Below are 60,948 nucleotides of genomic sequence, written 5' to 3'. Positions count from 1 at the left end.
ATGACAGCCTCCATATACCTCTCACTACAGTTCTCATTTAATGAAAATCAAATTACACCTATGTTTATCACAAAACAAATGCATGAACTTCTAAAATCAAATGAAAGTGCAAGCAGTCTTAGCAGGGCCCTATTGCCATGGCAGGCTACTGCTTGGTATAAGGCCCATAAACACGCTAGATTAAAGTTGGCTGAGACAGACGATAACAACCGCCTCTGCTGATAATCTGGTGTGTGTACAGCAGTCCCGACCCCAAAACGCCCAGCAATCTGCCATGTGGATCAACTCCACCCATCTTTTTTGGGCAACATCCATCTACTACGTTACGGGCCTTTAGCTGTATGAAAGAGCAAGCTACAGAGGGAAGATAAAACACCACAGTTGTGAGAAATTCACCATAAATATCATGAGGGATAACTCTGCATTTACACTGTATATTAATCATCACTAAACTGGAAAATCATGTAAGGCAATTACCAGAACTGTAAAATTAGACATTCTACTGAGTTGTTGCTGTTGGGAAGGAGTGGAAATGCAGCTCCATATTTTGTACTGAGGTGATGTCATTAAGCTGAAGTCTGATTGGCTGCTTATTTATTGGCTTCAGGCATGATTCAGTGGACAAGAAACACATATCATAAACATAATCAGAGGGTAAAACTTTAATAAGTTAATATGCACGTGGAAAGAGATTAATTGCATACTTTCCAGCTCTCGAGATGGGAAAGAGTGACACAGTTTAGCTCAAATATTTCTAGTAAGAGACATGTCACTTTCACACCTCTAAACACAGAGGCTAGAAAGAATGCATAATAAGGACACATTTTCATGAATTATACAAAAACATACTGTCAAGTTAAATGGTTCATCCCCAAAATGGCCATCATACTTGTGATACACCCCTAGCTATACTCCACCACATCCCTAGTCATGCCTCAGCCACACCCCTAGCCTTCACATGCAAAGGGGTGGGGTGTTAACTCACCCATGTCTCCATCTCTGCTTTTCATTTCACGTTTCATCTTTTCGATACTTCATTCTTCACAGGAAGTATCGGATAGATGGAAAGCATCATGGAGCACAGTGGGCAGAGGCGGAGACAAAGTGGGGTTAAGGCCCGGTTCACATTAGCGTTTTTTCCCAGATTGGAACCGGAACGTATACTGGACAAACAGAATGGATGTGAAAGGATCCAATGTTAACCTATGGATCCATTCACATGCGTCCGTTGGTACGGATACGTTCTGTACATTCCATTCCCCAGATCTAAAAATTGCTGCAGGCCTTAATTTTCTGGACCATTCTGCCTAGCGGAACGGATCCGGACAAAAAATGCTGCAGCATTGGAGCAGTGGAATACGGAACGTTTCTTCACTCTAATGAAGAAATGGACCGTTCCACAGGGGATGGGGGCATGTGCCGACGTGAACCTGAGAGCAAGAGGGTGAGGGGAGGGTCTAGCAGCCGGGCGGGTGGGTGAGGGAGGGTTTATACATACCTAATCTTCTGTAGCAGCCGGCGGTAGAGGCTTCAGTCTTCTTCCGCTTCATGTGACTACATGACGCATCATGTGACTAGTCACATGACGCGCTGTGTAGTTACAGCGGAAGAAGAGGAAGCCTCTACCGCCGACTGCTACAAAAGATTAGGTATGTATTTGCTGGCGACATTCAGTGAAAACGGATCCGATCAATCATTAATCAGATCCGTTTCCACTATGTGAACCGGGATGCGGACAGAGCCATCTGAATCCGGTAAAGCGGCGACGGGATCCGCTCACAGGATCCTTTTGGCTCGAAACGCTAATGTGAACCAGGCCTAACTCCCCTGCATAGGTAAAGGTTCCGTGCAGAAGTATTCAGAAGGGCGTTCTGACAGCTCATCTCTACTGGTGTGTGAGCAGCAGTTAAGCTGCACTGCAATTTCAGATCTACTCCACACACTCATTTTTTGCATGTGCAATCAAGTGTGGGAACGGCAGCTTGTAGTTTAGTAACTGAAAGTCATGGTTAATTTGATCTGCACAGGCTGCTCAAACAACACATGAAAGATAACAGATGATGAAACCATTGCTCGTCAGCTTCCACTCTAAACATAGCCTAAAAGTGACACTGAAGCGGAAAAAAAAAATTATAATATAATGAATTGTATGTGTAGCACGGATAATTAATAGAACATCAACAAGATGAAAAGAGTCGCATATTTTTATTTTCAGTTATATAGCTTTTTATAGCATTGCATTATTCTCTTATATTCGCAGTTTACAAATTACACTCTGTATTTTAAATGATGAAACAAGAAGAGCTAATGCCCCTTTGAATTTCCTGGCAGAAAAACCTTAAACAAACAAGAAACAGTGAGAGGCAGATTGAGATAAGTGCTTCAGAAAATAGCATTGCTCTCTGACTAAATTAGGCCTCTTTTCCACGAACTGTTTCTAGGCAGTGAAATGCCTCTCAAACACTCACTGCTGCCTGGTAACTGCTTGGCACTGCCTGGTAACTGCTCACTGCTGCCTGGCAACTGCTTGCTGAGCACACAGCTCAACAGTTCGTGGAAAAGAGGCCTTAGTCGGAGAGCTCAGAGAAGCTCTTTTGCATAGATAACAAATGAAGCTTCTTAAAGAGACTCTGAAGTCTCTTTTTTTACCTGCTTTTATCATATAACCCTGTTCAGCATGATTGCCCAAGTAGAATCGCCGCATCCCCGCGGCAGACGAAAGATTTATTGCAGACAGATAGCCCTGCATCCCTGCGGCAGATAAAAGATTTATTACAGAGAGATAGCCCTGCAAAGCTCCTGGGCTCACAGGTCTTTTTCCTCTTTAAAGAGGCAGAGCTTTACGCTGTAGCTCTGCCTCCTCCGCAGTCAATCTGCGCTGATCGCCGCTTCTCCCCGCCCCTCTCAGTCTTCTTTCACTGAGAGGGGCGGGAAGGAGGTGGAGATTGATTGTGAATAGGCAGAGCTACAGCTCAAAGCTTTGCATCTCCAGGGCAACAGAATCTGCAACCTGCAACAAGTCGGGGAACTTTGCAGGTCGATGTCTCTGTAATAAATCATGAATCTGTAGCGGGGATGCGGCGATTCTACTTGGGCAATCAGGCTGAACAGGATTATATGACAAAAGCAGGTAAAAAAAGAAACTCCAGAGTCTCTTTAAGGGCTGGTTGACACTGGGGATTTTTTTAGCGCACTGCCGATCGTCGGCGATCAGCAAAACGCTGCTACTAATGTATCCCTATGGATACAGTAACACAGCAGCGTTTGTGATTTTGATCAATCGCAAACGCGCTGCATGCAGTGTTTCGGAGGCGATTGCGCTGTGAATTTCGTACTTTTGAGCAGGAATTGCGAGATTTTGCCCGCAAATCGCAGAGCCGAATATGATCGCGGGCAAGAGGCGCTCCAAGCGTGAATCGGCCCTAAGGGCTGAGTCACACTACAAGAGCTTTTTAAACGCTAGTGATTTTAAAAGCTCTTGCTAATACAATGCTGTTGGAAATTATTACAAAATCACATCGCTCCAGTAGGAACACACATAGGATAACATTAGCAAGAGCTTTTTGTCACAGGAGCCCTGGTGGCTGGAACGCGAAATGCCTTCCAAACGGTTCCAGTGCACAGATCGTGCAAACTGTGGTCGCAGTCAATGCGCAGAAATCGTTGGGAATTGGCCACAGACAAACCAGAAGGGAGCCTGTGGGTTACGGAAATACACTTTACACACTATTTCAGGGTATATCTGCCACCACCACTGGTATGGGCCAGTGGTCCCTACCGACTGACTGACTGATCCTGCAAATAAAACGGTTAAAACACGCTGTATCCTTTCTAGATATCAATAATAGTAGCGACTCCTCAGAGACCTGAGTTCAGTTTCTGTGTATGGCTGTATAGCAGGTGTAGCGGAACAGTAAACGACTTTGATAAAGTATTTATTTTTGTGCAATATAAATAATTAATATATACAGAAAATCGTTAAAATCAACAATTATAGAGACAAATGATAACACAGTATAAAAGAAACTAAAAGGAATAAAAAATACTTAGATTTTGTAACGATTGGTGTCAGCAAGAACAGATTTTCTGATTATTGGTGATCTGCAGTATCACCAATAATACAGATGTTATACCTAATTATGTGGTGATCTGCAGAATCACCAATAATACAAGTATAGCAAGACACAGGACACACAGGAGTAAGATAGTGTTTTGGTGCAACAGTAAATATTGATGGAGATACCCACTATCTCAGATGGGCTGGTAGAAGGGGGTATCTCTAAGGAACACAGTAATCAGTACCCCAGCAGGCTGGAGACACAGAGCAATAGTGATAGTTTCACCCGAGGAGCGGGTGATACACAGTGAGACAATGTAGAGTGATCACTCGAGGAGCGAGTGATTCAGACTGTACTGCAGCAGGTGATTCCCTGAGGGGCAGGAGATCCCGACAGTGCTGTATGAGCTAGTCACCTGAGGAGCAGATGATTAAGACTGTACTGCAGCTATCAACCTGAGGAGCAGGTGATTAAGACTGTACTGCAGCTATCAACCTGAGGAGCAGGTGATTAAGACTGTACTGCAGCTGTCCACCTGAGGAGCAGGTGATAACTAAACTGAGAGTCCCTCACCAGGACTAAGCTCCTTGGTGAGGGCAGAAGAGTCAGACAAGCAGGTTCGGCAACACACGGACAGATACGGTACAGAGACAGGAAGCTAAATCAGAGTAGTAGTAGCTCAGGCAGAGTCGGCAACTTATATCAGATAGGTAAAGGTACCGAATCACAGAAGCAGAAGAATAGTCAAACTAGCAGAAGGTCATAACAAATAATACAATTCAATTAGTACTTTAAGCTATCAACAGAATCTGGCTAAGTGTGGATCCCCAGCTCCAGCTGGTTCTAGCACACTTTGGGATCTGACTAGGTCTGAGTGCTAACACGTAGCATATGTAACAGCAGACGCGGAACAACTGACAGTCAGGTCCTATATATACTAAGCACGCTCTATAGCGCCGCCCCAGTCACTCAGCCAATCCAGAACATAGCTGGAGTCAGCTGACCGAGTGATCAGCTGATTCCCCTTCTAGATGCATAAAGGTCTATGAGCGATAGAAGGACCAGGCAAAGCACCAGCATGTAACTGTGCGGCGGAAACCGCCGGCTGCGACGCGGACATAGCCGCCATGCCGCTTGCTGCTGCGGCGGTATCTCTGCTATCCATTAAAGATTTGTGGAAAGATGTCCTTGTGTGGAAAAAACTTGTAGAGTTCCTTTTGTTTCAGTTCAAAGTTCAGAGTTCAGACCAGGTGGATGCCAGCATATCCTCAAGCTGGCACAGATGTGATCAAGATGGTGTTTCAAGGTGGAGGACACTTGCGTTTCAGCCTGTCAATAGTTTTATCACCCATCGCTGCGGGGGCTATGACAGGCACAAGTCCAGCCTCGGGAGGATGGAGCAGGGGCTGTCCCATCCTTACAGACCCTCAGACTGGCAGAATTCTAGTTCAGCCCATCTTGGGGTGCACGTGGGGGCAGTTAAAACCTATACCGCATATTCACACTCAGCATGATTTTACGAATCCTACCTAGGACATGAAATATGACAGGTCTATCATGAGAATTTACCCCTGTCTCTTCAAACCCATATTGCTATGAGAGTTTAGGGGACAGAGTTCTGGGAATTTCAAAGAACCAGCACCGGGACTCATGCTACACTTTCCCCACGTTTGGCGAAGCTGCCATCTCAGGAACCCCAGAAATATGACAGATCTGGGAAGTTATGGATTATGCTATGAGCCTCAGGTCAGGCCTTTGATCCTTACCAGGGAGCAAGGTGTCAAGACCTCCCGGGGATTCGTAGCCTGCCTGGCTGAATCTAGGCCTCCTTATCAGAGTGAAACAGCTGGCATATCCTCTGAGAGGGGCCATTAGCTCTCCAGGGGGCCGGGGAACCGGCTTGTTACAGCTAAGTGCTAAACGCAATTAACTACCTTTCTCAGAACTGTCTATCTTAAAACCAAAGTTTGTCATTCGGAGCCCTGCAATAGATGTGCGATCGATTGCGGTGATCAGAAACGACTGCTGGATCTGCGATTTTTGTGCGTTTTGGACGATTGGGCGTCGCCTGGCGTCACACTTTTAAAATCCCATAACGCTCAAAAAAGCTCTTGTAGTGTGCACCAGCCCTATGGCCCCTTTTTACACTAGTACGTTGCATTGCTCTCCATAGCCACCCGTTCTCTGCTCCCCCATTGCAGTGGCCATTAGTCTTTATGAGACCGGCCACACTACTCGCGGTGGTTCTGATGACGCAGAGGCAATACAGTTTCTGCAGTGCATTGCCAAGCGGTACCGTGCAGCAGGTATTTGCATTGGACTCAATAGCAACGCAACAATCTATTTAGACATGCACACATGTGCCGATTGACTCAAAATCAGTGATGTACTTCCTGTCCAGCAGGAAGCACGTCACTGTTCGGGGGTGGAGCTATGCATATTACCCTCTGCCACGGGGTAATGTGCAAGGGGAATTGGTGAGGTATAATTGTCCTGCTGTTGCCTGCCCCTCTGCAGGGGAGGTGAAATTAGCCTCAAGTCTATGAGATGTTAAGAGTGCAACTGTTGTGATGCGAGCCAATGGATTCCAGTATCCCAAATACAAAGCATGCAGTGCATTAAAGTATGATATGTAGGTTAACGGTGGTGGTGAAGCATGTTTCATTGTATGCGATGCAGCATGCGCATAGCATTCAATTACTCCACTGTTGTGTTCCTGTTTTTATTGGGAACACAATGCTGTTTCCCGCTGTGAACTTTTTTTTGTAAAGTACCCCTGAACTAGGGAAAAACCTATTCAATGAAGCCAATTGTGGGCTAGATTACCTTTTCCTGAGTGTGCTGGTGATGCTCGATGTCCTCAGGATATTGTTCTCACAGGAACTCCCTTTATAGTAGTAGCTACTTGCTGCTCATCTTCCACCTCTTCTCTGCACAAAGCAGAGCATTGTGGGGGAGATTTATCAACACATTACCGACAGTTCTTTCTTCTAAAACTGTTCTAACCAGCAGAAGAACAGTTCTGCATGATACTAAGAAACTTCCCAAAGCCTATGTAATAGTGGCAGTTTAGGGTGGATTTCTAGAGCTACACTACAGTTAAGAAAAGTGCAAATCCATTCCTTAACTGCTGCAGATTAAGAAGTGCTCATTAGCAGTTCTACAGATAGTGGAGGATAGATGTGATTTGTGGAGGGCTCCTCCCCCCTCACTCAGAGCTTGCTGACAGCAGGTGTGTTGGTTACCTCAGCAACAGCAATTCCCCTCTCACACTGCACTGCCTGAGAGACCTTCCTAACGTCTCCTATTTTTTAGTTTAAGAAGGAACCTGCACTAGCTAGTGATTTCTTAGTATGTCTGAGACAGTTCTGCACGGATTTCTAAAAACCTACTAAAATTTTGTCTCAGACACTCTTGATAAATCTGGCCCTGTGAGTGTTGAGAAGCCCATCAGCTTGTCGATACAGGATTCCTAAAATGCCATTTGTAATGATCTGTAACAATCACTTCAGTTGACTACAACAAAGTGAGTATCTGAAGTGAAACTAAACTTAAGATCAGAGATAATAATTTGTATGTGCAGCAGGGGTGGTACCAGCATACAGGCGAGGGACGCCACTGCTTGGGGCCTCACTCTGCTGCTGGCGGGTGGAGCGGCAGGAGGGTGTGCGCAGCGGCGTGGGGGAGAGGGCAGAGAGAAGTTTCCACTTACCTGCCTGGATCCAGGACACAGCTTCTATCTACATCCTGTCCCGGTGTCTGTCGCTATGGCAACAGCGCCCCCTGTGATGACGTGACCGCATGTCATCACAGGGGGAGCTCTTACCAATGCAACGTGCGCTGGGAGAGGAAGTAAATAGAAGCTGCGAGCAGGATCTAGGCAGGTAAGTGGAAACTTCTCTGCCCGCCCCCCCCCGCCGCTGCGCACACCCTCCTGCCTATACTGGGAGCTTCTACCGATCTAACCTATACTGGGGGTATATACCTATCTAATCTATACTGGGGCATATATCTATCTAACCTATATGGGGGCACCTACCTATCTAACCTGTACTGGGGCAACTATATGGGCTACCTATACTGCGGGCACCTTTACCTGTCTCCACGTTGGCGGCGCATTTTACACCCTCGCCCTGGGTGCAATTTAGCCTAGAAACTACTAGTATCTGGCTACACCCACATCATGTTTTGACCACGCCCATTTTTCAACGTGCGCGCACTGCTTTGTTTTGTGGTGCGGCTATCCATTCGCGCGCCGCTTCTTTCATGGATGGGGGCCTCAAATTATGGACTGCTTGGGGCCACCAAAACCTTAGCACCCCTGTAGTGCAGCTAAGAAATAGAACATTAATAGTCTCATATTGCTTCCAGTACAGGAAGAGTTACAGTTGCAGTGAGTTAGGCTTTGTTCACATCTAAATTTGAAATAGCTGACGCCAGCGATTTTCAGTTTGAGTGATTTTTTTTCCACTCCCAGCGCTTACCTGCGTGCTTCGATTTTCTGTAAAGTGCTTTTCTAAGCGCTTTTGCAGAGCGATTTGTTTGTTCACTTGCTGACGCAAGTCAGGAAGTGAACTCATTGACCCGGGAAATTATAAATACAATGTATTTATTCTTATAAGTGCTGGGGAAATCGCTACACCAAGCGCTTTTTTCAAGCGTTTTGCGATTTCCCTATACTGCTATCAGGGGCATAACTAGAAATCACCAGGCCCCCCTGCAAAAATGTGGATGCCCGCCTCCAGCTCAGGGCTGTTTTGGGGAGCTGGAAGGGTTGCAGCATGAGGAGAGAGCTTGGCCACACATCAGCAGGGAGGATGATGTGTGGCCTTAGCGCTCCTCTCCAGCATCTATCAGCGGCAGCAGAAAAGCAGGAACACATACCTCCATCCTCCGCGGAGGTCCGATATCTAAGTGCCTCACACTACTTCCTGTTTAAACAGGAAGTAGCGTCAGACACTTGGAGAGCGGAACCTCTGGTGGTGGAACACTTGAAGGTATGTGTTCCTGCCCGTTCTGCTGATGCTGGAGGGGGAGCACTGAGGGGAGAGTCCGAGGTGAGGGGGGCTGTCCTTCCCTCCCCGCCGATGTGTGCCCGTGCTCTCGCCTCATGCTGCGACCCCACAAAACGGCCCTGAGCGGGTCCTAGAGAGCCCCTCCCGTGGGTACAGTGGCTGTAGCCCCTATTGTTACGCCCTTGTTTGCCATAGGGAAATCGCCCCAACAATGGTACAGGCAGCGCTTTGCTGAGCGGATCGGAAACAAACCGCTCAGATGTGAACTCTCTTATAGGGAATCATGCACAAGTGCTTTTAGGGTGATTTTGAAAATCGCTGATGCTTACAAAAAAACTGCAAAACGAACTAGGTGTGAACAAGTCCTTAGGCCTTGTTCACATTGCGTTCCGTCTGCGTTTGGCGTTTTTTGACACATTTTTGTAAAGCGTTTTCCGGCAATTACCTGCGTGCTTTTCTAAGCGGGTTTTAAACACTTTGATCCAGAAAAGAATAAATACAAAAGCGCAAACGCAATCGCTGCACAAAGCGATTTTGTGAGCATTTGTGTTTTTCCTATACCTTCCATTGAGGCAAAATCGCCTTGAAAATGGCCCATGCACCGCTTTTCTGAGCAGAACGCGGACGGAAAGCTCAAATCTAAACTACAATATAGAGAAACATGGTGTAGCCGCTTTCAGGGTGTTTTACAAAAAACGCCTCTAGTGTGAAAGAGCCCTTAGGCCCAGTGCACACTGAGCGGTTTTAGCAGCGATCCGCCAGCCGCATACGCCAGTAAAAACGCTTGGCTAATGTATTTCAATGGGATGGTGCACACCAGCAGTTTGAATTTTTTTCCAAACCGCAAACGTGCCTCCTGCTGCACGTTTGCGGTTTTCAGAAGCGTTTCATCCTCAATGTAAAGTATAGGAAAAACACAAACCGCTGTGGAAAACGCTACATCAGAGCAGTTTTCCAGGGGTTTTTGTTACAGAAGCTGTTCAGTAACAGCTTTTACTGTAACAGTATTTATAATCTGCTACACAAAAACGCTAGGCATGCTTAGAAAACGTCTCTAAAAATGCCTAGAATCGCTCTGAGGCCCAGTGCACACCAAAACCGCTAGCAGATCGACAAAACGCTAGCGGTTTTTGGAGCAGAGAGCCGATATTTGGCCGGGTGCACACCGAGCGGATTTTGTATGCAATCCGCCGTCCGCATCAGCCAGTGAAAACGCTTGGCTATTGTATTTCAATGTGTGGTGCACACCGGCGGTTTGAGGTTTTTAGCAAACATGCAGCAGGAGGCACGTTTGCTAAAAACCTCAAACCGCCGGTATGCACTAGCCGATTGAAATACATTAGCCAAGCAGATTTGCAGGTGGATGCCTAGGCGGATCGCATCCAAATCCGCTCAGTGTGCCCCAGGCCTCCAATCAGCTCCAAAAACCACTAGCGTTTTGACGATCTGCTAGCGGTTTTGATGTGCACTGGGCCTTACTGCCAGTTAAATTGCTTCCATTACATCACACCCTGTAAGCATTTTAGTGTGAACATACCCACAAGTCTACTGCTACTGTAAAGGTTAAAGTAGTGCCAATGGTGTTTATTTGAAACACTTTTTTGGTGCATAAAGATGTTTATGACACAAAAAGGTGTCTAATAGAAGCTACCTTATATTTTTTTCCGCATAAAACAACTTTACATGGGATGTTTCATGTGGTTACACTTCGAATCATGCATCCCTTGAAGTGCAAGTTTGTCCTTGTGTCAGCTTCTTATAACTTTGCGATCTGTTTAGTCTCTCTTCGGCAATGAACACTGGGGACATCTGCAGACATCACAGCTCAATTCGCGAGGCAAGTGGCAACGGGAAATTTACAGGAAAAGCTTTCATTCCCCCAGGGAAATTCCCCAAGCACACAACCCCGCCCTTCTCCACCATTTTGTGCCCCTCCCGCCATTTCCCTGACTGGCTGAGAGATTTCTACAGGTTACATCAGCGGAGAGTCTTCCGGTTTGCGTTTCACGCCTCCTTCTCGCTGCAGAGTCAGGCCAATTAGGAGAGAGCCTGAGAGAGCGCTGGTGAGGAGGTGCCAATGGGCTGTGGGGGCGGCTGTCGTAATAAGTCGAACACACCAATAGAATAAGTGGGAGGGATGGTGGCGGTTGTAGGCGGCCAATTGGCTGGGTAGGCGAGCTGCTGCTGGCGGTGGTATCGGCCGTGGTGAGAGCAGACAGGTTTCAGCAGCTGGCTGTCAGCCGGGAGCCCCCCTGATGCCTGCAGGTGAGTGTGGTGTGGGGACAGCACGGGTAGCACGTTGCTGTGGGTTGTATGGTCGGGTGAGTCAGTGGGGAGATCAGCTGTGGGCTGTAGGACTATTACACAGTGTTTCTGGATGGGGGCTGTGGCGGGGGATGTCAGGCGCCTAATTTAGGGAAGCGGAAGTTGGATAGTCGGGTAGGGTGTGTGGAGGGGCTGTCAGTGCCAAAACCATCTATATCCTATAATCCCACAACCACCCTTCTCTCTATTGCTAATGTTTTGCTTTGTAAATGCTGACTGTATTTAGTCTTGCCAATAAAGCTCATTTGGAGTGTGTGTGTGTGTGTGTGTAGCTGTCGTTGTAGTGGTCAGGGTAAGGTGTGTGTGTGTGTGTGTGTGTGTGTGTGTGTGTGTAGCTGTCGTTGTAGTGGTCAGGGTAAGGTGTGTGTGTGTGTGTGTGTGTGTGTGTGTGTGTGTAGCTGTCGTTGTAGTGGTCAGGGTAAGGTGTGTGTAGCTGTCGTTGTAGTGGTCAGGGTAAGGGGGGGGGGGGGTGTGTGTGTGTAGCTGTCGGTGTAGTGGTCAGGGAAAGGTGTGTGTGTGTGTGTGTGTGTGTGTGTGTGTGTGTGTGTGTGTAGCTGTCGGTGTAGTGGTCAGGGAAAGGTGTGTGTGTGTGTGTGTGTGTGTGTGTGTGTGTGTGTGTGTAGCTGTCAATGTAGTGGTCAGGGTAAGGGGGGTGTGTGTGTAGCTGTCGTTGTAGTGGTCAGGGTAAGGGGGGTGTGTGTGTGTAGCTGTCGGTGTAGTGGTCAGGGAAAGGTGTGTGTGTGTGTGTGTGTGTGTGTGTGTAGCTGTCGGTGTAGTGGTCAGGGAAAGGTGTGTGTGTGTGTGTGTGTGTGTGTAGCTGTCGGTGTAGTGGTCAGGGTAAGGTGTGTGTGTGTGTAGCGGTCAGGGTAAGGTGTGTGTGTGTGTGTGTGTGTAGCTGTCGGTGTAGTGGTCAGGGAAAGGTGTGTGTGTGTGTGTGTGTGTGTGTGTGTGTGTGTGTGTAGTGGTCAGGGTAAGGTGTCTGTGTGTGTGTAGCTGTCGGTGTAGTGGTCAGGGTAAGGTGTGTGTGTGTGTGTGTGTGTGTGTAGCGGTCAGGGTAAGGTGTGTGTGTGTGTGTGTAGCTGTCGGTGTAGTGGTCAGGGTAAGGTGTGTGTAGCTGTCGGTGTAGTGGTCAGGGTAAGGTGTGTGTGTAGCTGTCGGTGTAGTGGTCAGGGTAAGGCGTGTGTGTAGCTGTCGGTGTAGTGGTCAGGGTAAGGCGTGTGTGTAGCTGTCGGTGTAGTGGTCAGGGTAAGGTGTGTGTGTGTGTGTGTATAGTGGTCAGGATAGTGTGTGTGTGTGTGTGTGTGTGTGTGTGTGTGTGTAGCTGTTGGTGTAGTGGTCATGGTAGTGTGTGTGTAGCTATCGGGGTAAGGTGTGTGTGTATGGATCTGTTGGGGTAAGGTGTGTGTGTGTGTGGGGGGGGGGGAGCTGTCAGGGTAAGGTTTGGGGGGGGAGGGAAGCTGTCGAGGTAGTGTGTGTGTGTGTAGCTGTATGGGTAATGTTTGTGTGTGTAGCTGTGAGGGTAGTGTGTGTGGATTTTTACAGTGTAATGGGTCAGGATAGGGGGTGTGTTTTTCAGTGCAGTGAACTAGATGGTTATGTAAAGATATCTTCTTATTAACCACAAGAGTTGTAATTGCCATTACATCTCTGAACACATCAGCTGAATTGTGAGTTAAGGTGCCCATACATCTAATGATGGGCAGAGTTGACCAAGAGACATGTCTCTCTTTAGCTCCGTCTACACGGAGCGATGTTCCTTGTTGATAAGATCCGTCAGGTCCGATTTTGCCGCCGTCTATTCCCTGCTTGTTCCCCACGAGGGAACAATGGCAGGGAATCGAGCGGAAGATGCGCGGGGACGAGGGCAGATCGAATCCGACACGGCGGGTACGCGCGGGGATGCGGAAGAGGCGATCCGGCGGCTAATCGAGCCACCGAATCGCCTCGTGTAGATCCGGCTTGTGATCTGAAAGAGATCTCTTGGCTGCCCGTACACCACAGGCCTGTTCCCAAACTATTTTGGTGTGAAATCTTAAATGGCCTTGTGTCACTGCCCCCATCGCCCCCCCCCCCCCTTTCAAATGCAGGGCTGTGGAGTCAGTACAAAAATCATCCAACTCTGACTCCTCAGTCTACCAGGTACCCAAAATGACTCCGACTCCTTAGTCTAATACTTACCAGGGCTGTGGATTTGGTACAAAAATCATCACACTCCGCAGTTCATGAAGCCTCCGACTCCAGGTACCCAAAATGCTGCTACTCTGAAGCCACAGCCCTGCCCAAATGTTTTATGTGCTCATGCATTTATATCTCACCTGTCACACCATCCCCGAATCTCTGCGCTGTTTCTGCATTGGCGCGCCACGTGGCTGCCAGCATTATAGCATGTGGGTGACTTCACACGTGCTATATGCTAAGTCACATGGGACCCGAATTCAGTGCGGACACTCAGTTGGGGAGGCGGCTTGACAGGTAAAGTATAAATAAATGCATAGGGATAAAACATATGGCGGGTAACACCTGGGCGTTCCATCGTGTTCATCTAGGATTAACGCACGCCGTTACCACCGCACACCTGATTGACCACGTTGGCCAGAGGTTTCCCAGAATGTCCGATTGATACATTCGACCAATTTCGGCCCAAAGTTAGTTCTATCACCTATTGTCCCTGCTTGGGGCAGCACCAATTTTCATTTAGTAATTATCGAATCGGATGGTTGATTGGCTGCCATGTCGATAGATGCAGGGCTGTGGAGATGGAGTTGGAGTCTGAGCACTTTTGGGTACCCGGAGTCAGTGGTTTCATAAACTGATGAGTCTGAAGATTTTTGTACCGACTCCACAGCCCTGGATAGATGTATGGCCACCTTTACTGCAGAAGTAATACATCGACAATCTCTGTCCCTTTTAGCAGCAATGCTGAGGGCTTGTTTCCACGTATGCGTTGCTGTGTGCATTTCAGCAATGTTTCTAGTATGCGGTACTTAGACGTGCATTGTCTGATATAACACATTGCTGCATGCACTTTTTTATTCTCAGTGCAGTCCCATTCAGTCAGTAAATGGGATCAGCACTACAACGCAGGTTTATATAAAGGCCCATGTCAATCTGCTTTGTATACTGGAAACTAGGTCTGAGGTTTAAAAAAGTGGCCTTTCTGGGCAGCACAGTGGTGTAGTGGATAGCACTCCCTTTCAGTAACTTGAGTCAAGTCCCAGGTTCAAATTTGCATGGTATATATGTCTGTCTTGTTTATGTGGGTTTCCTCTGTGTACTCTGATTTTCTCCCACAGCCCAAGAACATACCAATAAGGTAATTGGCTTGCCCTTTCCATCTCAAATATGTTTGGTTTTGACATTAAATTGAATTGTGTCAGTTCTCCGCACAATTTTGAATGCAGAAATTCAACCTATTGAAATCGGGCTGCATCTGAATTGCGTGTGGGTGGAAAAAAAAATGATGCACGCTGCAGATTTCCATAGACTGCATCCCAAGCCTCATAGCCATGCATGGCACAGCTATAGCGATTTGGACACATTTACATCAGCCTGGATGATGCGTCTGTTTCAAACTTGGCACCCCTGTTGCAACCTGTCCTTAGAGCTTAGCGTGTGAAGTCCTCAAAAGGACAGTTATTGATTTATGTACTTGGTAGAGTGCTGTGGACGATGTATAAATGCATAATTATACAGCTGCTATTTAATTCACTATAGGTACAGGAACATCCTGTAGTGATCTTTCAAAGCAAATCTGAACGCAGTGCCACCTCACCCTGCTAGTCAGAGCTGCAGAATGTACTGTCTTTGTCATGGCTGGCATCTTTCTTCCTGAAAATGCCATTACCTGCGTCTTAATTTCATACATATGCTAGATGACGTGTGACCATCCTGGCTGCCTCTGCCAAGAATCTAGTATGTGGACAGATGTCGCCTGAGGTCACATAAAGATAGCAGTTGTGACGCCTGAGCCAGTTGTTCTCAAATACCCCCCCCCCCCCCCCCCCTTTCTCCACACTCTGTCTGCAGCCTGTACCTTTCAGTGTCGCCGCCCGAAGGATTGAGCTCTTGTGCACATAGCTTAACTTTTTTTTTTTTTTTTTTTTTTATCTTCTGACTTAAAAGTGTGTTTTTGTTTTTTTTGGCTTCAAAGCTCTTGAAGATGAATCTGCTCACACTACAGCAGGGTTTTGTGAATCCTCTGGGCTCTCTCTGGTCAGAGGAGGTCTCAGGCTGAGTGTTGGCTTGGTTGGTAGCGTGAAAGAGTTTCAAAAATATCTACTCTGCTCCTCTGTGTTCTCTTCACTCATTGCCTGCCTGTGTCGGGTGATTTGGCCAACACGTGGGAAGGAAGAAGTTTGGGTTGATATACAGTGGATGGAGGAATTATTATTTATTTAATATTTATTTAGGAATAGTGAAATCAAGCTGGTAACCATAACATATGTGCCCATTCCTCTCTACAAAAGGATACGCCTGCAAAATAATAAAGGGCACTAATATTATCAGCACTATATAATAATTACAGGCAGCACTGAGAAGTGTACTATAGGGGATCACAATACATTTACTAGAATGGGGAGACTGTAATGATGAACCCTATAACCTAAGGCTTATATTAACGAGGACCACTAAACTATAATTGTAGGCGCTATGACAAACTCCATAATGGGGGACGTTGAAATGGAGGCACTGTGAAGGAGAGAAATGGATTGGAGGCTAGCCGTAGCTAATTTTTGGAGACCATGCTACCTGTATAATTCCTTCCACTGCTAATATACCGGCATAACTTCTAATGCAGGGTTTTCTAAAGATGCACAAATTATTTAAAGGTGTGTTTTTTTTTTTTGTTTTTTTTTTCCTTCTAGGGTAAAAGGGTTGAGAAAGGCTGCGTTAGGGGAACAGTGCAGAAGGTGAAAACTGCTCCCAACTGAAAGTAATGATTACCTTTTAGGAATGATCTCAGTCACACAGTGAAAGTATACTTTCCCCCATTATGGTGGAATAGACAGGTGCTTAGGTATGTGACCACTCATGGGCAGCAGGTTTTTTTTTGGGGGGGGGGGGGGGGGGGGGTGCTTAAGGCTGTTGTCAGCATGTGTTTTCAGTGTATAGGATTATTTGTTAAATGACAAAAAATATTAGACTTGAAGTGCTCTTTGATAAAGGATGGTGTGATGCTCAGGCACCCAGTTTGTCATTGTAGAATGCAGGCAGGGTCATTTTCTGTTGCTTCTCTATGCAGATGTGGGTGGAGATACCTATTTGATGAGTCTGTTTCCTGTGACTAATTTGCAGGCCACTGGCTTGATAGCAGAGGTGCACATGAGGAAGTGTCAATCTGTATGTAAGGTGTTATTTATACAACCTTATGTCAGTGCCGTGCATGACGTCCTTACCAGTGACAAACTTAGAATGGGAATAGGATAGGTGTCTCGTTTCACATGTAGGCAGTTAGGACGGCAACTCTTGTACCAGCCGCTCGCTATCTGGAGGTCTCGAGGAAAGGTTATAGGTGTTCGTTATTGATAATAACCTTATGAATTATTTGTCAATTCTTGGCTCTTGTACATAGGAATACCAAATATATTTGAACATGTATAACATTTTTATCCCTTTTTTTTATGGGAATGAAGATTTATACTTAGGTGACATTTCTTTTGGGTCAAAAGCTGACATGTTAACTATATTGTCAATAAGTTTATTTATTTTTTACATGTATGTGAATTCTCGGAGAGTCGGTTTTAGCCGTTCCTGTGCACCTTTCTTCTTAGTTGTGCGGATTTACTTGACTTTTTTTTATGTAGTTGGGCCAGATTGTGGTTCTACTTTTTAATACTATCATTAAAGCGGAACTGTAAATAGATTAAAAACAAACTGTTTCACTTGCCCGAGCCTTTTTCAAGCCCCCAGCAGCCATCCTGTCCTGCACGGTCCTCCACAAGCCTCTGTTCTCCCGCCTCCGTTCCGTTCCTGAAAGTCGAGGCCAGCGCAGCCCTGCCAAGCCTATCCTTTCTACATGTTCCTGTCTACAGTTGCGCTATTGCAGACTGGAACGCGAAGAAAGGATCCGTGTGGCCAGAGCCGCACAGTGGCCCAGCGGCGAAACCGAAAGTAGCTGGCGGCGGGAGAGCGGAGGATTGTGGAGGACTGGCACGGGACCGGAAGCCTGCTGCGGGCTTGCAGAAGCTCCTGGTAATTGAAACTTTTTTTTTTTCATCTATTTACAGTTCCGCTTTAAGGGCTATATGTAGTTTTATGTAGCTTTATATCGTCTCTCAGCAAGTCTGTAATATGTTGTATGTGCCTTTGCATATGAATACGTGGTCCTTAGATACAGCACTGTGTAAAGCTATGGTGTGTACAGCTCATTACTGTCCCTCCTGAATGTATTCTTGTAGATTAGATACAGCATGTTTGGTTTATACCTCCTGTTTTTCTAGCACATAGAAAGTGGGATGCAATGTTTACAGTCAAATGTGCATACATACTGTGGTACTTTTATTTTGGTCAAATCCTCACCTCGGCATTCGGGTCTCCTCTATCCCTAAAGCTCCCTATACCCTACTCTACTACCAGTGCCAGGTCTGTGTGGAGTCGAAGTCTTGGAGTCAGAGCAATTTTGGGTACCTTGATTGAGTCAGTCGTGTGTTTCAGTGAACCTGCGTCTGGAGGATTTTTGTACCAACTCCACTGCCCTGGTAAAAATTTGACAGAGTCAGAGCAATTTGGGTACTCTGAGTCGGTTTCATAAACTGAGGTGTTGGAGTCAGATGGGTGTTTTTTTTTTTTTGTTTTTTTTGTTTTTTTTTACCATCTCTACCTCACTGACCAGTGCATGAGGGGTTGGAAATGCACATTTAAAGAGACCTGTAACAAAAAAGTGCCCCTGGGGGGTACTTGCCTCGGGAGGGGGGAGCCTCTGGATCCCATCGAGGCTTCTTCGTCCTCCTCCATCCCATGGTGGTCTTGCTGGGCCCCTCTAAAGCCACAGCCAACAATTTGGCAGGGTGTGGTGCAGGCGCACTAGCGCTGCAATATTTACCTTCCCCAGCGTAGCCGCTCTCGGCTCAGGATAAGGGGAGAAATAGCCGATCCCAATCGGGGTACGCTCTGCTGCGCATGCTACTTCCGCCTGATCCTGAGCCACTACTGCACCTGCGCTGGAGCCGTAAAGGTAAATATTCACATGCTCACTTTTTGGATGGGCACAGCGAGACCACCTTGGGACGGAGGACGTTTCCTTTAAATAAAACTTGCAACAACAAAGTGCCCCTGGGGAGTACTTATCTCAGGAGGGGGAAGCCTATTGAGGCTTCTGATGCAAGTTTTCTTTAAAGGAAACCTAAAGAAAGAAGTATATGGATGGCTTCTATATACACATCTCTCTATAATATTATTATTATTATTATATATAATCCCTCTCTATCTATAATCTCCTGAATATGCAAATTATCTATCTATGCCCCTGAAGCCAGGCTTACATCTAGAACCTCTGGTGGATGGCAAGTCTATCGCTTATATATTTTTAGAGCCACATCAATCCAATATGTAGACAGCCTGTTTTGGACTGTTGGCCCTCATCAGTGCATGGCAGGTATGGACATGACTATGGGATACGGCTTGAACCTGTACTACAGAATACCCAAGCATCTGAAACCTATAACTAATCCAGTCAGAAACTTCTGATCTGCGTGGTTGTTCAGGGTCTATTGCTAAAAACATTCGAGGCAGAGGATCGGCAGGACAGCCAGGCAATGTGCATTGTTTAAAGGAAATATCAGCCTCCATATCCCTCTCAGTCCAGGTGTGTTTTAAGATGTCATTATATGCAATCTGGATTACAGCATCTGGGATAGGGTGGGAAGTCACAGTTGATCCCCCCCCCCCCCCCCCCCCCCCCCCCCAGAATTGGAGCATGAGGCTCTGTTCCCACGCTCTGCTTCGTAAGGAGTGGAGACCGATGATGTCCCCTCCTGCTGGCTGTATGTGATGTGGGAATGGAGCATTATAGAAGAAAGCATTAACCTGTACTAGCACTGGATACTTCCTATCTGTAAACCATTGCCATGTCACTGCAGTGTATACTCAGTTCTGCAGCACCACAGAAGATTGTGCTATAGAAATCCCCAAAAAATACTATGCAGTTTTGTCACAACCTTTACATCTGTTAGATGAGTGAAGTTCAGCACTGAGGTGAATTTAAATCCTTTTGTTTTTGTGATACTGTACATATCTAAATAAAATCGGCTCTGTTTACCTAAAACTTATTTTCACTTGTGCAAGGCTAGCAAGGAGAGAAGGGATAAACTAAATACTAAACTATTAAGCAGCTAGATAGGTGGCAAAGGGCTGGGTATCTGTTACATAGTTATTTGGGTTGACAAAAGACATATATATCCATCGAGTTCAACCAGATCTTTGTGTAGGTGTGGGAAGGGAAAGTGTTTTGTGTGTCATGCAGGCAGTAAGTGGTGTAGGACAGTTTCTTCATCATGGTATCTTCTGAATAATGACATTATGGTGACTCTTCTTACTTGTTCCATTGTTACAGAAATGGTCAGCAGTCAGCCCATCCCTATAGACGACATAGGGAAGCGGAAGAAGAAGAAACGGCGAAATAGGGCTACGGACAGCTTTAACGGGAAGTTTGCAGGTCAGTAATATTGGGAGTTCTACCAGCTGTTCGCCCTGATGCGGTTTGGTCTTCACTGTAAACCTCTTATGGGGGTTTTTTCAAAACTCGGAATTTTATCAAGGGCCATCACTCTTCACACTTCCAACCATCCAGCCATGTGGAGAGCACTTGCTGTGTTTTATTCCTATCAGTCTGAGTGGATGTTTGAAGTTCACATCCCCGTAAATAAATGTTCCCTTTGTGTCGGTTTCTCAAATAGCATTATTGCCTCAATGGTTAAGGCTACTAATCATCCAGACCACCAGGCCAGCCAGTTCTACTACATTGCTTGTAAACTTTATTCATCAATGTATGAGCATCTCCTGCCCTACAGCACTAAACCTTAACTGGTATATTCAGAAAACAATCATGTTGATTATTGTAAATCAGGAGCATTACATTTGGAACTGAGGTTTTCAATTATAAAAATCCCTTCTGTAGTTGTGCAGTAGGGATGGTCAATAAGATGCAAAACATTTCAAGTTTATGCAGCTTGAACATGCACCAAACAATCCTGCTGAGGTAAAATTCGGTTGGTCCATTTTCAAGCTACATAAATTTGCACAATCCTGCATCAGCTCAAAATTGTATCTCATTGACCATCCTATTGTGCAGTTCTCCATACAGGCTTAAAGTGAGTGTTTACCAATTCAAAAATAAAAAAGTCGGATACTCTCCTAAGGAGAGGGAAGGCTCGGTCCTAATGAGCCTTCTCTCTCCTCGCCCGGTCCCGTGCAGGTTCCCCCGTGGCAGTATTCGACCAGTTCGGTCAAATACTGCCACTTCCGCAGCTTTCGGAAGCCTTCGGGATCAATTGGGCTCCCGAAGACGGGCCGCTCCTTACTACGCATGCGCGAGCACCCTCTATGACGCACTCACGCGTGTGTAGTATGGAGCGGCCCGTCTTCGGGAGCCCGAGTGCTCCCGAAGGCGGACGCGAACGGAGGAGCCAGCGCAGCACCGGGAGAGGGAAGGCTCATTAGGACCGAGCCTTCCCTCTCCTTAGGGGAGTATCCGACTCTTTTATTTTTATACTAGTACCCATTGGCTTTAAGTGCTTTATACTGGGTTCCTACTTGAACCTGACCTCAAATGGCCAGTGGAGGCAGAAAGTGTAGTATCCGCTCTGATAGTCTGGTGTGGTCCTGTTTTTGGTGCCTGGGACAGATGGGTTTCAATCAGGGCTGTGGAGTCGGTACAAAAATCTTCCTACTCCGACTCCTCAGTTTATGAAACCGACTCCAGGTACCCAAAATGGCTCTGACTCTAACTCCTCGACTCCTTAGTCTAATACTTACCAGGGCTGTGGATTTTGTACAAAAATCATCCGACTCCTCCGCTTATGAAATTTCCGATTCCGGGTACCCAAAATTGCTCCGACTCCACAGCCCTGGTTTCAACCATAGGCTATATGGGAAACCCATCCACTCTGAGACAAATCGCAGACTGGGTCTGCTTATCCCATCAGATCTGTTGCAGGCTGACAGGTGTGAACAAATACTATTTATAAAATGGGGTCCATTCTGTGTCCGGTACCGCTGCTGTAAAACTAATAGAAATGTCTGCTTTCTGCTGTAGTGGGTACACGGCCTTAGCCGGTTATCTCCTGCTGCCAAAGTGGTATCTTAAAACTGCTCACCATGTGAACTACAAAGTCCCACCTTAACATGTGGTTCATACTGTGTAATACAGGGATTCTGGGAAGTGTAGTTGGGCATCTTCCTATTCCTGCTTTGTTTTGCGTGATTACAGTGCAGTTCCAAGCATACCTTGCTTGTTGCTCTGCTCCATGACTGTGAAGGGTGAGGCTGATCTTCTGCAATGCTGATTTATTTTTGTTTTTGGCAGATTTGTACCGGCTGTCTGATGAGCTACTGGGTGAGGGTGCATATGCCAAGGTGCAAGGATGTGTCAGCTTACAGACTGGAAAAGATTATGCTGTGAAGGTGACGTAAAAATAATTCCATTACCTATCTCAGTTCTAAATTAACCTTTGTTAAGTTGGGTGACTGTGATCATACACTATTTATGAAGTACCAGCATTGTTCATGTAGTGTTTAGGTTACAAGTGAAAAGACAAAATAACCTTAGATGCGTCACAGAAGGGTAAGGACCGTACCCCATCAGGCTTGCCATCTAGCAAATTTGGTAGATTATATTAGACACTAGAGTATTCAGTGATCTACATTTACACAATATATATTTAAAGTTGTGTAGGTGTATTTTCTACTGTAAATTCACTAGTGTACCTTAGAAATAATTGTAATGTCGGGCTGCTTATTTATTATTCGTATTATGTATACATTTTAACATTAACAAAGTGCTTGAGAGCTGCAGCCTAGTCAATCATGAGTGACTGTGATTCTTAAACAGGAATAATAAAAAAAAAAGATGACATTTCGCAGCATTACCATACAAACAAGGCAGTGATGAGAGTGGGGCACAGATATTAGCTTCACAGTTTCCTATCCACCATCTCTAGATTCAAGAGGAGATCAGCATCTAGCATTAGATCCTACTCTGGCACAGCCTACTGTAGACTTGAAATAACACTCCATGAACTAGAAAACTTTGCTTTCTAAACCGGAAGCCATCTCTTGAGAAGTCTTAAATCTGTATGGATAGGAATACAGCCGCAGGCAAGCACATGCTTGCTGTCAGAATTAAATGACTTAAGATGAGGGTTTAATTTTGCTTTAAGTGTGTGTGTGTGTGTGTGTGTGTGTGTGTGTGTGTGTGTGTGTGTGTGTGTGTGTGTTCTAATATTACCAGTCATTAAAATTAGGGGGGGGAGGCAGTTGTATTCTCACATGGGAGATATGGCCATTCATACATTGTTTTTAACTGTATAGTGCTGAGTCTGTCTGGAGATCAATAACAATTAGGCAGGGAACACACTTGTCTTTCAGTTCTCTGTGCGCGTTTTTCTGCATAAGTTTTCGGCACAGTGTGTTTCTATGCAGAAAAACCTGTGCGTTTTTCACAGCAGCTAATGTAATTGATACAGAAAACTGACAATATGTGCAGAATGTCGATGTGTTTTCCGTGCATGGAAAAAAAAAAACTAAGTGTGAACTAGCCCATTGATTGACATGAGTTCTCAGTTTTTCTGTGCAGAAAATGTGTACAAAAACAGTCAAGTGTATTCCCTGCGTAAGTTATTAAGGAAAAAACCTGAAGAAATTAGGAACTTTGCTGTTTTTTTTTTTTTTTTTTTTTTTTTTTTTTTTTTTCTCTTCTTCGAAACCAGTGACCTCCCTTCCCTACACTGTTATCTCACAACAAAACTGTTTGAGGCTGGGTTCACACATAGCAGAAACTCTAGCGGTGCGTAAAACTCTGTTTTTGCCGCTAATGGAAGTCTATGGGCCGCAAGGAAAAAACGCTGGGTTTGTTGCATAATATTTATAGACGCATCAAAAACGCACATAATGAAAGTCAAGTGTGTGTGTGTGTGTGTGTGTGTGTGTGTGTGTGTGTGTGTGTGTGTGTATCTATCACAAATAGCATGCATTATCAAAGTTAGCACGCCTTATTAGAGTAGCATAGCGAGTGCTACGAACCCGCAGGGGCTCAGGGCAGGACGAGTGGCGCTCTCGTGATTGCCAATTAGCAGACTTAAGTTCGCTATACTACTCTAAGGCGTGTTAACTTTGATAAGGCATGCTACTTGTCTTAGTGAATCAAGCCCTATGTCATATGTGAACCCAGCCTCAAGCAATTCTGTAGCAGTTCTGTGAGACCTAATGGCACTGTAATGTTTTGGAAATGAGGCCCTTCTCTCAGCATGCCCTTGCAATAAACTGGACAGTCTGATATGGAAGTCCTGTTGTGCTGGGGATACACCATACGTTTCTGTACAGTGTATCGACCAGCTGATCCGGCCAGCTGATAATATTCAGCTGGCCCAATCAAGCCGCTCGACCTGCGCCCACTCGATTCCCGCCGGCGGACAATGGCAGGGAATCGAGCGGCTGATTAGGACCGCCGGCGGGAATTGATCCGCGGGGACGCGGCTAGAGTCGATCCGCCGGATCGACCAGTCTATGCCAGGCATTAAACATGCACCTAATTCCATGGCACATGATGTGGTGGTCTCTGCCTTAGTGCAGAGACAGAACAGTCACTTCTGGTAGGAGTGGTCTTGTGAGATTTTCAGCTGACTTTCACAGATATTCTAGTTCAGAGCTGAAGTGGCAGTACTGCTGTGGTTGGAAAGACCTGCTTGGAATGCATCCTTAAGAGGCCCATACACCTAACGATTTTCCCGCCCATACACAGTGATCGAATCGGCTGTGAAATCGCCGCGCACACCGCTGACAGAACGATCAATTTTCCGTCCAAAATCGATCATTACCGTCGATCCGTGCCGAAGATTTCTCTTGATTGCCGGCGGGTTGGGAGTGCGTCGATAGCGGCGTTCGATGGCTCGATTACCGACGCAATACAGCGGTTATACATTACCTGTTCCGGCCGGCGCGAGTCACTGCTGTCTTCTTTCCGTGCTGGGTTCCGGGCCGGCTGCTGCTACACAACTTCTTGTCCCTCTACTGTTTAAACTTCCCCTGGACAGGAAGTTCAGTAGCTGCAGGAACGGTCTGGAGCCCGGAGCGAAGAAGAAGACAGCTGGGACCAGGGGACTCGCGCCGGCCGGATCAGGTAATGTATGTAAGGGAGGGGGGGGGGGCAGCTCCAGATTGTGATCGGTTTCAGGCTGGAATCGATTCACAATCTGTTTGCAGTAAGGTGGCCATACGATCCCTCTCTGATAAGATTCAATCAGAGAGGGATCTATCTGTTGGTCGAATCTAATGGCAAATCGACCAGTGTATGGCCACCTTTAGCTTCCAGTACTAGATAAACAAAACCTAATCTGGAACACTCCTAGCAGCATAGTGTTTGGCTTGTGGAAGTAAGTTTGAGTTCAGTAGTAATCTACTTTTTCCACATACATGTTCTTGTCCAAACTCAGAACTCTTTAGCTGCAGTCCCAGAGTGCTGGCCACCATGGTTATATAGAAGTTACTGTACATGGTGCTATAATTGCATTATCTCTGCTGTAGGGTGCTTATTTGTTCAATGCATGTCCATTCGAAAGAGTGAGTGGAGTTCTGTGTCCTCACAAAGGAGACTCAAAAAGACGACCAAGAGCATCCTGCTATCTTTTACACAGGAGGCTGAACTGCACATTTGTCGGGCAGCTTTCCTGTAATAGAAAGTGCAAAGTTTTCTTGTAGTTTACTTATGGGTCTCCCCATGAAGGAATTAATGTTCACCACTTGTAATTCAGTCTCTTGTTGTTTGTGTCAATTTCCTCTATACAATTTCAGTTTCTGTATGCAGTTATGGAGTTTCCTCTGCCTTTTGTGAAGTAGGCTGGGAAAGGAAGCCTAACTTTGCTTTCAGCAGCATATTTGGGATGCACAATACCTACTTCCTCTTCCTGTCCTGCTATTTATGTGATGTCACCGGATATTGGTGTTTTAATTGTCCCTTAGTTTACCAGTTTAAAGCTGGAGGATTCTGTTGATCTATGATGGTCCCTTTTTTATTAATGGCTTTTCTTTTTCTTCCTGCAGATTGTGGAGAAGAAGGCAGGACTCAGCCGCAGCCGAGTCTTCCGGGAGGTGGAGACATTGTATCAGTGTCAAGGCAACAAGTAATGACCAATAGAAAGTTTCCATGTTTTGTCTCTGATTATTACATTTAACTTATCAAAGCATCTGTTATATCATCTTTGCTAAATCTGTACAGTACTACACTATGCAATCTGTTGTGTGAAACTAGTTATTCTGTACAAGAACTGGTTTCCAGTGTTGGATATTCATGCTGTAATTTTCTCCACAGGAATATCCTGGAGCTGATAGAGTTCTGTGAAGATGACACTTGCTTCTATCTGGTCTTTGAAAAGCTTCGGGGAGGTATGTGGAATGTCATTGTGGTGCACTTCCAGGGGAATGATGCAACTAGGGTGAAAATAAGAGGCTTCTAGGATTATCTAATATAATTAAAGCAGGCCATACATGCATTGTTTTATCGTCCCATTTGATCACCGTCCGTGATAGTTTGCTGGTTGTCTGCGACACAATTGTAGTTTTGATATATATTTTTTCCTCCAAAAATCGCACAAAATTAAAGGACAGCTGAAGTGAAAAGTATATGAAGGCTGCCATATTTATTTTCCTTTTAAACCATACAAGTTGCCTGGCAGCCCTGCTGATCTGTTTGGCTGCAGTGGTGTCTGAATCGCACCAGAAACAATCATGCAGCTAATCTGCTTAGATCTGACAATGTGTAACTCCTGATCTGCTGCTTGTTCAGGGTCTATGGCTTAAAAGTATTAGAGGCTGTGGATCAGCAGGATAGCCAGGAACCTGGTATTGCTTAAAAGGAAATATGGCAGCCTCTGTATCCCTCTCACTTCAATTGTCAGTTAAGACTGGACAGTAAATTTCAGTCGATCTGGAGAGGAGGTAGAGTGACGGCTCATAGCAATGCATTGTATATTGAACAATACCACGCTGCAGTGAGATAGAGTTCATGGTGAAATTTATTGAAAAGCTGTGTGCCATGCATGGTGGGGAAGTTATCCCTCTGAATAGATTTAGATCAGAGAGGAATTGATCTGTTTGCCACATTGGGCAAAAATCTAAGTGTATGGCCACCTTTACACAGGATACAGAAATCGCTTGTAGACTTTAACTGGAAAGCTGCTGACATCCCATGGATGTGCTCTATTCACAGGCAGGGGACCGCTTGCTTTAACTAGTCATTTACCCTGATCTACAGTGAGTTGGAGGTGAGGATTTCCACTCACCGGTTCTCTCTGTAATCTCACTGGCCGCTTAGTTTCCAGCATTCAGCTCTCTGCTCTTCTCTGCAGGCTCCATTTTGTCCCACATCCAGAGGAGGAAGTACTTTAATGAAAGAGAAGCCAGCAGAGTGGTCCAGGATATAGCCTCTGCACTGGACTTCCTTCATACCAAAGGTAAATGGGGTGTGCGTCTTCATATAGCCTGCAATGTATTGTGTGTATTATAATACTGTTAGGGCGTACCTTGTTTGCCCCTTACTGCAGTGACCATGCATAAACGAGTGCACGTAATGCAGCACTCTGTGTATGCTCTGTGTACATATCCATGCTGGCTCTGTGCATGTATCCTGAGACTTCTGTCATCTGCACACAATAATACTATATTAATTGCACAGAACTTACTGTTCTTAGTCAAGCAAAAATCAAGCTTATTACATGAAGGCCATTACAGACGACCTTGTTCCTCTGAACTCTCGGCCATACACAGGATCCCCACCTGACTCTAACCGGGAAATAACAGCTCTTACGGCAATACTTTCAGCAAAACAACTGATAAGAGTTGGCTGAAATCCCCGAACTCTTATCACCTCAGCAATGACGTGTAACCATAAACCTGTACTTCATCACTCACTCCCAGGCAGGGGAAAGGGCCAGTGTAGCTGCTAATGTAATTGAACTATATACTGTCTGAAAAACCATTTTCTGCAGAAGGTGGAAATCCATGTTAATGTCTGTAAGTCAGTGACTAAACTACAAATCATGGCCTCTCTCTCTCTCTTTCTTTCTCCTCCTTTCTCCTCCCTCTCTCTCCCATCTTACAGGGGTAACAAAGGCTCAAAACAGCCTGATCTGAAGGAATTAACTCTTTATTGGAGTGATGGGGGGGGGGGGGGGCGACTTAGTTTGGGGCCTCCCTACAGTTGTAGGGGTTGCTCCCCTGTAGTTACACCCCTGCTGTAAGTAGATGGCATACTAGTCAGACATCACCTTTAAAATAGACAACCAAGGGTTGGATTCTTTAATAAGGAGTCCTTGGCAAGACAAATGACGGGAAGACCCGAGATTCGAACTCGGGGCTCCTGTGTCAGAAGCAGAGCCTTTAACCAGTACACTATCCAGGTGGTTTACTGTGTACATCCTTGTTGAACATCCCTCACAAGTGCTTTGAGTCCAACAGGAGAAAAAACCCTACACGAGTGGCAACACTTTATTTATATTTGGATCATAAAGTACAAATCCTGGCCCAAACCCACAATTCCCACTTATATTCAGGTGCAGAGGATGTGCAGTCAGTGTACACAAATCACTAAGTATGCATGCTATATACTGTGTGTGTATATGGTAGACCAAAGCATCCCTGGTAAATCTTCCTTGTATCTCTCAGGAATTGCACATCGGGATTTAAAGCCAGAAAATATCCTGTGTGAATGTGAGGACAAGGTATGCATTGACTGATCATTATCTGTTGTCGGATGGCAGAGCTGGGAATTGTCCGCGGCTCAACATAGAACTGTGATGTGATTCACGTGAACTATCATTCCCGTGTGTTTTTTCAGGTGACACCAGTTAAGATTTGTGATTTTGATCTCGGAAGTGGAGTGAAGATGAGCAGTGCTTGTACCCCAATTACCACCCCGGAACTCACCACTCCAGTAAGTAGCCAGGTGACTCATTTATCTGCTGTTATTTTATGCTGGGAATACACCATGTGTTTTTCGGCAGATAGATGGTTCGATAATTTAAACATGTATGATCTTACTTTTGATCGTTTTTACCGCTCAATTTCTCATAAATGAATGGAAATTGATAAAAGATAAGAGAATGAAGCGGAAAAACGAATAGTGTATTCCCAGCATTATACTGCAATGTGAATTCCACATGTCTGACTCGCATCTCCCCAGATCAAGCCTCATGCCCGCTGCCTCTCATGGTTACGGTCTCTGTAAGGTTTATTAGAATTTATGTGAAGTTGGCACTGTTACTATGTCAATTACGCTGACTTGTGTACAGGTCATGCACTTTACTGCCGTTATCTAATCGCATAGTCTTATGTTATTACTGGTAGCCAAAAAAACACAGTTCATCTGATGCCTTGCCAAAGAAAGTGAGTCTGCTCAAGTTAATAAACTGTTTATTGATAGGTCCTGTATCCTTCGGGGTAGCAAAGTACAATGTAAATGGGATCTCCAACAACTGGTACAGAGTCTGCATGCCTACCTTCTCTAGTTAACCTGCCCGACGTTCTGATTCCTGTGGGCCTGCGGCCGTGGGAACGTTTTTGCAAAAAAAAATTTGCAATTTATCATGTAGCTAGCCTAGCGCTAGCTACATGATTCCCCCCCCCCCCCCCCCCTGCGGCATCCCTACGGCATCCCTACGATCCCCGCCGGCGCAATCACCCGTCCGGAAATCCTGTTCTGAACGGGATTTCCAGGAGGGCTTCCCCCGTCGCCATGACGCACGTCGTGACTCCACAGGGAGACCCGATCCACCCCTCAGCGCTGCCTGACACTGATTGGCCAGGCAGCGCACTGGGTCTCGCCGGGGGGGGGGGGGCGGCCCTGCTTTGCGGCGGGTAGCGGCGATCGGACACAACACGCAGCAAGCAAAGTGCTTGCTGCGTGTTTTTTAAAAAAAATTATTCAAATCAGCCCTGCGGGGCCTGAGCTGTGACCTCCTTTCTGTCTCTAAGGGGACATTCCGCTGGAGGGGTCCGATCGCTGCAGCACTTCGTTAATTTTTTTGCTTGCAGCACTTCGGCCTCTTGCACACTGCAAGTGATTCAGATTCCGATTTTTAATCAGTTTTTACATCCGATTCAGATTCCGATTTGCAGTGTGCAGGGAGCAAACTGTAAATCAGAATCTGAATCGGATGTAAAAACTGATTAAAAAGAGGAATCTGAATCACTTGCAGTGTGCAAAAAGGCCTTCGTTTTGTTTTATTTTTTGCTGAAGCCTCAGCGAGGCTCTCTCCCCGTCCCCCTCCCTCTCCTTCCTCCCTCCCCTCCGTCATCTGATTTAGAACAGGACGGCGATCCGTCCTGTTCCACTTCTCATAGGCATCAGCCTATGAGAGGACGGCACTCCCTGGCCAATCAGAGGCCGGGGATTGACGATCTCGTACAGCGCTGCCGGGGACCGCAGCGATGTACGCATGTAAACAAAGGGGATTTCTTTCCCCTGTCGTTTACAAACAGCATGCTAGCCGCGGTCGGCAGGCTAATAACGGAGGCAGGGAACGATCTCGCATGCGCGCAGCCGGTCCCTGGGAAACTGCAGCCCCAGGACTTGATGCCAATCGGCGTTAGGTGGTCCTGGGGCTGCCGACGTTGCCATGCCCATCGGCGTTAGGCGGTCCCCAGAAGGTTAAAGGACCCTTGAACTGAGGGATATGGAGGCTGCCATGTTTAAAATACCTGTTGCCGTGAATCCTGCCAGTTGCTTTGGCTGTAGTAGTGTCTGAATCACACATGTAAAACAAGCGTATGGTTAATCCATCATTTCTGACTTCAATCAGAAACACATGATCTGCATATGCTTGTTCAGGGTCTATGGCTGAAAGTGCTAAAGGCAGAGGATCAGCAGGACAGCCAGGTAATTTGTATTGTGAATGGGTTGGTTCCTGCCACTTGCTGCTGCATGTATATTAGTATGGTTATGTGAATAAACAGTGGCTTGGGCAGTCCCTGGGTCTCAACTTTTTACTGTGGGGCTCATTTATATATGTGCAGCACATCTGTTTAGTTGAAGGCACACTATGCCAAATATTATGCTGTACTGATACCTGGAAAGCATTATAACCAAGCAGCTACACGCTTGCAATGGACCCATTCACGTTGTCATGTTGGCTCAGTGGTGCGTCCCGTTCTGATGTAATGTAAGCTGAGCTGTTCACCACCTTCCAATGGAAAGTCAGATCACGCCTCCAAGGTGGCCGCCGCTACTCTTCCTGCCCGTTGTAAAGCCTCCTGCTAACCAGGCTAGTGTGACCTAATGTTAAGATGCAGAAGGCTCTCTGGCGTCCACTGCAATGGCAGACCTCTACCGACTGTCTGTTTTGCTGCAGGATATTTGAGAAAGTCAGAGGTTTACTTTTCGTGGGGAACAGAAGTCCAAGCTCAACCTTTACTGTACCATTATTCATAGTAGAACTTGGGTCCCTGCAGATTCATCTATCCTTTAGTTATAAATGCCTGCGCACCTGCTACAGGCTCATACCCTCTTTGGATCAATTTAGATACTTGAGGGCTAGGACTTCAGTCAGAGGCATGGATAGAACCTGACTGGACCCGCAAAAAAATGTATGGAGGTAAGGGAAAATTCTGGTAAATGAGAACTATCTGGCGATGAGGGCGAAAAAAGGAAGGCGTATTGGTTGGAGCTCTTTTTATTCTAATTTCATCCTATCTGGCAGTTGTGAGGTGAACTGCCCAGCTGTATGCCATGGAGATGCCAGGAAATACAATAAGAGAACTATAAATGTGGAGTGTTTTAGTTACTCTTGCATACTTGTGCTGTGAGCTGGGGAACACCATTAAAGTGTACCCTAGACAAATTGTAACATAAACAGATACTTGCCTGCACAGAGGGCAGTCTCTGGATCCTCGGGAGGCTTCCAGTGTCCTCATCACTCCCCAGCATTGCCAAGCGTGGTGCCTCCCCCCAACATATCTCGTCTGTTCTCTGGGTGGTGTACAAGGCCATGTGCAAGTAGTACTGCCATGCCTGCACAACTCTCTGCTGCCGTGCAGACATGGCCATAATTGTGTGGGTGCAGCACTGCCGTGAACTTCCTGGGCAGTAGTGGTGGTCCGGAGGATGACACAGGAAGCCTCTGGAGGCCTTGTTCTCACTCGGGAGCTTTTTGCTCAGCATTTAGCTGGTGTTCTGCAAAACGTTCTGCTTTTTCATGATTCACTGAAATGAGAATCGCAAAACAAAACTACAGAATACCACAATGCAAATTTGCGATCCTTTTGCATTCCTGAGTGGGGAACAGTGTATATTGCTGGTGACCTGTATATTTCAGTGCATATAGCTGGTGACTGCTCAATAACTCTTGACACTATCTTGTTCTTGTGCTCTGCAGTGTGGCTCGGCAGAGTATATGGCACCAGAAGTGGTGGAAGTCTTCACAGAAGAAGCCACCTTCTATGATAAACGCTGTGACCTGTGGAGCCTGGGGGTTATTCTGTACATAATGCTGAGTGGCTATCCACCCTTTGTGGGGAACTGCGGAACAAACTGTGGCTGGGATAGAGGAGAGGTCTGCAGAGTCTGCCAGGTAATGTACACAGAGCACTTGTAGTGTTACTAATGTAATCTGCGATATGTCCCTATTGATAATATGCCATATGAGTTTGCTAGGAGAAAACCCTGTTAATTTTATAAACCTGAAGTATAGCTCCCTGTATAATTGGTGAGATATTAGGTAAACAATCAATTTTTTTTTTTTTCTTACCTGGTCTGTCACCCTGCACCTGTAGATGTTTGATATTTCAGTAGAAACCTTGTTTAACCTCATGAGCATTACGCCCACCGGATCACCCGCTAAGTACATGATCCAGCGATCGGCGCAGCCTCCCCAGACAGCTCCGCTCTTCTCCATGGTGAGGTTTGCACATGACCCGATCCTCCCCATAGAGAGGACCAGAGATGTGCAGGGAGGCTGCGTGATCGCTGGATCCAGGGGGGGGGAATTGTTTTTTAGCGGCCGATCGGGGGGGGGATCATCAGTAATCTGGTGATGTCACCACTACTAGCTAGCCTAGTGCTAGCTGAAGCTGTTACAGCCATGGGATAAGTTAAAATTATACCGGGGGATGAGGTTAAATTAACAATGTGGTTGGTTTGGTTTTGTTTGTTTGTTGTTGTTGTTTTTTTTGTTTTTGTTTGTTTCCCCCTTGTTCATGATTTGTAAGTGAATGAACTCCATCTTTTTTTCTTAATGACCTTGTTCTTGTGTCCCTGCCATTAGAACAAGCTGTTTGAGAGTATTCAAGAAGGCAAATATGAGTTTCCAGAGAAAGACTGGGACCACATCTCCAGCCATGCAAAAGATTTAATCTCTAAGCTACTGGTTCGGGATGCCAAAGATCGTCTCAGCGCCGGTCTGGTCCTGCAGCACCCATGGTTGCAAGGAGTAAGTCAGCTTTGATAGATTTGTGAGCTGAGTAACTTAAGTGTTCCACTTTTTTCTCTTTTTTTACTTTTTTTCTTAGATAACTGCTTCTGTTTTAACCTCAGACATTCATTTGCTGATACTTGTCCCCTGACCTGGAATCTATCACTGGCCTTTGTTACTTGCTTGCCCTTACCGTTTCTCGTTGGCTGTTGTCTGCTACTGTGCATTTTGACTTACTATACCACTGCTTTTACTGATGTCTACTATTCCCTTATGTACCCCCTACTCTTACACAGACCCTCTCTTATCTATGTCTAACACTAACCACCCCCCACTTACTCTTAGGGCTGGTTCAGACGGACGTTTGGAGGCGTCGCGTTCGTTGGCGTCATGGTGGCAATGCATTTGGGCTTTCAGCAGCGTTCGCGTTGCGTTCTGATGCTGTCTCGTTTTTTCTTCCCCTAGGGGGACATTACCCGTCGTGGTTAACTGCCCCTGGAAGCTACATGTAGCTTCCAGGGGCTCCTTGAACGCCAGGGAAAATCGGGACCCAAACGCCACATTCGTGCAAACGCGCGTAAAAGCTTGGTACAAACGCTCCCATTCACTTGAATGGGAGTGTTTAACGCCAAGCCCCGAACGCTGGCGGTAAACACTCCGCAAGCGTCCGTCTGATCCAGCCCTTAATGCTAACCACCCAGCATTCATCACTACAGTGTAGCAGAACTCTGAACTACGGTTACCAGCATGCCTGCCGCATTTCCTGCAGAGTTTTGCTACACTGTATCAGAACTCTGACACCACTTTGTTTCTTCTGCTGCACTGCGCTCAATTTACAAAGCTTTACCGCCTTTGGGAAAGCTGCTGATTTTTATCATACCTTTTTGCGAAATGTCAATTCCAAAAAAGTGAGTGCTTCGGTATTAGTCTCCAGCCTGGAGCTGTCAGTGACTGACAAACAGCTATCCTGTTAGGTTATAGATGGTAGGAAAATGAGCTGAGAAAAGGTGAAAAAGATATACTATTCAGGAAAATAAAGTTAATGAAAACCTATTTCGCTAATTTCACAATTTATGTAGTATAGTAATTAAAAATGGTTAATAAGATACTAATGGTTTTGAGTTGATAGAGATTTTATGTTAATTTTATGTAACGTGTTTTCTACTTGGTATAATTAAAAGCTATCTGTATGACATCTTACATCAATTTTCCCTTCACGGCAATAATCCATCAAATACCCAATGAAATACTGCAGGATTCCTTAAGAGCTCGTTTCCACTAGTGCAGCGTGCGTCTCATAGACGCACGCCGGCACTGAGCGGGTGGGTGGGATCGCAGGCGAATCCCATGAGCTCTGCCATGCACGGCTATGGGAATCGCATTCTCCGCCGCGAATTCTGTAGGGGGTTCCGGCCGAATCACTACTGCAAGCGATTCGGCCGGCGGCGCCGTTATCACCTATGGTAGAGTTTCCCCGCGCGATTTGCCTGCGGGGAAACTGCGGATTCGCGGCCGTTTCTGCGACAGTAGAAACGGGCCCTCAAACACAGAATCTAATGTGGGATGAGGTAAAAATCTTAGTGAATTGTCATGCAGTTTTAGGGGACATTACTAAGCTATTTCTGCATGTGTAAACATTTTATTGAACTTGTCTAAAATACAGTATGATGTAAATCACCAAAGGGGAATTTTTACAGATCGTGTCTTAGTGAATTGAAGCCACTGTGTTGAAACTCTGCTGCCCCTATTTTTTGCGCCTCCTCATAACGCCCAAAATGCCATCTGTAGTCAGTATTTTCGTAGACTCTTATGGCATGCCCATTTTTGTGAAGTGTGGTTTTTTTTTTTTTTTTTTTTTTTTTTTTTTTTGTCGTCTGTCAACCATTTCATGTTCAGCCACACATCCCTTTTTATATTTCAGTCTAATTCTGTCCTAGCTTTGTATCCTAGTGTGTGCCTGTGTATTGCCTCCTGAAGGCCCCTTTTGCTTCTGTTCCTGGTCTTTTGTACCTTCCCCATCCATCAACAATGTCCCTGCCATGCCTTGGCTCTTTCTTCTGACCTTCTTCATACTTTGCCTTTTTTTTTCTTTTCTTTGTCTGTGCTGCTGTTTCCTGCTGTGCGGTGTTACTTTTAGTAACTGTTCTTTTGTTTCCTGACTTTTAGGATGCCCCACAGAGAGGTCTGCCCACCCCACTGGTTCTTCAGAGGTAAGCCTCATTCAAATGCATTGGTCTTCTGTGTTTTTTTTAAATTTTTTTTTTTACATTTTACACCTGTCCTATAATGGAGCATTCTGCCCACAGGAACAGCAGTGCCAAGGACCTCACCCTCTTTGCAGCTGAAGCTATGGCTGTTAATCGACAGATTTCCCAACATGACAAAGACTTGAGCGACGAGAATGAGAGCTTCATCCAGAAAATCTGCTCAATGAAACTCTCTCCACCATCTAAATCCCGGCTGGCAAAGCGCAGAGCTCAAGCCCTTGCCAGGAAAGGCAACAGTGCTGTAAGCTCCACCCCAGCAGCCCTGTGACCACCAGGAGCTCCACCCTTACCTCGCTTTAGCATGAATCCTGTCTGGGCTGCACACTCAACAAGCCCAGCAGCTTTGCAAAATAACTTTTATGTGCAATTTTTGGTTTTTAAACCTTTTTACAAACTTGTCGTCAGCATTGGAGCTTCCTTTTTTTTAATTGAAAACAAAGTATTTAAATAACTGACACTTAACTCTGTGTCCCTCTTTTATTAAGTGTATATACGTCTCAGGTGCTAGTGGAAGGCGGCAGATCATGTGACGCCTCAGAAAAAGGGACATGAATATTGGGAGAGAAATGGAAATCATCCCCTCCGCATTATTGATGGTACCACCAGTTCTTCAACACAACTGCCTCATGTTTGTTTTTATTGTCCATGTTTTATATTGTTTTTACTTTTCATTGTTCGTTTTGTTTTTCTTACTTTCTTGATGAGCCGCAGCGGACGAGTTTTGTCCATTCAATGTGTACAGAGACCTTATTTTTCAGCACTTTCGTACATATTTTTATACGGGGGGATGAGTTGTACAGAATTGTTTATACATGGGCCATGTAGAAACAGAGCAAAATATCTAAAATGTGAAGACCTGGGAGAGTTTTGTTTGTCAATGTTATTTAATACATATTCAAAGAAATAAATTTCCAGATTTTTATCTTTTTATCTATGTGTATTTGGAGCTATGATGTCCCAAACAGAAGATTTGGTAAATACTTAGAAATCAGCACAGTTTTGCATTGTTCTCCTGGGGCAGACATATTTCTGTAGGTAAAGAACATTTGAGTGAGCTAGTAAAGAAAACCATATTGGCTGAGTGGTCACTGGAGGTGGTCCTAAAGCTAAAAAGGGGGAAATACTTTTATAATTCCATAAGAAACAGAATTAAATGGGCTGAAAAGGCTTTTTGCCCCTGCTCTTAGATTCTGGAGCTGCCATTTAGAGGTATACTAATCCTATACTTTGGTTTTAAAGGACAAATTAAGTGAGAGGTATAAGGAGTCTGCCATATTTATTTCCTTTAAACAATACCAGTTTCTGACATTGTCAGATCTGACAAGATTAGCTGCATGCTTGTTTCGAGTGTTATTCAGACTAGGGTTTCAACGGTATGAAATTTTACGGTAGAACGTTAAAAAAAAGGTATTGTACAATTATTTGGACTTGGGGCCTACTTACATTTAAATGTGCCCCACTCCCTCGGCATACATTATATTAAGCCGCCGGGAGATTTGGGGGCCGGGTAAAACTAAAATGGCTCACCCTGTTCCTGCATAAGTCCTGGTGGCGTTAGACATAGATGTAGCCAGTAGTAGGTGGCCGCAGCGAAGGTAGCCAGGGAAATGCTGGGGATACACGGTGTGTTTCTGTTCCGTGTATCAACCAGCTGATCCGGTCAGCTGATAATATTCAGCTGGCCCGATCATGCCGCTTGACCCGCGCTCGCCCGCGGACAATGGCAGGGAATCGAGGGGTGATAAGGAAGCGCCGGCGGGGACGAGCTGCAATCGATCCGCACGCGGCGGTATCGTGCCGCTGGCTCGATCCGGCGCATAAAACGTGCCGTGTATGCCCGGCATTAGGTGAAGCCAGTAGTAGGTGCTCGCAGCATAGGGAGCCAGGGATGGGTGTAGCCAGGAGTAGGTGGCTGCACCATAGGGAGCCAGGGATGGGTGTAGCCAGGAGTAGGTGGCTGCAGCATAGGGAGCCAGGGGTAGGTGTAGCCAGGAGTAGGTGGCTGCAGCATAGGGAGCCAGGGATGGGTGTAGCCAGTAGTAGGTGCTCGCAGCATAGGGAGCCAGGGATGGGTGTAGCCAGTAGTAGGTGCTCGCAGCATAGGGAGCCAGGGATGGGTGTAGCCTATAGTAGGTGGCCGCAGCATAGGGAGCCAGGGGATGGGTGTAGCCAGGAGTAGGTGGCTGCAGCATAGGGAGCCAGGGATGGGTGTAGCCTGTAGTAGGTGGCCGCAGCATAGGGAGCCAGGGATGGGTGTAGCCTATAGTAGGTGGCCGCAGCATAGGGAGCCAGGGGATGGGTGTAGCCAGGAGTAGGTGGCTGCAGCATAGGGAGCCAGGGATGGGTGTAGCCTGTAGTAGGTGGCCGCAGCATAGGGAGCCAGGGATGGGTGTAGCCTATAGTAGGTGGCCGCAGCATAGGGAGCCAGGGATGGGTGTAGCCAGGAGTAGGTGGCTGCAGCATAGGGAGCCAGGGATGGGTGTAGCCTATAGTAGGTGGCCGCAGCATAGGGAGCCAGGGATGGGTGTAGCCAGGAGTAGGTGGCTGCAGCATAGGGAGCCAGGGATGGGTGTAGCCTGTAGTAGGTGGCCGCAGCATAGGGAGCCAGGGATGGGTGTAGCCAGGAGTAGGTGGCTGCAGCATAGGGAGCCAGGGATGGGTGTAGCCAGGAGTAGGTGGTTGCAGCATAGGGAGCCAGGGATGTGGTGTAGCCTGTAGTAGGTGGCTGCAGCATAGGGAGCCAGGGATGTGGTGTAGCCTGTAGTAGGTGACCGCAGCATAGGGAGCCAGGGATGTGGTGTAGCCAGGAGTAGGTGGCTGCAGCATAGGGAGCCAGGGATGGGTGTAGCCAGGAGTAGGTGGCTGCAGCATAGGGAGCCAGGGATGGGTGTAGCCAAGAGTAGGTGGCTGCAGCATAGGGAGCCAGGGATGGGTGTAGCCAGGAGTAGGTGGCAGCAGCATAGGGAGCCAGGGATGGGTGTAGCCAGGAGTAGGTGGCTGCAGCATAGGGAGCCAGGGATGGGTGTAGCCAGGAGTAGGTGGCCGCAGCATAGGGAGCCAGGGATGGGTGTAGCCAGGAGTAGGTGGCTGCAGCATAGGGAGCCAGGGATGGGTGTAGCCAGGAGTAGGTGGCTGCAGCATAGGGAGCCAGGGATGGGTGTAGCCAGGAGTAGGTGGCCGCAGCATAGGGAGCCAGGGATGGGTGTAGCCAGGAGTAGGTGGCTGCAGCATAGGGAGCCAGGGATGGGTGTAGCCAGGAGTAGGTGGCTGCAGCATAGGGAGCCAGGGATGGGTGTAGCCAGGAGTAGGTGGCTGCAGCATAGGGAGCCAGGGATGGGTGTAGCCTGTAGTAGGTGGCCGCAGCATAGGGAGCCAGGGATGGGTGTAGCCAGGAGTAGGTGGCTGCACCATAGGGAGCCAGGGATGGGTGTAGCCTGTAGTAGGTGGCAGCAGCATAGGGAGCCAGGGATGGGTGTAGCCAGGAGTAGGTGGCTGCAGCATAGGGAGCCAGGGATGGGTGTAGCCTGGAGTAGGTGGCTGCAGCATAGGGAGCCAGGGATGGGTGTAGCCAGGAGTAGGTGGCTGCAGCATAGGGAGCCAGGGATGGGTGTAGCCTGTAGTAGGTGGCAGCAGCATAGGGAGCCAGGGATGGGTGTAGCCTGGAGTAGGTGGCTGCAGCATAGGGAGCCAGGGATGGGTGTAGCCAGGAGTAGGTGGCCGCAGCATAGGTAGCCAGGGATAGGTGTAGCCAGGAGTAGGTGGCCGCAGCATAGGTAGCCAGGGATAGGTGTAGCCAGTAGGTGGCCACAGCATAGAGCTGGGAGGGTAGGAGGAGGAGGAGGGACGTGGCGGGGATAAACAAATACTGACCTTGTGAGTCCTGCACACTACACACTATACTGGCTTCATTCTTCTTCCTGTTCTTGCGTATCATCACCTTGTAATAGCACCCAGGGGGCGCTGTTTCAGGGAAACTGGGGACGCATGAACAGGAAGAAGAATGAAGCCAGTACAGCGTGCAGGACCCGCTGGCAAGTGAGTATATATTTATCCCCGCCATAGTTTGTGCATCTGCCGCTACGACACATCCCTGCTGCTACGCCGCATCCCCCCGAAAACCGGTAAAAGGTAATTATCATGCATAGAATTCGGACACTTCTGCAGCCTAATAGATCAGTAGTGTTGCCAGGCAACTAGCAATGTTTAAAAGGAAATAAATATGACCGCCTCCTTATACATCGAAATTCAGTTGTCCTTTATAGCAAACCGAAGACGGGGGAACAAGGTGACATACTCCCCAGTCAGGTCCCCTGTGTTAGGCTGCTGTCAGCCAAATTAAAGTCCGCTATTATTATTGTTGTTGTATTAAGTGCAAACATCATGCAGTGCTGCACAATGGAAAAATGGGTTAACATACAAGGTAGGTCATAGGAGCTCAAAACAAGATGATGTAAATGTCTGATAAAAGTGGTCAAAATAGTCTCCTCCAACACACCCCATACAATCTTGGTTGTACAGATTTACCAAATCTATGTAGTATAAGGGCCAAGAGATTGAAAATGCCTTGAATGATTGATTGGATAAGCTCTTAAGCCCCGTCTACACGGGGAGATGTGGAGGTGATGTGGCTAATGCGACTCGCTTGATAAGAACCGTCAGGTCAGATTTTGCCACCGCCGATTCCCTGCTCGTTCCCCACGAGGGGACAATGGCAGGGAATCGAGAGGAAGATAAGCGGCGCGGGGACGAGTGCGGATCAAATCCGACGCGCGGGGATGCGGAGGAGGCGATCCGGCGGCTAATCGAGCCGCCGGATCGCCTCGTGTAGATGGGGCTTAATACATGAAAGTGGTAAGATTGAACAACCAAGATTGTATGGTGTGTTGAGCTTGAGTCCGTAAGAGGTAGTGTCAGACTGTGAGATTGCATAATCAAGCTGGAAACACTAGGAGGGAGGGCCCTGCCAGAGGCTTGCAATATAAACTGGCTGAGATGTGGGCTACTCTGCATGCTGTGAGCCTCCATCAGTGCATAGCCAGGAGCATTCTGTGCATGTGCAGTTCATATAGACTTGTTAGGCCTGGCGCACACCGAGCAGTTTTTGAAGCGATCCGCAAACCGCTTCCGCCTTGGAAACCGCTTGGCTAATGTATTTCAATGGGCTGGTGCACACCGGCGGTTTGCGTTTTTAGCAAACCGCAAACGTGGGTCCTGCAGCACTTTTGTGGTTTGCAGAAGCGTTTCTGCCTCAATGTAAAGTAAAGGCAAAGCTCAAACCGCTCTGAAAAACGTTAGATCAGAGCAGTTTTCCAGGTGTTTTTGTTACAGAAGCTGTTCAGTGAAGGCTCTTTCACACTAAAGGCTGCGGTAGAAAAGGCTGAAACTCTGCCTTTTGCTTAACACCAATACACAGCGTTTCCAATGCGTTTTACAGCTCATATGAAAACGTCGCTTGTTCGAAAAGCCAACTTTGGCTGTTATCAGCTTTGAAAAAGCTCCAAGAGTTTCAAACCGCAACGCCCCAAAAAGCTGCTTTAGGTGGGAAAGGTAAAATGAAAGTCTATGGACTTTTATTTTACCTTAGAAAACGCCACCTATGGGCTGGGCTGTAAAATGCCGAAACTAGCCTCTGGTGTGAAAGAGCCCTAACAGCTTCTACTGTAACTATTTTTAATCTGCTACACAAAAACGCTCCCAAAAACACTAGGCATGTTTAGAAAACGTCTCTAAATATGCCTAGAATCGCTCTGAAATCTGCTCCAAAAACCTCTAGCGGTTTGAGGATCTGCTAGCGGTTTTGGTGTGCACTGGGCCGTACTGTGCTTGTGCAGAAAGCTCCCGGCCATGAGAGTGAGGAGACACGTGGCCCACAACTCAGCCAGTTGTGGACTTTAATTTGGCTGATAGCAGCACGACAGAGGGGACCTGGAAGACCTCCAGGAACCTGACATACTGGGGGAGGGGGGTTGTGGCTGCAAGAAGCCCTAGGTAAGTAAGACCTCTCATTTCCCAGGCATCCTTCGTCAAAAACGGTCAGGAACTACGGTAATTGTTGATTGGACCATGTAATTTCAAGCTGCTTATAATTTTACTTGAAATTTGAATGCAAGGAGAAATTAAATTAGTTTTATCTCATTGATGATCCCATAGTCTGCACTCCTGTCTTCTGTCTTCTTTGTGAAAGTCCCAAGTTTGAATGCTAGCATGGATATTGTCTGCATGGAGTTGCTTTTATTGGGCCGACTGTGTATCAGGGCTTGTATGCAATTGTATTGGTATTCTGATCGGTCTTCCCAAGTGTCTGGCAGCAAAATGTGCAAGTGGAAAGTATAAGGCTTCTTTTCCACGGACAGTTGAACTGTGTGCTCAGCAAGCAGTTGTGGAAGTTTGAGAGGCATTTCACTTTTGTTGTTAGAACAATAGCAAACAACTCTTTTTTGGTTTGTTTCAACAACAAAAGTTGTTTGTGCATTTAAAAGACTTTTGTTGAGCGTGTGTATGAGCCTTAAAGTGAACCTAAAGCCGATTAAAAAAAAAAAAAAAAAAAAAAGAGATGAACTCACTTGGGGCCTTCCTCAGCCCCCTGCAGCCGATCGGTGCCCTCGCAGCTCCGCTCCGATGTCCCAGGACCCGCCGGCGAGCACTTCCGGTTTCGCTGTCACCGGCCGACAGGCATGGGAACGCGTGTGATTGTTCGCGTTCCCAGCCTGTATATCGCCCCCTATGCTGGTATTGCGGCCTCCTGGCCGCAATAGCAGCATAGGGGGCGATATACAGGCTGGGAACGCGAACAATCACACGCGTTCCCATGCCTGTCGGCCGGTGACGGCGAAACCGGAGGTGCTCGCCGGCGGGTCCTGGGACATCGGAGCGGAGCTGCGAGGGCACCGATCGGCTGCAGGGGGCTGAGGAAGGCCCCAAGTGAGTTCATCTCTTTTTTTTTTTTTTTTTTTTTTTAATCGGCTTTAGGTTCACTTTAATGCTGGGAATACAGTTTGTTTGTTTTTTTTTTTTGTTTTTTTTTTTAGCTGATGGTTCGATAATTTCTGACATGTCCGATTTCCTTTTTGATTCTTTCGCCGATCGATTTGATAGACGTGAATGGAAAAAGGAGCAGAAGATAGGAATCGACTGCAGAATTGAGCAGCAAAAATGATCAAGGGATCTCACAGCAGAAGATGAACCGTGTATTCCCAGCATTAGACTACCACATTCTTTTGCAAATTGAGTAGGTTAACCTAGAACGAGCTGATAAGTTGCACACAGGATGGAAGGCATTGATCCCCTCCTCGTCAGCAAAAATACCAGTCTTTAATCTAAATTAGAAGAGAACCTGACATACGTGTACAATGGAGATTACCACACAATTTCCTTTTTAAAGTGGGATTATCGGCCACAAAATCAAATTCCATTTACCCACTGCTCGGTTATGCAGTTTATGGCCTGACCCTGCATTGCAAGAACTCCAATATAGTATCAGCTGTAATGAATTTTATTTTAATAAGCCTGGCACCTATCTTGTGCATTGCTGGGGAGAAGGAAGCTTGTTATCTCCCCTCCCTCATCCCTGCTACTTACTGATTGGCTGAGAGTAATCCATTGAGATGTGAGGCTGAGAAGGGAAATGCACCTCGCCCTCTGCAGAAGCTGTTGAGATACGATCTATGCTGTGCTCACATGTGTTTACAAGCCAAGCTGGACATGACAGTGCAGTTTCTAGGAGAAAATAAGAGTAAGGCCTTGTTCACATTATAAATAGCCAGCGCTATCGCAAGTGCTGAGTGATTGAGTGATTTTTTGAAAGCCCTTTTCTAATCTTTCGCCCTGGGATAGTATGGCTGTCCCTGCTGCTTTTTAAAGGCAAATGGATCTGCCTATAAATAAGTTCTGTCTGCATCAGTTTTTTTTGACATAGTGAAGGTGCTGTAGATTTTGAAGCTGTGAATGCGCTCAGTGTAATCCAGGTGTACTACATTTGAGTATTTCACCTGGGCACAATATGCTAGCTGAAATATTCCTTTGCAACACAGTTACATGATAAATTGCAGGTTAAAGACCCATAGTGAGCAGCATTTACTTTTAAAAGGGTTTAGTACATTCAACTTTTAATGTATTTTACATTCAGGTTGATAGGGCATAAACATCACTGTCAAAGCTCAGTTTTAAACCTGTATGAATATCTCTGCTTTTGGGAACAAACCAAATGACTACTAGTAAGCTGATGCACTACCCTTTGGCAATCCAAGCCTGTCGCTGCCAACCTGAATGTGAATACTGTTAGGCAGGAATAACACATCATTGTGAAAAACGGAATGTCTTATGTTTTGTTTGTTTTTTTCCCCACATGTTTAAATTTTGTATGCAAAGTTTTTGCATGTGTTTTTTTTTTAATTTTTTTTTTTTGCATTTCCTGCTGCTAATGAGTCTGTGAATTTGCATGCACTGCGCATTTATGATGCAAAATGTAAATTTTGAAACCTTTTTTTTTAATATAGGAAAACTCAAACCCAATATCATGAATTTTAGCAGATGTGTGGTTCTTCATGTACTGTAATCTGTTATGCAGTGAACAGTTTTTCACATTTTGGGGGTGTACATACATTTAACCTTCCTAGTGGTATTGACAGTTCTACATGTCCATGACAAACATGCTGTGAACAGTATTGATGTGTATACACGTTAATACACTCCTGCACTGTACACTAGATCCTTGCTTGACACATTTTGGCAAGTTTGCAGGAAAAAGTTATGAAAATTAATTCACTTTTTGCACAGAAATCCTGGGGAATTGCCAGGGGGGTTAATTTTGATCGGCTAATTTTACCACTTCAGTGTAGTATGAAAGCTTAAAGAGGAACTTCAGCCTAAACAAACATACTGTCATTAAAGAGGAGCTGTTAGGTATAAGGTCTCAGAGAAAATAAACACATATATCAGTAGCTAAAGATTGGCTGTACTTACATTACATATGCATTTCACTGTCCACGTTTGGATTTCACAGAATTTGTATATAGTATATGCAGAGATAGATGCTCCTGGCAGGCTCCATGTTTTTCTGTCAAATGTGTCGTCATGTCCTGCCTGCTTCCTGATCACAGATAAGCTTGTACTAAATAACACAGTGTGCAGTGAATATTAATGAGCCATGTGGCTAGGAACAATAGCTGACTCCTGCAGTGTACTCTGCCCGAGATTCATCAGTGCTACGCGATTACAAGCTGCTGTTTTTGTCTAATTAGCAGCCGAGGTGAGAGCCCCAGAATGCTTTGCAGTATGGTATGCGGCTTGCGTCTTCTTAAGAATAACAGCCTTGCTGATAAGCACACATCAAAGGTAACTGAGATTTTTATCTTCACTAATTGCTTTTGGGCTTCCTTCTAAACTGTTTAACACAGGAGAATAGAGGTTTAAATTAGCTTCTGCAGCCTGACAGTTACTCTTTAAGTTACATTCGTTATGCTAATTAAAATAGGTAATATAATCTCTTACCTGCCCTGTTTTAAAAGAACAGGCAAATGTTTGATTTCATGAGGGCATCCATCTTTTTCATTGAAAGGAGGTGACTGGAGCATGAGACAGTTTCAACTGTCCTGTGTGCTGATAACCCCTCCCAGTTGCTAGGCAACGTGAATAACATAGGAAATCCCATCATGCTTTGCACAGCATCAGGGAAAAAAAAGCCTGGGCAGGTTTCTTTGATGGGTGGAGCTTAGCTAAAATGCAGCTAAATAAATGATGCTTTGGTAATAAAAAAAACAAAGTTTTGATGCTGTGAAACTGTTAAACGCCAAATCTTTTTAGTTCTGCTGAGTAGATTTTTAGTCCGGAGGTTCACTTTAACTGCAAATAGTGTTTAATATCTGTTGACACTTATACTCTCTTATGACCTCTTTTCTTTAGCGATTAACATTTCTGTGTGCAGACAATCAGTAAGTTCACTCTTTGACCTTTGAATACTTTTATAAGTAATATTACATGAAAAGCACTCTCAAAATCACTTTTCCAAGTGCTTTTAAATCACTTTGCGATTTTCCTATACCTTGCAAGCGCAAACACTCAGAAAATGGTATCGGTCCTGCGTTTGCGATTGAAAAGAAAGCTAATGGCTCATGTGAGCTAACAATTTTATGTATGTTTACAGTTTAAACATATGGCAGCTAAAGTAACATTTAGGCCAATTTTACACTTATTGGGTGTGATATGCACACTGAAGAAATGAGGCTTCATGTGACCCTGCGCCAATGTGTGGCAACATGGTTGCTCAGGCCCGCCCCCTGGCTAGTGACGCACTCCCTGCCGGGCAGGAAGTATGTCACTGGTATTCCCGTCAGTCTGCACATGCGTGCTGTACTGTGCTCCAATGAGGAATTGCATGTGTGTTCCTGAAAAGTAGTGCAGGTTGTTTCTTAATGGGATCATAAGTAATTGGAAAGCAATTATCGATTGTTTCCATAAACAGGTCAATTCTTTCACTTTTCAGATACAATTGTAAGATCCAACATTCCGATCAACAAGTTTCTGTATTCCAATTAACCATGGAATAATTTAAATTGGGCCCTGTTTACACTTAATCAGTTGGTACGCGTTGGTTTTTTTTCTTCTCCATAGCAGTGCATTGTGAAAAAGATTTCTGTTAATAAGCGTTGTGTGAACTGTGCAATAGGAAAACATGGGCATTACTTTGAAAATCCGTTTTCCTTTCAGTTATAACTGAGAGCATCTGATTAAGTGTAAACAGGGCCTTAGAATTTCTCCCCATACTGCTTGGTTTTCGGTGCAATATGGTCTCCTCTAAGGGCCTGAGCCCACTAACGCAGTTGTGTCTGCTTTTCAGCATCTCTAACATTGATTTGTAACTAAAAAGCGGACACAACTGCATCAGTGGGCTTAGGCCCTGAAAAAAAATATTGTACAGTTAAAGGACCACTGTTGTGAAAATCTTAAAATTAAAACTCTACGTTAACATATACAGGTAGTCTCCGACATATAAATGCCCGACTTATGAACGACTCACCTATACGAACGCCCGCCGCGAAGACGTCACAAAGTGGGGACTACCTCTTCTGCTACCCGTTCCTTACGCAGAGTAGGCGCAGCAGAAGCCAGATATGGGACATCTCGCCTGGTCTGACGTAATCAGGAGGAGCCGCCACTAGGGTGCTGCTCCTGATTGCGTCATTTTGAGATGCAAGAGAATCCGCCGGGGGAACTGTGAACGAAGAGAATGGATGGGCTGCGCAGCTTCCAGGCAGCACGCTGGGATGTTACACTGCCATGGAACAGGTGAGATGTCCCCTATCTGGCTTCCGCTGCGCCTACTCTGCTTAAAAGATACCCGAAGTGACGCGTGACATGAGATTGACACCTGTACATACAGTGCCAAGCACACTAATAACTATGCTGTGTTCCTTTTTTCTTTCTCTGCCTGAAAGAGTTAAATATCAGGTATGTAAGTGGCTGATTCAGTCCTGACTCAGACAGGAAGTGACTACAGTGTGACCCTCACTGATAAGAAATTCCAACTATAGAACACTTTCCTAGCAGAAAATGGCTTCTGAGAGCAGGAAAGAGATAAAAAGGGTCAATCGTTCATAGATTTTAGCTCTGGCATATTTCAATGAATATGTCATTGAGCAAAAACAATAACGTTTAACTTAAAAAGTAGATTTAAACAAAATAAAACTGGAATATCTTAAAGTAATTTTTAGGAGAAGGAAGATATATACATTTGTTTATTTCATCAGTTTATTTTCTCTTTGGGTGTCCTTTAAGGAATGGTGGCACAAGGGACACACAAGAAGGCACATGGGAGAGACAGAAGGAGGCATATAGAAGACACATGGGACATGCAAGGAGGCACATGGGAGAGACAGAAGGAGGCATATAGAAGGCACATAGGAGACACAAGAAGGCACATGTGATGCATAAAAGAGACACTGGAGGCACAAAGAACAGAGATGACACAGCGTCCCGACTTAAGAACGGATTCGGTTAAGAATGAACCTACAGTCCCTATCTCGTTCGTTAACTGTGATTACCTGTAAGTACGTTTCTTCGAGAGTAAAATGAGCCATAAATTACTTTTCTCCTATGTTGCTGTCACTGAGGGCCCGTTTCCACTATCGCGGTTTCGGCCGCGTTTCCGCAGAGTTTCCCCGCACATGAATCGGACGGGGAAACTCTGCTATAGGGGATAGCGGCGCCGCGGCCGAATCGCTCCCGCAAGCAATTCGGCCGGAACCCCCCCCCCCCCCCCCGCGCAGAATTCGCGGCGGAGGCTGCGAATCCCATAGCCGTGTATGGCATGGCTCATGGGATTCGCCTGCGATCCCGCCCACTCGCTCAGTGCCGGCGTGCGTCTGTGAGACGCACGCCGCACTAGTGGAAACGAGCCCTTACAGTAAGTAGAAATCTCACAGAACCGACAGGTTTTGGACTATCCCATCTCTTCATGGGGGATTCTTAAAGAGACTCTGTAACATTCAAAACATCCCCTGGGGGGTACTCACCTCGGGTGGGGGAAGCCTCCGGATCCTAATGAGGCTTCCCACGCCGTCCTCTGTCCCACGGGGGTCTCTCCGCAGCCCTCCGAACAGCCGGCGACTGTGCCGACTGTCATTTCAATATTTACCTTTGCTGGCTCCAGCGGGGGCGCTGTGGCGGCTTTCCATTCCGAACTACACGGAAATACCCGATCTCATTCGGGTCCGCTCTACTGCGCAGGCGCAGGAAACTTGCGCCTGCGCAGTAGAGCGGACCCGACGGCGATCGGGTATTTCCGTGTAGTTCGGAGCCGACAGCCGTCAGAGCGCCTGCGCAGGAGCCAGGAAGGTAAATAATGACGTCACCGCTGCCCGGACTCCACGGAGGGCTGCAGCGAGACCCCTGACGGATGGAGGACGGCGTGGGAAGCCTCATTAGGATCCGGAGGCTTCCCCCACCCGAGGTGAGTACCCCCCAGGGGATATTTTTATGTTACAGTTCCTCTTTAAGGCTTTCTTTATTTTCAAAAGCACATAGCAGTTGTTCTGTACAATTAAAAAAAATGTGTGCAGTGAGCACGGAGGCTGACCAGCATCTTTATAAAGAATAAAGGCTTTGCTGAAAATCCCCTATGGAGAGGGACTAGCCCAAAACCTGTTGGTAATGTCAGATTTCTACTACCTACTGTAAATGACAGCAACATAGAAGAGTAATCTAAAGCTCATTTTACTCTGAAAGAATTCATATTTGTATGTGTTTACATGTATTTTAAGATTTTCACGACCGTGGTCCTTTAGGCTGGATCCACAATATAAGTGATTTTCTGAGCGCTTGTGATTGCTGAGCGCTTTTAAAAAATCACGGTAACAATCGCCACATTTGCAATTTGTGCGATCGGGCGATATTTATGTTATTTTTTTTTTTTACTGTGATTTTAATCAAAGTGAATGGAAGTGATTTTTTAAAAAGCGGTCAGCAATTACAAGCACTCAGAAAAGCGCTTATAGTGTGGATCCAGCCTTAATGGGCACCTTATAGTTTTAAAGAGAAACATTAGCGAAAAGGGGGGAAAAAACACTTTGCAAAGTGAGACGTTAAAAAAAAAAAAAAAAAAAATTAGAGAGTTCAAGAAATGGCTGATATTCACCATGTAATTTGTTCATATTGTTTGATCCACAATCAGCCTGCATGTAGGAAATGGCTGTTATTTCCCACAATGCAACAATGCTCACAGAAAGAAACCTGTCAGGACCTAGGTCCTGACATAACAAAGTGGGAGGGGTTTTACCACAATATTAGCCATAAAGACCCCTTTTATAATCTGTTTGAGGAAAGGTAAATATTTCTTGTGGGGTGGGGGATCAGCTACTGAGTGGGATGAAGTTACAGTTCCGCTTTGAGGACTCCCAAACTGAATGCTGAAAGAACAGATGTGTTTTAACTGATCAGTTGATCCACAGCAGCTTCATTTTGGAATAAGGTGCTGTAGACTGATGAAACTAAGATTGAGTTATTTGGGCATAACAAGGGGCGTTATGCATGGAGGAAAATAAGCACAGCATTCCAAAAAAACACCTGTGACCAGTGTAGAGACTTCTTGTAGAGAAATCTTGTCAAAGTTGAGGGATGCATGGATTCCACTCAGTATCAGCAGATTCTGGAGACCAATGTCCAGGAATCCGTGACAAAGCTGATGCTGCGCCGGGGCCGGTTCTTTCAACAAGACAACGACCCTAAGGCTTTGTTCACATCGAAATCGCTGATGGCAGCGAATTTCGATTTATTTATTTTTTGATCGGTTTTGTTTTCCCCCTTCTGGCACTCCACTGCGCGCTCCAATTTTGTGCAAACTGATTTTGTAATAGCTTTTGCAGAGCGATTCCATTTTGTCACTTCCTGACGTCAGTCAGGAAGTGAACTCTTTGACCTGGAAAAGAATAAATACAATGTATTCTTAAAAACGTGAATGCAATTACTGCACAAAGCGATTTTGTGAGCGTTTTGCGTTTTTCCATACCTTCCATTGAGGCAAAATTGCCTCAAAAATGGTACAGGCATTGCTTTGCTAAGCGGATTGGAAAGAACCGTTTAGATGTGAACTCTTTTATAGAGACTCATTGCACAAGCGTTTTGCTTGAAAAAAATGCCCTAGATGTGAATGAGCCCTAAACACTGCTCAAAATCCACTAAGGCATTCATGCAGAGGAACAAGTACAACGTTCTGGAATGGCCATCTCAGTCCCCAGACATGGATATAATTGAAAATCTGTGGTGTGAGAGCTGTCCATGCTCGGAAGCCATCAAACCTCAATGAAGTAGAGATGTTTTGTAAAGAGAGGAATGGTCCAAAATACCTTCAACCAGAATCCAGACTCTTATTGGAACCTACAGGAAGCATTTAGAGGCTGTAATTTCTGCAAAAGGAGGATCTACTGAATATTGATTTCATTTCTTTTTTGTGGTGCCCAAATTTATGCACCTGCCTAATTTTGTTTAAACAATTACTGCACTTTCTGTAAATCCAATAAACTTCATTTCACTTCTCAAATATCACTGTGTGTGTCTCCTATATGATATATTTAACTGAAATTTTTTATCGTAAAAACCAACGATTTATACAGGATAATCATGACGATTAACAAGGTTGCCCAAACTTTTGCATCCCACTATATAATGTGAACTGAGCTATAGGGAAAATGGATACTGGACTGCACGTTAATTGTCCACTCAGTTATCCACTCATTTATAACTGACAGCAAATGATTTAATGTGAATAGACACTAAAGTGAACCCATGGCCAGGTGTTAAAGAAGAACTCCAGTGAAAGTAATGTAATTAAAAAAAAAGTGCTTCATTTTTACAATTATGTATAAATGATTTAGTGAGTTCTTGTCCATTGTAAAATCGTTCCTCTCCCTTATTTGCATTCTGACATTTATCACATGGTGATATTTTTACTGCTGGTAGGTGATGTCAGTAGAAGGAGATGCTGCTTGCTTTTTTGATAGTTGGAAAAAGCTGTAAACCGCTATTTCCCACAGTGTGATGTCAGGACCCTGGTGCTGACCTCACACAGTGGGAGGGCTATCACCACAATATCAGCCATACAGAGCCCCCTGATGATCTGTTTGAGAAAAGGAATTGATTTCTCGTGGAAAAGGGGGCATCAGCAACTGAATGGGATTAAGTTAAATTCTTGGTTTCTCTTTAACCACTTTGGTACCAGCTTCCTCTGCCCCCTTCAGGACCAGAGGCTGCTGGTACGCTAAAATGCCTCATTCCGACAAATCACCGCAATAATCTGTCGCTCCCGCCGGTCACGCCGCTCTGTCCCCGCAACAATCTGCTCTCTCTGCCGTCTCTATGACGGCAGAGAGCTGTGCGGCGGTCAGGAGCCGCTTTCATTGGCTCCTGACCCTGCCACTCAATGTAAGCCAATGGGATTGGCTTACAGTAATGACAGGGCCAGGAGCCAATGAAAACGGCTCTTGCCCGGCTCAGTGTTCTGCCGTCATAGAGGCGGCAGGGCAGCAAATTGCGGCGGGTAGAAAGTGGCTGGAACGGGCAGGGACGCGCGGTGAATGGGACGTAGAGTTTACGTCCGGTCAGAACCGCAGCGCCACCTGCCCGACGTAGATTTAAACTGCGTCGGCCCGCAAAAAGTTAATAAATACACAGGTTGCCATATTTCCTTTTAAACAATGCAAATTGCCTGGCTTTCCTGCTGATTCTTTGCCTCTAATACATTTAGCCATAGACTCTGAACAAGCGTGCAGATCAGATTATTCTGGCTGGATTAACCGCATGCTTGCTTGTGTGTGATTCTGACACTACCGATGCCTAAAAGATCAACACATGCCAGTCAACTGGTATGGAGGAAATAAATATTGCATCCTCAATATTGGTCTCACTTCATGTGTCCTGTGACAATAGGATCATTGTTAACTACAGGGGAGGTTTGTTTAGGGAATACCTATGAATCAGCCAGCGGGAGGCTTCCCTGTGATCTCGCCGTCGGGAAACTTGGGCACAGGATACAGCCGGTGTATGGCTTATCCTGCTGCACAAGTTCCCGGCAGCGTTAAATACTATTCCCTCTATAGGTCCACATGGATGGTAGGGAATGATGTAATTTGGCTGCCAGCTATTGCTGGAGGCCGAATTACATAGCTTTAGAAGTAACTTCAGCTCCGTCTCCTGACGGCGCCGAAGTTACTCACTGTGCGCCGCTATAGGTGTAATTCCTACTACGGCCTATGGTGGTGCTGGCTGCGCCCAAATCTCCTGCACTGTTATTACAGCGCTCCACCGGGAGATTTGGGTGCAGGGAAAATCCAATATATGGCTCACCCTGCTCCTGCACAAGTCCTGGTGGTGCTAATTACTATTCCCCCTCCAGGCCACCGTGGATGGTGGGGAAAGACATAATTCAGCTTCCAGCTATTGCTGGCAACCTAATTAGTGTTTTAAAAGTAATTTGAGCTCTGTCTTTTGATGGCCCCCAAATTACTCAATGTGCGCCGCTATAGCCGGTAATACCTATTAGGGCCTATATTGGTGCTGGCTGCACTGCCATTAACAGAGCTCGTGCTTAGGTAAACCTTAGGGAATATTGGTAGAGGGTAGACTCGGAAGATAAAAAGCAAGCACAGTATTCTATAAGATAATTTTACATTATTTATTGATTGTGCATGATAATGCAGCACACAAAAAACAAAAATGCTCAATTGAAACTGTGCTGGAAATGTCTTTAGTTCCTGAAGAGCAGAGACAGCAGGTGGAATAATCTCGGTACAGCTGGGAGTAGGAAGTGTGGTGAGTGTAATGTATCTTGTGACGCAGTAAAGGCAGTATATTCATAGTTATATGGGAGGTGGGGGGAGTGTAGTTACACTGCTGTAAGATGTGAAACAATCATACAGGCAGTAGAGCAAGAAGGACTCTGAAAATTGGGGGAAGTCTAGGCTGTGGAATAGAAGTGATGTGTATGGATTTGAAAGCGTGGATATCTTACATTGTTGTAAGTGTCACATTGCCGTAGGTGTTGCCTATCTAGTCTGAGAAATTATTGGCCTATAAGAGCCACACTGCTTTGATTCAAACATCCTGTGGCCATTTTCTGGCTGCCGTGGAAACTTGTTGTCATGACAACCTAGAGATGAAGTTGTCTCGTGTTTGGTGGAATCCTGCCATGATTTATTGTCCTTAATAAAGGAGGGAGATCCGGCCTGTGACTTCCATTCTCATTTTGGCCAAATTGCTTCATGTATCTCATTCACAAGGGAATGTAATAAGTAACAAGGTCATCTCAATTACCTGCACAAGATGCCTTAATGACCTTCTACTCCTCTGTAGCTGGCAACATTAGCAGGGACATCATCTGGTAGCCATGTTACAGCATCCAACATATAAACCAGCATTTACTCCTCGTGAATACATTGCAGTACATGTATTGCACTATCCCATGTTCAGCATGCTGTTAGTTATGGCAAGCATCATTTTTTTAAAGGGCTGTATGGTTACAAGTCGACTGGGTTGCTATGGGGTACAGGAGGAATCTGCTACTATAGGCCATTCATTGTTACAGAATAACCCTTGTCAAGATGTAAAACACTTGTAAGAGAGTCCTTTTATAGAAGTTGCCATTCCATCACTGATGGGCTGCATCCTGTTCATGAAAACTGAAACAGAGACCCAAGAATCTGACAATGGTTGTAGGTTCTGTCAGAGGTTCTGCACACTGATGTGTAACTTAGTGATAGATTTCTATTGAGGGGAAATTTTACTAAAGACCTAAATTGATTTTTGTAGAAAAACAGAAGGAGAGGAGCGCTCTGAGATTCAATTCAACAAAAGGCAGAGGAAGGTGGAATGGTCTCACCTGGTTGTAGTGTGGCCAGCACAGCGTGCTCAGCCGCGATAGGCAGTTGTCCCTCTAAGCCAGCCGGGGACCAGGCTTTCCGTATCGACAGGGCGGAAGTACGTGACGTTGCCCTCCCAGTACTCCTAGCGGTGGTTGTTATGGGGACCTGGACGCTTCCTCCAACACACGCAAGGAGCGTGGTGAGCGGCGTCCGGTCCTCCGTAGAAGTTGGAAAAAGGAGTGGGGAGGGTGGTAGTGCAATAAGCACATAAGCAGGGATGATTAAAAAAGTTTAATGCACAAGCATAGACAACGCGTTTCGCGGGGAAACAACCCCCGCTTTTTCAAGTCAAGGCTTACAAAAACATAGGGGAAACAGCCCCTTATATATCAACCAATCAGCCCATTCTGCAGAATAACTACGGAATCCCAGTTATTCTGCAGAATGGGCTGATTGGTTGATATATAAGGGGCTGTTTCCCCTATGTTTGTTTCCCCGCGAAACGCGTTGTCTATGCTTGTGCATTAAACTTTTTTAATCATCCCTGCTTATGTGCTTATTGCACTACCACCCTCCCCACTCCTTTTTCCAACTTCTACGGAGGACCGGACGCCGCTCACCACGCTCCTTGCGTGTGTTGGAGGAAGCGTCCAGGTCCCCATAACAACCACCGCTAGGAGTACTGGGAGGGCGACGTCACGTACATCCGCCCTGTCGATACGGAAAGCCTGGTCCCCGGCTGGCTTAGAGGGACAACTGCCTATCGCGGCTGAGCACGCTGTGCTGGCCACACTACAACCAGGTGAGACCATTCCACCTTCCTCTGCCTTTTGTTGAATTGAATCTAAGAGCGCTCCTCTCCTTCTGTTTTTCTACATATATACATAGTGTTTATGGGAGCAGCCGAGTGAGCTCGCCTTGAGGGGCTCACTACCCCCAAATCTCTCTACTAAATTGATTTTTGTTACCTTTGGGAAAATCTAGCATAGTAAGTATCCCATGATGTTGGGTAGTAAACCATTGTACTGGATCACGTGTTCTGCTACTGTTGTCTCTACAGTAGGCCCCTTCATCTTGTGTTTTACCCCTTCTCCATAAAACAGAACAGTCTGCTCAGCATAGTCAAGCCAGCTTGGCTGTATGATACTCTCTATACTGTCACCCAAGTTAATTAAGAGGAATACTGATGCCAGAGCCTGCAAAGCAACCAAGTCACTTACAAGCAGGGAATTGGACACTAGGGATGGTCCTGCCTAAGAGGACTCGTGGAGAAGCATCTGATCAGTTTGATCAGCTGATTGTTGTAAGGTTCTGATTTGCTGTGATGACTTCCTGGTTTAAGGCATGATCATGACCAGCAAATCAGAGCCTTACACCTCTATCAACTGATCAAACTGATCACATGCTTCTCTGATAGGGCCATAACTATCGGGCACTTGATCTAAATCTCTAGCATTTTCAGAAGCACATCATCAATACTAACTTTAATTCTCATAACCAGCTGCCTATATTTAGCCTGTGCAATGTTAGGAGTTAGAAAAGTGAAAGTAGGTGATGATTTCACAGCAGCAGACATTCTGTTGAATGGTGTGGATGAGGCTGGTGCTAGCGTATTGTTCTTCACAAGGAACCTGAGATGGTGCTTTAACAATTAATGGGGATCTGCAGTAATAGGCTTCTGTGTGCTCATCCATGGCCAAGTCTTAACGTAGAATTGTCTGGAGGAAATGTCCTTTATTCTCTGACCAATACACATACTCTAACCTCTGGTCTGTCTGAGAAACTACCTTCACTATTCCATCTCTCAGTATTAATATTCTGTACGAAGATCTGCCATAATTATATGGATGTATCAGTCAACAGCAATGAGCACCGTGGCCTGCAGGTGGCATGTGCTCTTCTTGGCATTGTGGCGGGAAGCATCATCATAGGTGTCTCTAATTCCTCCGGAGCAGCGACAGTGGGTGGAATCTTCCTGGGTGCAGCTGGGATTGGTAAGTGTTCTATACTGAACCGCCTTTCTACTTGGGAATAAATATCTGTGTGGGAAATGTTCTCAGAATCTGAGCAGGATCATCCACCAGGCAACCTAGGCAGATTGCCGAAAGGATTTTTTTAGGAATTTCATAAAGTGTAATGAAAATGTATTTTTCCCTACAGGTTATCATGCTATAGCTAATCATAAACCGCATAAAGGAATTTCTGAGTTTAGTTCCACTTTAACAGTTTAAAATAATTTTGACAATACCTTTTCACTTACTTTTTGGTACTTTTTAATTTGCAAAGTGCTGAAAAGTTAGTTTAAAGAGAACCCGAGGTGGGATTTTATTATGCTAGTGGGGCCCAGAGGCTGGTTGTGCACACTAACACCAGCCTCTGTTGCCCCATGGTGTGCCTCCAAGACCCCCTTGTGCGCCGCTATACCCCCCGCAGTGCTGGCGACACGCAGCTTTCGCCAGCACAATGTTTACCTCTCGCCTGTCTGTTAGCGCCGCTCCCCTGCCTCCTCCGTATCGGCGCTACCCGCCCGCGTCACTTCCCTCCAATCAGCGGGAGGGAAGGGACGCGGGCGGGTAGCGCAGATACGGAGGAGGCGGGGGAGCGGCGCTAACAGACAGGCTTAGGTAAACATTATGCTGGCGACACGCTGCGTGTCGCCAGCACTACGGGGGGTATAGCGGCGCGCAGGGGGGACATGAAGGCACACCATGGGGCAACAGAGACTGGTGTTAGTGTGCACAACCAGCCTCTGTGCCCCACTAACATAATAAAATCCCACCTCGGGTTCTCTTAAAATAGAAGATGAAAAATTATCTCCTAGGAGAAAACTGAGGAGAAAAAGTTAATTGCATACGGGCCATTGTCTGGATGGTAGCATATGTTGCTCAAAAATCTGATCATTATTAATGGTGCCTGCTCAGATATGCAAACTACCCATGCCATCTCTAACATTATACATGATGTAAGCCGATAACAGAACACCTGGTCCTCTTCAGTTTGAAATTGTGTTCAGAAACCATGCACCCCACATCGTTCAAATGTGATTCATCCAAACTCAGTCTATATTATATATGCTGAGACCCAGAGACGATGGCTTTGTTTCTGTATCATTTTTATATACACCTTTGATCTGTGTTACAGATGATGTTTTTTCAAAGTGTTTTGGAGTCCATGCAGTGATTTCTACTATATCGTCTTTTGCGTTTTTAATGTACCACCTCAGGACCCAAAGATCACAGCCATCCAGTATTGGCTTTAAGCCTTGTACCAAATGTAGAGAAATTTCCACAGGTTATACAAATCTTTTGATGGTATCCTGCTGCAAATGATACATCTTAAATGTTTTGGGAATTATAACTTTATTGTTAAACTGTTGAGATATTGGACCCAACAGGGTTTGATAGAGTGGTGTACCCCTTCTCATCTTTATTTCTGACAGACTCAGCGTCTCTACAGCGCACTAAGGGGTTGATTCACTATATCAAATAGCATGCCTTATCAGAGTTAATATGCCTTATCACGATTAGCGTGCCTTATCAGAGTAGCGTAACGATTGCTGCAAACGTATGCCTGCTAATTGGCAATGACGAGAGCTCCACTTGTCCTGCCCTGAGCCACTGCAGGTCCAACCACTTAACGCCCACAGCGCTAACCCTCCCCCCTAAAGACCAGGCGTTTTTATGCAGTGCTGCGCTGTGCAGGCGATCGGCGGCTAGCAGGCTATTCACGGAACTCCGTTCCGTGAAGCGGCAGGGAACGATTGCGAATGCGTGCGGCCGTTCCCTGGGAAACTGCAGCCCCAGGACTTGACGCCAATTGGCGTTAGGTGGTCCTGGGGCTGCCGCCGCGTTCGCGCACATTGGCGTGAGGCGGTCTTTAAGTAGTTAAAGGACATTATCCCGGCACTTAGATTGTGTGTGTGTGTGTGTTTATTAATTAAAACGATAACATTTCTCAGCTTAATAATCTTAACCACTTGCCGACCGCACGCTTATACCGTGCGTCGGCAAAGTGGCAGCTGCAGGACCAGCGACGCAGTTCTGCGTCGCCGGCTGCAGGCTAATTAATCAGGAAGCAGCCGCTCGCGCGAGCTTCCTGTCAATTCACGGTGGGGGGCTCCGTGAATAGCCTGCGGGCCGCCGATGGCGGCTCGCAGGCTAAATGTAAACACAAGCGGAAATAATCCGCTTTGTTTACATTGTACGGCGCTGCTGCGCAGCAGCGCCGTAAGGCAGATCGGCGATCCCCGGCCAATCAGCGGCCGGGGATCGCCGCCATGTGACAGGGGACGTCCTGTCACTGGCTGCACAGGACGGATAGCGTCCTGTGCAGCCCGGATCACTGGGCATGACAGGTAGGAGAGGGAGGGGGGCAATTTTGCCGCGGAGGGGGGCTTTGAGGTGCCCCCCCCCCCCGCAACATGCCTGCAGACCGGAGCGATCAGACCCCCCCCTGCACATCATCCCCATGGGGGGGAAAAAGGGGGGGCGATCTGATCGCTCTGCGTGCCCGCTGATCTGTGCTGGGGGCTGCAGAGCCCACCCAGCACAGATCCCAACAAACAGCGCTGGTCCTTAAGGGGGGGTAAAGGGTGGGTCCTCAAGTGGTTAATCATGTGATATGTTATCGTGGTACTGTTTTGAATAAAATATGGGGCTCAAACGATTTGTAAATCATTTCACTGTTTTATGTACATTTTACAGTTTCCCATTTCTAATTGTGGAAACAGGACTGTAATAAAAATATATGAGTGTAACGCTTGATTTCTACATGTTCGCAACATTTCTCCTTCTACTTCTAGGCCTTCTTATAGCCATTGCTCCACTGCTTCAGGTGTGGCAGAACCTCGGTCCAGGTAAGTGTTTCAGTTAGAGAAATTTGTATGCACTTTCACTCTGCGTACGTTGCATTGTGTCGCATCCCAGTGCGATGCAATGATATGTCTATGGTATACTAAACATTTCTGCATCCCTGATGAGAGACTCTGAAACAATGAAAACTTACATAAAATTATATACATATGTTTCACACTCAGACCCACTCAATCAGTTGCAGAAGTTTGACATGACATGTGGGACCTTATTCAATTCACTTATCTCCTAAGAGAAAATGTTTCAGCTTCTAATTAAAATAACTTTTCAGCACTCGGCCTCCCAAACAAGGACCTGCTCCACCTGCAATTAGTGCAGAACCCTGCTGGCAGATTGCTAACAAACCAGCCTCACCACTGTCACATTACACTAATCCTTTGCTCCCTGCACTGGCTACCTGTAAAATGGAGAATGCTCTTCAAGATTAGACTGCTGACATTTAAATCACTTCACTATTTGGGCCCTGGATATATGAAGGACTTGCTGAAGCTGCACCACACCTCTCACAACATCAGATCAGCAGGTTCCATGAACTTGGACACTCCCAGAGTGCACCTCAAAACCTTTGGAGCCAGAGCTTTCTGTTATGCTGCCCATACCCTTTGGAATTCTCTACCACACCCAGTAAAGACAGCTCCATCTACGGAGTTATTCAAATCCAGACTGAAAAACCACTTGTGTGGCCTGGCATTTGCGGACTTGTAGAATTCTTTCTCTGTATCAACATTTACCAATCAACCAATAACTGGTCTGAGCCAAGCTTATGCGCTTTGAGTCCTACTGAAGAAAAGCGCTTTACAAATGTTATTTGTTGCTGTTGTTTATGAAATACCACCTAGGAGAAAACTCAGGAGAAAAAGTGAATTGAAAAAGTGCCATGGATTTTCCTGCTGAACATGATGACACAAAGTAAGGGAATTGTGAAAGCTGCCATATGTATTTCCTTATAAACTATGCCAGTTGCCAGGCTGTTGGCTGATCTTCTGTCTCTAATACGTTCAGCCATCAACTCAGAATGAGTATGAATATCAAATGCTCTGAATAAAGTCTGGCCATATTAGCCGGTAGTGATAGTCATGTCTAGGAGAACTCCTGGAGAAGCATGTGATCAGTTTGGTCAGATCATAGATGTGTGTCTGATTTGCTAGTCATGATCTTGTGCTAAAGCAGGATTTGATCACAGCAAATCAGAGCTTTGCAAATATATCAGCTGATCAAACAAATCCCATGCTTCTCCAAAACATGACCATGACTATTAGCCTCAGGAGTGTGGTTCAGATATTACTGCAGCCGATAACATCAAGACGACTGCCAGGCAACTGGCATTCTTTAAAAAAAATAAATATGGCAGCCTACATATCCCTCTCACTATAGTGCCACTTTAAAAACTTTTAGCGGCTTATACCATGCTATGCCCAAGCCTCATGGAAATCCTCTACAAATGCGCAATGCTCTGCTAGATTGAGAATGCCTGTCACATATTTTTTTTTTTTTTTTTTTAATCTTGCAGGACGCTGCAGAGTTCAGCCTCTTCCTCCCACTGCAGAAGGCCACAGGCAGGACAGTATGTGACATAGTTTTCTCCTGTCACCCCTCCCATTGTGTGTCATGTGAGAAGGACCTTTCACTTCACATGATATCCTGTATGCTGTGTGCAAATCCTCTCTCTTCACACTTTAATGTGACGCCATGCTTAGGATGGGCTCTAGATAAAAACCACATTAGCACTGGCCATGCACTCAGCTCACGTCCTGAAGTGTTGCTTCTTTAAAGTGAACCCGAGGTGAAAATAAACTGATGAGATAAACAATTGTATTTATCCTCCTACTCCTAAAAATGACTTTTTGAAAAATATATCCCATGGTTTTATTTTATATTTAAACATTTACAAAGTAGATTGATTTTTTTGTTGTCTCTGCTCAATGGCAGCCTATTAAGTGTCCCTAAATGAAAATACATGAACTAGTGACCTTTATCTTCCCCTGCTCTTAGAAGTTGTATTCTGCCAGGAAAACCTTTATGGCTGTCATGTGCTTATCAGCGATGTTCGCTATATTCCTGACAAGGTACCGACAATGCAGAAACTGTCACTTCCATGCCTAAAAATTAACTCTTTCAGGGTTCGTTCACACTAAGGGCGTTTATGCCCTTTTTTCCAGTGCAGGCAATTTTCAAAATTGCCCACAAAACAATTGTGCAATGAATCTCTATGAGAAGATTCATATCAGCACCTTGCTTCCGCTTTGCGGTCAGCAAATCGGTGCCTGTACGTTTTTGGGGGGGTTTTTGCTATAATGGAAGGTATAGAAAGAGCGCTAAACCCTCACAAAACCGGTTTATGCAGTGTATGCGTTTGCTTTTTTTTTCGAATAAATGCATTATATTTATTCTTTTCCGGGTCAAAGAGTTCACTTCCTGATTTGTGTCAGGGAGTGAATGACAAAACTGCGC

General features: G+C 45.9%; 1 protein-coding gene and 1 long non-coding RNA gene across 2 annotated transcripts in view; both read left to right on the top strand.

Annotated features, from left to right (window-relative positions):
- The first annotated feature begins 11,211 nt into the window (after positions 1-11,211).
- MKNK1 (MAPK interacting serine/threonine kinase 1) lies at positions 11,212-36,209 on the top strand. The gene is made up of 12 exons (XM_068239601.1): positions 11,212-11,338; positions 19,950-20,051; positions 21,921-22,018; positions 25,652-25,731; positions 25,920-25,993; positions 26,956-27,060; positions 28,271-28,326; positions 28,443-28,538; positions 31,978-32,172; positions 32,866-33,030; positions 35,179-35,222; positions 35,319-36,209. The coding sequence occupies exons 1-12, from the start codon at positions 11,329-11,331 to the stop codon at positions 35,545-35,547; spliced, it is 1,254 nt and encodes a 417-aa protein (XP_068095702.1). The 5' UTR covers positions 11,212-11,328; the 3' UTR covers positions 35,548-36,209.
- Positions 36,210-58,422: 22,213 nt separating this feature from the next.
- Positions 58,423-60,948, top strand: part of LOC137520969 (uncharacterized) — an 11,266-nt gene continuing 8,740 nt past the window's right edge. The window contains exons 1-2 of the long non-coding RNA XR_011021978.1: positions 58,423-58,481; positions 60,008-60,061. This is a non-coding gene — a long non-coding RNA (uncharacterized lncRNA). The remainder of the gene's footprint in view (positions 58,482-60,007; positions 60,062-60,948) is intronic.

The sequence above is a fragment of the Hyperolius riggenbachi genome, chromosome 6 (assembly GCF_040937935.1).
Source record: "Hyperolius riggenbachi isolate aHypRig1 chromosome 6, aHypRig1.pri, whole genome shotgun sequence".
Taxonomy (NCBI): Eukaryota; Metazoa; Chordata; class Amphibia; order Anura; family Hyperoliidae; genus Hyperolius; species Hyperolius riggenbachi.
The sequence above is the reverse complement of the archived record's forward strand: the minus strand, read 5'-3'. Positions and strand labels throughout refer to the sequence as shown.

What these genes read in the sequence shown, in the direction of transcription:
- MKNK1 (XM_068239601.1), top strand. An exon ending in CTTTGAAAAGCTTCGGGGAG is followed by an intron (nt 25,994 to 26,955) that starts GTATGTGGAATG and finishes TCTTCTCTGCAG; the next exon opens with GCTCCATTTTGTCCCACATC. An exon ending in AGGTCTGCAGAGTCTGCCAG is followed by an intron (nt 32,173 to 32,865) that starts GTAATGTACACA and finishes CCCTGCCATTAG; the next exon opens with AACAAGCTGTTTGAGAGTAT.